The sequence below is a fragment of the Esox lucius genome, chromosome 23, assembly GCF_011004845.1.
Source record: "Esox lucius isolate fEsoLuc1 chromosome 23, fEsoLuc1.pri, whole genome shotgun sequence".
NCBI classification, from domain to species: domain Eukaryota; kingdom Metazoa; phylum Chordata; class Actinopteri; order Esociformes; family Esocidae; genus Esox; species Esox lucius.
Window position 1 is genome coordinate 14,615,311 of NC_047591.1, and position 72,089 is coordinate 14,687,399.

General features: G+C 41.1%; 2 protein-coding genes and 2 long non-coding RNA genes across 9 annotated transcripts in view; 1 reads left to right on the forward strand and 3 right to left on the reverse strand.

Moving 5' to 3' along the window:
• Window positions 1–4,499: 4,499 nt before the first annotated feature.
• Window positions 4,500–44,617, reverse strand: LOC105023445 (anoctamin-4). 5 transcript variants are annotated; one of them, XM_020043019.3, is made up of 30 exons: window positions 44,133–44,617; window positions 42,640–42,756; window positions 36,894–37,130; window positions 31,310–31,378; window positions 24,747–24,947; window positions 22,468–22,619; window positions 21,365–21,517; window positions 20,643–20,743; window positions 20,277–20,321; window positions 20,031–20,162; window positions 19,312–19,418; window positions 19,101–19,156; window positions 18,862–18,983; window positions 18,467–18,601; window positions 17,340–17,436; window positions 16,872–16,932; window positions 12,876–12,958; window positions 12,234–12,374; window positions 11,838–12,002; window positions 11,010–11,046; window positions 9,059–9,170; window positions 8,621–8,678; window positions 8,120–8,217; window positions 7,758–7,900; window positions 7,371–7,523; window positions 7,140–7,287; window positions 6,890–7,009; window positions 6,169–6,277; window positions 5,830–6,033; window positions 4,500–5,615 (listed from the first exon to the last, which is right to left on the reverse strand). In XM_020043019.3, the coding sequence occupies exons 1-29, from the start codon at window positions 44,368–44,370 to the stop codon at window positions 5,842–5,844; spliced, it is 3,582 nt and encodes a 1,193-aa protein (XP_019898578.2). In that variant the 5' UTR covers window positions 44,371–44,617; the 3' UTR covers window positions 4,500–5,615; window positions 5,830–5,841. The 5 variants fall into 5 exon arrangements, with proteins under 5 accessions (XP_019898578.2, XP_019898577.2, XP_019898576.2 ...); XM_020043018.3 differs by having other exon boundaries at window positions 18,862–19,156; window positions 42,640–42,720; XM_020043017.3 differs by having other exon boundaries at window positions 18,862–19,156.
• On the forward strand, window positions 13,551–16,671 carry LOC105023444. 2 transcript variants are annotated; one of them, XR_828979.5, is made up of 5 exons: window positions 13,551–13,638; window positions 14,065–14,206; window positions 14,455–14,556; window positions 15,988–16,137; window positions 16,586–16,671. It is a non-coding gene; the product is annotated as an uncharacterized LOC105023444 (long non-coding RNA). The 2 variants fall into 2 exon arrangements; XR_828978.5 differs by lacking the exon at window positions 14,065–14,206 and having other exon boundaries at window positions 13,552–13,638.
• Window positions 44,618–53,810: 9,193 nt separating the features above from the next.
• c23h15orf48 (chromosome 23 C15orf48 homolog) lies at window positions 53,811–57,773 on the reverse strand. The gene is made up of 5 exons (XM_010892648.3): window positions 57,674–57,773; window positions 57,486–57,553; window positions 57,142–57,230; window positions 56,740–56,800; window positions 53,811–56,042 (listed from the first exon to the last, which is right to left on the reverse strand). The coding sequence occupies exons 2-5, from the start codon at window positions 57,525–57,527 to the stop codon at window positions 55,974–55,976; spliced, it is 261 nt and encodes an 86-aa protein (XP_010890950.1). The 5' UTR covers window positions 57,528–57,553; window positions 57,674–57,773; the 3' UTR covers window positions 53,811–55,973.
• A 12,885-nt stretch (window positions 57,774–70,658) lies between these two features.
• Window positions 70,659–72,089, reverse strand: part of LOC114830128 — a 3,188-nt gene continuing 1,757 nt past the window's right edge. The window contains exon 2 of the long non-coding RNA XR_003777844.2: window positions 70,659–72,089. This exon is cut by the window's right edge and continues 480 nt beyond it. This is a non-coding gene — a long non-coding RNA (uncharacterized LOC114830128).

Sequence of the window (72,089 nt, forward strand, 5' to 3'; positions counted from 1 at the left end):
AACGCAAAATGTTTGCTGGCTTGCTAGCAACATTTATCTGGCAGTAACGTTCAGCTGTGCTGGTAGAACAGCAATTATTTCCAAATGAGACAATTGTGCATTTGCATTAAAGCAGCATTTTGTAGCATTTTTGTATTATGAAATCAGAAAATGTCAATAACATATCTGCAGTAGTAGTGGAATCATGGTGTTTCACAACACTTATCAGAAATGATTTGGGTGCATACAAAAGCGCATCCTAAAATGCAGAATTCCTATTGGTCAAATGGGAAAGCTGGCCTCTCCATCTCCTCCATCATATGTCACCAAGACATGCAATCATCTCTCCTCAAATAAACAATAGCAGACATTGGCAAGAAAAATCCCATTGTCATTTCCTGGTTATGGACAAAATGTTTCTTTTCAAGCAAGAAAACAAGCACTGAATAGCACTATAGGAAATCCTTGTGCTTTTTCATATTTTTAAAGATCTAAAAATATGTATTTTTCTAAACTTTTGTAAGTTTACCAAAAGTTAAAGTGTATATATGGTTTGAAAGTGAACTTGTGTTTCAGCTAATTCAGTTAACTTCCTCAAGGTAGACGCAAATTAGGGATATTTCCTTCAAATTTGCATTGTGAGTGAGGTTGTTATAATGTATATAGGGCCATATAAATAATTAAAATATATAGCTGCTGTGTGAGCAACCAGTTTTCTACGGCCACACATGGTGGACCCACACATAAAATGTCAATTCAATTGGCCTTACGGTTTATGAGGAGTTTATTTTTAAATGTGCACTACACAACCACGAGGTAAATAAGTATAAATAATAGCATGGAAAAGTTCTGGAAATTCTGACTGATTAGAGCTCTTCTCAGGCCGACATTTCTGAATTATACATTTTTTATTCTAATATTTTGAGATACTGGATTTTTTTATTCCATGAGCTGTAAGCCATACTCATCAAGATTGAAACAAAAAAGGCTTGAAATGTTTCATTTTATATGTAATGAATCTAGAATACACTCACCTAAAGGATTATTAGGAACACCATACTAATTGTGTTTGACCCCCTTTTGCCTTCAGAACTGCCTTTGGTGAGCTTGTGCAAATTGTAGCCTCTTTTTCCCATTTGTAGTGGAGATGAGTGGTACCCGGTGGGGTCTTCTGCTCGGTTGTAACGAGTGGTTATTTCAGTCAAAGTTGCTCTTCTATCAGCTTGAATCAGTCGGCCCATTCTCCTCTGACCTCTAGCATCAACAAGGCATTTATTTGCCCACAGGACTGCCGGATACTGGATGTTTTCCCCTTTCCACACCATTCTTTGTAAACCCTAGAAATGGTTGTGCGTGAAAATCCTGAGCAGATTGTGAAATATTCAGACCGGCCCGTCTGGCACCAACAACCATGCCACGCTCAAAATTGCTTAAATCACCTTTCTTTCCCATTCTGACATTCAGTTTGGAGTTCAGGAGATTGTCTTGACCAGGACCACACCCCTAAATGCATTGAAGCAACTGCCATGTGATTGGTTGATTAGATAATTGCATTAATGAGAAATTAAACAGGTGTTCCTAATAATCCTTTAGGTGAGTGTATATGAAGGTATCACTTCATTTGAATTTCAAAACAAAATGAACTTTTCCACGATATTCAAATTTTTGGAGATGCACCTGTATAGCCTGCATCTGCAAAACCCACGACGAGACAAAGAAACCCTGTCCGGATGTCGTCCACAGAACATCTGGGCACTGTCAGTATGCCACAACCAAGATTGGGATTCCTGGCCAAAGTTTTGCAGCTGTACCTTAAGGTAGTGACTAGACCACTGCATCACTCAGAATGACACTTACGTTTTTTTATTCTTTATTTGGAAGAAATGCAAAACTTGCATTTTACAAGAGCTTTATTTTTATTGCTGTCCTGAGTTACCTGAGGTGGCAGAGAGCCATATAGTCTTTTAATATTGCACTTTCTCAGCCTCCATTCTGGACTTACTTTTTTCTGATTCTTTTTAATAAAAATGTCTGGAAACCCTTCAAAGTATACGACTGTCTTGGAGGTGGTGTCTAATGTGGAGACTCAAAGACCAAAACATGAAACGTTCTGTAATTCTTCAACTGTGACCTTTGGATACTTTGCTTTCTGAATGATCTTTCTTCTTTTTTATTCTGTGAGTTCTTTACATTTCAGAACTTTAAGAAATGTTGTAAAACAGATTAAATTAGCAGTACATTGAATGTACTCTTCATGTATTCTTCACCAGACATTCAAACCAGCTTTCCCTAATCCACTGCTCCCAACCCGTTTTGGTGTTTTATTTTCGCTTATGATTGAGCAGCTTAAAAAAAGCAATACAAATGTTGTTGTTCATATTTTAAAGGTATTACGTAGCAATTTAGATTACACAATGATCCCCAAAACTATTCACTGCTTCCTTATACATATATACTTATCCCATTCTTTGTTGTTCATTGATGTGCTTTAGGAGGAGGGTCAGATCACTTATTGATCCATTTTAGTTTGTGCTTTTGTATGCACCCAAAATAATATTTGGTCAAATATATATTGTGAAACACTACGAATCCACTATTACTGGGGATATAATCTGGACACTTCCTGATAATAGACTGCAAAAAATGCTAAACTTTAATTAAAAGGCTAGCAAGAAACAGACAGGTCAAGGAACAGTTGTCAACGGATGTAATTAAATGGATGAAAACTCAGTGAAGCTTTGATTCAATCATACGGTAGCCCTGTCATATAAGTAGCATCTGTCATATATCTGTCAAGTAGAATATTCTTTTTTTATTTCAATAAGGTCAGGTCCCTTACTACTTCCCATCGAACACAGCTGCCAAAATAGAGGATATGAGGAAATGGCTGATATGATCCCAGGATAGCCTTATGCAACTCAAAGCTGGTGTCAGGAATAATCCTCTTACAGCAGAAAAGTTGCCTTAATAGGAAACAAACGCAACATGTGTCCCCTCTGCAGCCTTTAATAATCAAAATGGAGCGTTTATGTGTGGATGGGCACCCTGAGCCTGTTCCTTCACCACACCACAGTAATCCATGCGGAAGGACATGGCACTGGATGAAATAGGACTTGAAGCCGCCTATTTTTGTGTTCTACATCATGTACAAGCGAAAGTGAAGCCTCCATGGAGATTACAAGTATTTTAGAGGGGCCAGAATTTTGCATTTAGAACATAGAATAGGTTATGAAACCCAAAACATTATTGACAACCTTATGGATACAGTGGTTTCCAGAGGACTACTGCATCCACGTGTTATTATGCTAACGACACTAATGCTGCTCAGATTTAGTTCATAAGAATTCCAACTCATTAGTTGAGATATATTCACAGGGTCTATTCACATCAGCACGTTCAGGACGCCATTTCAGTTTAAATAACATGAAATCCCCTTTTCTGTTCACCTCTGTGACAGGAACGTATTGTGTGGACTGCCCTCTTGCTTGATATGATTAATGTCATACTATTTTACATATAGCTAAGGTGTTTTGACCACCAGTGGGCAGTATTTCTATGGTTTGACAGTCACAAAAAATCTTAAACTCATAATGTGAATAGGACCTAAGAAGCAATACTACGCAACTTCAGAATGGTCTTAATAATTAATACAGAATATTATCATACATAGAACATACTGTTAAAGCATATTCCCAGAAGAATTACAAAGCCATTTGCTCAGGCACCCTCAGTCAAGACAATTGCAAGATGGTTGTGTTTCTGTTGTCAAGACAACAACCACTTAACAACCAAAATGCTGGGTCTTTCAATTAGATGCAACCAAGACATTTTCCCTACAATCAATTGTGTATTTTGTGATGAAACAAGAACTTTCTGCTTCAATTGATAAACATAGTTGCTGATGAAAAATTCCTTTCACAATGCTCTGTATGCCCACAACCTTGACAGGCTTATTCAGCAATCTTCTTCACAATACTGGCATCTTAAGATTAGAAACTTGGATCTCAATCATTAATGGAAACTATAACCATTTAAAAAAAAACTGTTTATCCTAAAATATAACTGTTACCTGTGAAAACTGATAACAAGTACTTTTTAAAATCTGTAAAATGTAAAAAGTGTTTGATTGAACCTTATATTAAAAGTTGTACTTTTAATTGTTTCCCTGTGTATAAATCTAATATTTTAACGATTCATTGACACTGGTGTACGAGAGAAATAGTAACTTACAGTAGAAAATTTCAATATTCAAATAAATATTCAGTTATTTAAGAATTTTTTACTGTAAACCAGCATGAAAGGGCACAAAAATGCACTACTGCTCAAAAGTCTGGGGTCACTTAGAAATGTCCTTGTTTTCCATTAAAACATATATGAAATTAATTTGAATAGGAATGAATAGGAAATAATTGTAATTGAAAAGGTTAGAAATAATTGTTTTTAATTGAAATAATTGTGTCCTTCAAACTTTAATTTTGTAAAAGATTTGCAGCACACGTTATTTTAATGGACAAAAATTTGCTTTTCTTTCAAAAACAAGGACATTTCAAAGTGACCCCAACCTTTTGAACGGTAGTGTATTTACAGAGCAATGTCAACAATCGTCAGCGTTGATCATTGCATTTCCCTTAAAATAAACATGAACTTGCATTACATTACTGCATCTTTGGATAGCTGACTGGATAACTTTGAGAACACTCACAGGAGGCGAAATGTACATACCTCTGTATCAGAAGATAAGTGTATTAGCGCCCCTTGGTGGCACAGCAGAGAACTGCAGAGGCTCAGAAATGACCAGAATAGGTACTAGAGGCAGCCTAGCTGCAGTGACAGATACTGATAGTGGGGTGTCCTGTCAGACGGAAATACGTCGAAACAGTTATGAATTGACATGGTAGTGCAAATAGGTCACTTGTGAAACCAAATTTGTAATAAATACTCATCTTTATTACTATAGTTATTAGAATCCATTCTAATGGAAGGCATCTGACGTTTGAGCAATCGGCGTCCACCACCACAGACGTGATGGAACATCATTTCAAAATAACAACTTATTGCACCACACAATGTAAGCAGAGAACATGGCCTAGGGTTCACAACCTCGTGGAAACTTGACATTCACTTAAATATCTCTCCTTTTACAACGAAGAAATTCATGATCATGATTTTTCACAAGTTTTATAATCAAAATTAAAAGGCTTGTAAACAGGGTTTGTCATTCAACCCCCACGTAAGAGAGAATCTTTTCAAGTTGTGACAATGCAACTGTACACGTTTGCCTACTTTGTTTCCATTTTTCTCTGAAATCTACATTCAGGTTTTGAAGAAATGTACAGTTGTGAGTCAGAAGTGGAAGGAGCAATCTGCTAAAGAGTTGCAAACCTATTGTCAAATGTTCCCGACGTATGTCTTTCCCCCCCAACTGACTGGACCTCAGCATCAGAACGATGTGCAGTATGTGTGAACACAACGGCGAGGAGCATGCTGAATGCAGTTTGCTGGACGGTCCTCTTGGGGGCGCTCACACGGTTCAGCAGGAGACGGACAGGCAGGGCGGTCCCTGGCATGCATGCAGCCAGCTCACCGTCATCCCCCCCTACACAAAACTACTGAGCAAAAAATGTCACAAAAATGACCTGTGGAGACAGAGACAGGAGGTCAATAGTTGATCACAAAAGCAGTGCGAACTACTACAACAGGAAGTTCGCTCCTCGCTGAAAATATTCAACTTCCTTGCGCAATCTGGTCCCCCATCATCCCTTATTTCACATACGGCAAACCTCAATTTGATTACTGATTTGTGTCAAGCATATCGAAACCTGTGTTTTGCGCACCGCTGTCACCCTTCACCTGTTTGTCCCTTCAAGGCCACTCTTTGTGATACGCCCTGTTCTTCTTCTTCTTCTCGTTCTTCTCTTTCTGCAGTCGGTCTAACTCGGCCTCGTACATCATCTCCTGGATCAGGTACTTCTCCCGTCGCATGCGGTCCCGCAGGTCTTTGGGGAGGTCTGGGATCAGGTAAGCAATCAGGTTCTTGATGGTGAAAACCATGTGCTACAAATGCCGGGAAACACATGGTACAGTAAGAAGAGGCTTTACAATAAACATGTCAAACACATCTGCCAACTACCGCGCTGTGGTGCAAAATTCAAGCCCTCAAGTAGAATCAAATATATTGTACAGACTAACTTCAAAGACAATGATGAAGGCCAGCCGTGCAGCCAAGACATGCCAGAACTGGAGCGTGTACGAGTACGGTTGGTTGGGCGAGTCTGGGGGCTCTCTATAGTCTCGATACCTGGGGATCAACACAGATTAAAACTGGAAATGCATTTTTCTATCTGAAAAGTTGGTAACATTTTAGAATAAGGTACCATCTGTAAAGGTTTTATAAAGCCTTTATAATGAAACTACATCAAAGTAGTGTGACAGCTAGTCAGATCGTTCCAAACAGTGAGCTAATATCTACTGTATGTCCAGTTATTAAGGGTTTATAAAGTATTTACAACTGCTTCTATGATGAACCCTTACACACCTTATTTAACCCTTACTTTGAATGGTTATAGTTGGACAAAACAGTTCGTTGCAGTTCTTTTCCCACTTTTGGTTAGGACGTGTTGTTGCCGTCCCATGAGCAGTGGTTGTTTTTTTTCGACCAATGGTTCGGATGTGCCATTGTCCAAATTTACAACAGGCATAATGTCATTATTATGCTACTGCATCATTTTAAAGGCTTTATAAACCAATTACAGCTGGTCCCTAATTCTAAGTGCTACTGCAAAGTCAGTGGTAGAAGAAAATAAGTATAATAATAACTAAACTGTCAACCTTCTGAGGCTAAACGACAGTACCGATGAGAGTGATGAAACACACCTCTTCTGCATCTGGTGCTGTTAGTCGCCAAACCTACCTGCAGTATTTCACAGCCTCTCCAAACATTTCAGATCCGTCTGTCCTGGGCTCTGACTTGTTCTCAAAGTCAGACACTCTAAATATGGATAGACTGGCATTCACATATCCCATCATGCACCTGGACAGGAAACAGCAGTGCTTCGACGTCAGGACAGTTTGAGCAGTGTAACATGTCTGCCATTTCATCACCAGCCGTGTCATAAGGCAGACGCTTTGTCTTTGTGGTCACCACTGTCATACTAGCTCACCTCTCCCCGGCTCGTCCTTGCCCTGCACAGGGCCCGTACTTGTATGCGTAGACAAGGCGTGGGATGAAGTCTGAGGTGACGGCAATGACGAAGGCGTTGGTGATGACGGACAGGATCCCAATGCCCTCCAGAATGCCGTACCAGATCCCTGCGAAGAAAAGGGTTGGGACATTTTCAGAGAATAGTCTTCTTTAGGTTGCAAACAGGCCCCCCCCCGAAAATGAGCCTCACCGATGTCTTTGGCTTGAGAGGGCAGGGGTCGCCTCCACTGGGTGACAAACTTGTAGGCGTCCAGGCGGATCTCAATTATGTTGTTGAGGAGGGCCAGGAGAGGGGCCAGGGGAAAAGCGGCCACAAATATGGTGGTGAAGCCAAACTGTAAAACTGAAACAGACAGAAATATGGCGGTGAAGCCAAACTGTAAAACTGAAACAGACAGAAATATGGCAGTGAAGCCAAACTGGACGCAGAGCGTCGTGTGCTAACACACACAGGTTTACATGGCTCTAGCCAAAAATCTGACTTCCACTGACTGATCAAATTGGTTGATGAAACTGAGGTAGAAACGCTATGTGTTCCAAACGCGGGGTTGGGGGGGGGGGGTCAAAGTGCACATACTCATCTCCAGGTATTCATCAAACAGTCCGTAGGCGTTCATGGGCTGCAGGTTGTAGTCCCTCTCCCACTGGGGGAAGCTGGCCTTGGCGTTGGGACCGTGCTCCTGCCTCAGCCTCCGCCGCGTCCACCAGTTCTGGATCAGCCTGGCAAACAAAAAATCATAGTCACCGGAGCCTGACAAAAAACCAATCATTGTCAAGGGAACCTGACAAACAACCAATAATAGTCACGGGAGCCTGACAGACAACCAATCATAGTCATGGGAGCCTGACAAACAACAAATCATAGTCACAGGAGCCTGACAAACCACCAATCATGGTCACGGGGGTGACTGAATCGGATCAGATCCTGGCCATACATACGGGTAGCCCAGCTCCATGAAGTTGTTCCAGGTCTGCTTGAGCACCATGATGATTCCCATCTGCATGCAGAGGTCTATCAGACAACCGCTGGGATGGCACTACATGGAGAGGGGAAACAGTGACCACACTTACAGATGTACTTGTGATGGTTCATAGCTTTTCATAGAGTATTTCAAGGCACTTCACATTTAAACTCTGACATCCAGAATAAAAATATTGGGTAATGGCAGTTCTGCAGGAAGATGTTTTAGAAAACTAGCAAAGTCTCACCCCTTAAAACAGAAAACTCTCACACAGTTTTGAACTGTGTGGACAAATGTCCCTTTCCCTTGCAACATTTGAAAGATGCTTAATTTTACCAAATAATCAGTGACAAAAAATGTCCATACCAGGAGAAAAATTCTCCTTGGTCTTTATATATCCATTAGAGAATACACCAGACACATTCCAGGTGGGATATACTTCAGAAGTGTTATGAACTGCATACTGTAGAAGACTTACCTCCTCAAGCTTCCAGCGGTTAATGAGGCGGATATAGGCTCCTGGCCGACCAGTGAACCTGACAAAGACGCTCACAGGATTTCACTAACTCATTACTATACAATGTAGTGTGAAATATAATGTGCTATTAGTAAAAATGCAAGTAAATAACCTAGTTTCCTTGTTCTAACCACTGAACACAATCAGCTCTTATTAGAGTTCCATTTGAGCCAGGTATCCATTTTCTTTTGCGCAATAACGTTTTAAAAAGACTGCCATGCAGTTAACCATGACCAATATGGGCATTATAATAACAGATCTGTCCCAGATTAGACTAGCAAAGACTACAAGCACCCCTGGTTTAAATCACGAACGGTAGTAAATTAAAAGCTGTGTGTTCTTTTGGACCTTTTACTGTATTTTCCAGTTGAGGAAAATATTGATGAACTGCTGCCTCACCTGCCAAGGAAAAAAGCAATGTAGAAAGTGGAGCTGTTCAGATTGACAAACTGAAAGAGGAACATCTTAAGGGTGAAGCTGTTCTCCCACTCTGACTCCGTTCTTGGTTGCTCTGTGGATCCAGAGCCAGACAGGAAAAGAGAGAAAACATTTAGAATAAGATTAAAATGGAGGAAACGAGAGAATATGGAGGTTCAGAGAAAGAGAGGGAAGGTGTATATCATACAGTACAGTGCACTAACGCCAGGAAATATTTGGATATTGACACAATTTTCATCATTTTGTCTCTGTACGCCACCACAATGGATTTGAAATGAAACAACGCAGATGCAGTTGAAGTGCTGACTTTCAAAAAATATTTTATGGAACGTTTAGGAATTGCAACCATTTGCATACACAGTCACCTTATTTCATTGGCTCAAATGTAATTGGACAAATTAAAACAATTACACATAAAATGTTCATTTTTAATACTTTGTTGAGAATTCTTTGCATGCAATAACTGCTTGAAGTCTGGGAGGCATGGACATCACCAAACACTGGGTTTCCTCCTTTTTGATGCTTTGCCAGGCCTCTCCTGAAGCGCTCTTCAGTTGTTGTTTGTTTGTTTGTGGGTCTTTCTGCATTTATTTCGTATTCAGCAAGTGAAATGCATGCTCAATCAGGGTTGAGATCAGGTTATTGACTCGGCCATTGCAGAATATTCCACCTCTTTGCCTTAAAAAACTCCTGGGTTGCTATGTTTTGAGTAATTGTGCATCTGTAAAGTGAAGCGCCGTTCAATCAACAGTGCTGAATTTGGCTGAATCTGAGCAGACAATATATCCCTATATACTTCAGAATTCATCCGGATGCTTCTGTCTTCTGTCACATCATCAATAAACACTAGTGACCCAGTGCCATTGGAAGCCATGCATGCCCATGCCATCACACTGCCTCCACCATGTTTTACAGTGATGTGGTATGCTTGGGATCATTTGCCATTCTAAGCCCTTTCCATATTTTTTTCTTCCCATCATTCTGGTACAGGTTGATCTTAGTTTCATCTGTCCAAAGAATGCTGTTCCAGAACTGGGCTAGCTTTTTAGATGTTTTTTGTCTAATCTGTCCTTTCTATTCTTGAGGCTAATGAATGGTTTGCAACTTGTGGTGAACCCTCTGTATTTGCTCTCGTGATGTCTTCTATTTATGGTAGACTTGGATAATGAAATGCCTACCTCCTGGAGAGTGTTCTTCACTTGGCTGGATATTGTGAAGGGGTTTTTCTTTACCATGGAAAGATCCTATGATCATCCACCACTGTTGTCTTCCGTGGATGTTCAGGCTTTTTTGTGTTACAGAGCTCACCAGTGTGTTATTTTTTTCTCAGAATGTACCAAACTGTTGACTTGGCCACTCCTAATGTTCCTGCTATCTCTCTAATGGATTCTTTTTTATTTTGCAGCCAAAGGAGAGCTTCTTTGACCACATGTTGTGGGTTCACAGCAACAGCTTCCAAACGCGAATGCCACACCAGGAACCAACTCCAGACATATTACCTGCTTAACTGATGAAATAATGAAGGACTAGCCCACACCTGTCCATGAAACAGCTTTTGTGTCAATTGTCCAATTACTGTTGGTCTCTTGAAAAAGAGGGTGGTACATATTAAAGAGCTGTAATTCCAAAACCCTTCCTCCAATTTGGATGTGCATACCCTCAAGGCTGAGAGGCTGCACTTTAAGCCCATATTCATTATTTTACTGTAACGTGAATATATTTTGGTAATCGGCCAAAACAACAAAACTTTTGTCAGTGTCCAATTATTTCCAGACCTAACTGTATGTGTATCAGTGTTGCACTTTAAAATGGTCGCAGATATTACCTTCTTTCCATCACTATGAAATTACCTTCATGAATGAGAATGTAATGTTAAAGGATAATGAAAGGAGGAGAGACAGTTGTAGCTTACCTAAATTGGTGAGCAGTAGGGCAACTTTTTCATATAACTGAAAATAGCAATACAAGATTACCAGTTAATTCATTCTCATGCTGGTTCAGTTATACTGCCATAAAGTCAGGACACTATTATTATTATAATTTGCCAAACATACCATTGGTAGATTATAAACCGCATTACGAAAGCATACTGACTGTGAATAATATTGCCGCTATATATCCCCTCAGTTACACAAAATGCCACCACATCTATAGATGATCAAAAAACTATCAGGAGATTGCCAATATGTATTATTGTTTAGCGTAGTTGACAGTCTGCAATCTATCTATTTAACTTCACATTCTGTAAAATAATATATATTTTTGATCAACACCCTTTAAATATGAAGAAAACGCTTGGCTGTATATAATAAACAACATAGGCAATGAGTTATATTGTAATTGTCCAACATGTGTAATATATTGTGCTTCATTACTGATTGATAGATATATTACCAGTGAACAGTTAGGACACTCCTAGTCATTCAAGAGTATTTCTTTAGTTTTACTGTTTTCCACATTGTAGAATAATAGTGAAGATAAAAAATTATAAAATAACACATATGGAATCATGTAGCAACCAAAAAATATCAAAATATATTTCATAATATATTATATTTATATTTTCTAAATATAATACAATTTCATATGGTAGATTCTTCAAAGTAGACACCCTTTGCCTTGATGACAGCTATGCAATCTCTTAACCAGCTTCATGAGGTAGTTTGATTGCTACTGTATTGCATATACAGTATATAGTTTTTCTAATAATCCTGAATACATTTATGAACAAGCCACTCACTACATTGAGGAGCATGATGATGCAGAAGTTGATGCACACAGCAGTTCCAGTGGTGGCCACCTGGGAGTTGTTCCTGATTAGAGCCCAGCCGAAGGCAGCAAAAGTGCTGACTGTGATCACACGGTAGATCACGATCCCAAAGACAGCAGCTATCACCACCAGGATCTAGTAAGACATTCAGTAAGACATTCTGAATGATGGCTCGGTCGTTTGGTCAGTTTGGCAGAAATCCATAGTTTTTGATTTCTCTTTGATGCATTGGACACATATGGAATATCTGAATACATTTAAATACAAAGTGGGAAACTGGTTTAACAAGACACCACTTGCAAACCATTTATGCATCTGTCTCTACTTAAAGTATTATATTTTAAAATATTCACTATTCCTACTCACCATAAAGAAGATTCCAGAGGCTGAGACGACGAGTCGGCTGTACTTGTCTGTAAAGGCCTGGTACGGCTCAGGCTTTCCAGAGATGGGGTTCATCCTCTCCTTCTTTGAGTATTTGGCCTCAAACTGAGGACGGATTTCCTCCTGTAACACACATAAAGCTGGCTTAGCCATCACCTCTTTCAGAAGGTTCTGAATATTGAGAAAAATGTCTTAGAAGCATGATGGTGACATCTGACATCTCCTTGGCTTTATTGAAACAGCTTTTGATTTACAACATGTAAGTCTGGGTGTTTTAAGTCCTAAGCGGATTCACAGTGGAATCAAGTGGGTATTCTCAAAACAATGTTCCCGGTTAATATTTTACATATTTCAGCAGAACGTCCTCAGAACCTTAACATGATGAATCATAATTGCGCAATTCTTAAAATAAATACATAATCTCTAAAGATATTCTTGCAAGGAAATCAGCAGACAGTACCTTAGATCCCCAGTAATCCTTTGAACTGGAGTGCAGTTCTGACACCAGTACCTTGTTCTGGTTATTTCAGACACACTTCACACGCACATTCACACAGAGGATAAGACCTTGTGATTCATTCCAAGCTGATGATGCAGATCATAATTCAAGCACTGTATATTTACCTCCTCTTCTTCCCAATCAATAAGGTCCCAGTCATACGCGAGTACCGCCCGCCGCCTCTTCCAGAACTCAAGAAAAACGGTTGCTAAAATACACAAATAGGTACATGTTTGAGGGTTGTTAGTGCTAGAGAAGGTGAGTATAAATTTTGTCATGTCACAATTTTTCGGATAATATTTGGCCTCTATGGCACCCCCCCACCCCCAACGAATAATTTTTATTTAACCATGTCTCACATTGCTGAGAGAAGATTTTGCATTTCGCGTAACTCAAAATCATCCAAATAGCACTTAAATCACACAACAAGGGACTATGTGCTCTGTATTCAGATGACATTGTCAACAGTTTTTGGGTACCAAGATTTTATACTGTCACAATGCTTCAGGCTATAAAAGAGATCAGGCTGAGGTTCCCCTGAACAAAGTCCTTGTGACAGGTTACCCATTGCCAATCTGTTTAACAGCATGTCACTCCACAATCAGAGCAAACTTTGTGCAGAGGCTGGAATGAAATCAGTTGAACTAGTTGTTCTAAAAGGAAAGGAACATGTTTTTGTAGTTCCAGACAGCTGTTGAAAGCCAGGCGCTGGCTATCTTTTTGGTGGCACATGTTTTACCAAGCCAGCAGCAGGGGAACACACTTCTGAGGAATGTTAATGAAGCTACTGCAATGGGTATTTTACTGTAGGTGAATGCCAAGAAATAGTTATAGTTGGACAAAAGCAAGGGCCTGCAGCAAGATCTACTGCTTTCCAGACAAACCCAGGTACTGTAAAATAGTTTTCAGACCAAGATTGGACTATATTGATTGTACGAGGACCTATTTAGGCCTATGATACCACATTTGTTTGAATACATCTTACTTAAATGTCAAATTTCATAATCGGCGGTTCTGCTTCAATGCCCTGAAATGAATGTGTCTTTGCACAACAGCAAACTGTTGCGGTCCTGCAGAGTTGTGAATTCAGTTAGGTTGTTAATTAGTAGTGGATTTTAATGTCATCATAACTTGCTCTGGCAAAACAAGGCTAGGAATTACAATAAGTGCTATTAGTATGAGTACCTAGATTTTCTAGGTTAGTTCATTCCATTTTGCTACATTTTAATTAAACTAATCTCCTTCATTATATGGAGTGGAGAAGCACAGTTTACTCAATATATTAGACCTTTTGTTGTATCTTTGTACCAACAGGATAACAATGCCCCTTTGTAACTTACTAAAGGAGGAGTTACATTTGTGGCACTCAAGACAATGATAAATGGTGGAGGTCTACTGAAATACTGGCTTGCCCTTGACCTCATTAACCCAGCCATTCATCCCATTAACACCTAGGGTAATATTCAACACAAGTACTTTAAATATCACTAACAACAATCATTAATCAACCAGTGTAGGTTGATCAAATCAGTGTAAACAAATGACTATCACGAATCAGGAAAATGTTATCTAATCATAGCAACTATACATACACTGCAGAAACCTGCCAACCCCGTCACAAAAGTAGAAAATAAAAGTTCAATATATTATCCAAAGCAATAGTGGTTAATACTGCATGCTAATTTCTGTCTTCTCTATATCTAGGTTGCCTGTGTAAGGGAGGTGATTGATGGGCAATCCGCAATTCTCTCTAAGTCTTTCCCAGCCAGGCATCTGGGACTGAGCCAAAACCTACCAAAATGTCTGGTGAGTGAAACAAAGACCCTGTGGAACTCATATACAGAGAACTCCAAAAACATTTGAACAGAGACACATTTTTTCTTTGTCCATATAATCCAGTACTTTGCAATTTAAATAAAAAAATATTGTTATGGGGTTAAGTGCAGATTGCCAGCTTCATTTTGAGGGTATTTCCATCCATAACTCCCTCCCCTGTTTTTTGGGGCATGATTTGGACAGATTAACATTATGTATAATATCATAGTCATTTGCAGTACTTGGTTGTATCTCCTTTGCATGCAGTCTGCCTGAAGTCTGTAATGATGTTTTCTTAAGCCTATAATATGTACCAGACTTTGACAGCTCTCCTGTGCATGTATTTACGATGCAAATACACCTCCTTAATAGGAAACAGCCGTGATGCCAATTCATCCCTAAAATGTACAAAATTGGCAGATTCTTCTAAGTACTGTGTACAGTTTGGAGGAAAATACCCTCCAAATATAGCTGATAGGCTGCACATTAAACCCACAGTCAGGATCATTTCAAATCCAAAGTGCTAGAATAAATCAAAAAATAAAATAATCCCTCACTGTCCAAACACTTACGGAGTTGACTATAAATAAAGTGCTATATTCTATGCGAAAAAGGCACAGAGTGCACCTTAAAGTGTTGCTCCATTGTGCGTTAATTATTTGCAGATGAAATTAGCAAAGCCAGGTCAGAAGTGAAAGCCATGTGCCTCTGACTCAGCTGATTCATCAGCTAAGATAGAACCAATTATGCCAGTATTCCACGCCGACCTTAACATCAGGCAGTGAGCTGCTGTACCCTGAGGCCAAGTCTATTACCAAGACCTGCATTGTGGATTTCCAATTTAACAGTTATATGCTAACAAGCATCTTCTTTCTGAACTGTACTCAGTGACTGGTTTATTAGGTCTAGTGAGATTTGAACAAGGCGGTGTGCCTAATATACAGGCCTTTGAATGTATGTACCAAAGTAAGATACCTCATCCTGTACTGAAGTAAAAAAATATCTCATTTATAAAATGCTTTTGCAAGAAGCTGGCTGCTGTACCAGAAGACTTCCAGCAATTACTCAAAAAAGACTCAATGACTTTGTCTGACTCTAAGTAGTTAAGAAAAAATAAAAGGATATGTATATATATATATATATATATATATATATATATATATATATATATATTCAAAGTCTTAGTTCTTTGCCTAATGTGCAAGTGTGTAAGCACCTGGGAAAGGTTTAAATAGTGTAAACAGTCTACAATGTATTTGTGGGCACTTTGCTATGTAAGGCAAAGGGCTGGCTTATGAGGTCTATTTCCCTGAGGATATTTTGGATTAACTGTATATCTGATCATACCTTCTGTATTTGCTTATTTCCTTCATCTCAATTTACTCTCTTTCCCCCCATCCCCCCTGTCTTCTCCCACAAAAGAATATGTCTTCATTTGGCTGGTGCTTCTGTTGAACTTTGGCCTGCAATTCTACCTAGTGCTTTTCTGCCTACTGAAGAGCTGGAGTTATGATAGGAGGCTTAAGCAGACACTTAAAATCCCACCCTCTACAGAGAAGCTCCCAGCAACAGGTAGGTCTATTCCAGTGATGTGGCTTTGGTACAGTATACAGCAAGATAAAGTGCATATACAGTCCACTAAAAATGCTCTGTCACTACCTTGTGAAACAGTTAAAGATGCAGTCCGCACTTTTTGTCCAGTGTTTGTAAAAATGGCACAGTCAAGTCAAATGTTCCCTGAAAAGAGTGTCCGGTACCATGCCATGTATTTGCTGATTTGTAACCCATCAAAACCACTAGCTTTAAAATGTGAAATTGAAATGCTAACTGATGTATGGCAGAGATTCAACACAGGCCCTCTTAAAGAATAGCCCCCCCGGTGGAAAACTACTGTTCCATAGCCTGCAGCTCAAAATGGGAGGTTGTAAAAATATTTTGGTACTTGCAAAAAAAAAGCCCCAGGGAGCATCTTTAAGCAGATCGACAGAATACTAAAATGGAGGTTTTTCAACTGTTGCAGTCGCCTGTTCCATCACTCAACCTCCGGAGGACTTAAAGAATGCAAAACCCCCGACATACAGTCGTTACGACATGGGAGTGGCCCAAACCGACGTGCTGTTACCAGATGACGCCTGGCCCTGCCCTGACCCTCCATATACACCTTTTGCCTGGGACCTTGTGCAACGCTGAGGCCCCAGTAATGACTCACTGTACGTGTGTAACATTATATTGTGTATGGACCGCTAAACCATTTAAATGTTGAGTTACTTATTTGTATTCCTTATAGGTGAACAAAACAAACTCACCCCACACAGCCATGAATACAGCAAAGAAAACTGTTGCTCCATTGTCAAAAAGATGGGTGACCTACAGCAAAGAAATAGACAAGTCGCAATCGTTTAGACTATTTATGGGAACATGAATTCAGTTGAAACAAGTGGTTACATCTGTACATAAAGAATGCAAATGTGTGTTTTTGTCATTTTCCACAGCAAGCTGACAGTAAAAAGTTAACCTTGCAATGAATAATGTGTTACTTTAGCACCGCTCTTGGAAAAAATGTTGTCAAATAATTGTACTTATTTTTTGGTCTAAAAAGTGACAATGTTGTTCCTTGAAAGCTGCAGTTCATGCAGGTTTTTGTTTAAGCGGTATCCCCGTAAAGCCATCCCTAGTTAATTATATAAATTGCACAATGTGCCCAGTCCAAAGTGCTGATGTTTGTGAGCAGTGTGAAGTTGACATGACAAAACTTCAGCGTGATACATAGTTACCTTTGCATAGATGCAGCTGTCTGAGAGACTCAGGTAGGGGCAGTACTCATCACAAATAGGGCACATGATGATGTCATTGGCCTGGCAGATTTCTTTACTGGAGAATCACAGACAACCTTTAGACTGGGTCAGTGCACTCATTCATTCTTAGAGCTGCAATACAGCTCACACACTAAAAGCGTTGGCCTAATTATACCAGCATTGACTTATTTAGACTTTAAAACCGAACAAGGCCACATTGACACCAGTGTAAAGCATATATCGTTTTTGGTATGCAAGACTTTCCATGAAGCCCATACACATAATGCATTATACATGCACTCATAATGTACTACGGTAGAGTAATAATGCTGTATAGCAATAGTTAGATGTGTAAATACTCAGTAATATGTATATCCATTCTCCTAATGCATGGAGGCATTATCATAATCACAACAGACAGCCAACAATGTACTTAATAACTGCTGATCACTTTTTCCTCAGCTTTATAATGACTCTCAGTCTGACATTCTTATCAACGGCCGGCACATACTTATTGCACCATAACCCCTGTTATAATGTGTTTTTACGCAACTATGTAAATGTAGGTAAGGCAATGAAATGCCAGCAAGGAAATTCAACCAAAATCGGTTTATAGACAAGGTGTCTGATTTCAGCTGTAAAGTTAATCTCTAAGAATAACAACGCAAAGCATTTATCCTCATTATTTGTCTCCTAATTGCCTCCAAATAGTTCTAGTACAAAGAACAGTGAGCTCTTACATTTTAAAAATAATCCCATTTAGCCCTGCTAGAGTAACAGCCCCATGCTGTGGCGCAAAACATCATGTGGAACGCACCAACATCAGTCCCCTACAAAGCTTCACTACCACATTGAACTACTCTAAGGTGTTTTCACTACTCTAAGGTGTGGTGTGATGACCTCAATGGCGGTCTACTGGTTATTATAAAGTTGTATGATGCTTGTTAGAAAAGTGACACATTTTGGCAATTCCAAAGTACCACACTGCTGTACATCATAATTGATTAGGAGTATTGGTAAATGCAATGTTTTTTTCTCCATTCATAGCACATTATGAGTACAAGTCAAAAACAAGACAAAACAAGTATCAGGCCGTCTCACATTACCTGACCTGGCAGTGGTCCAGTGTGAACCACCCGTAAAGGAAGACCATGAGCCCAACCAGCGCAGCAGGAAACAGCATCCCAGTGTACCAGCCCAGCCAGGCAAAATACAGACCAATTTTCTCCCCAAAATACCGCCTAACACAGGACCGATGCAAGACAAACAACACCAACGCACATGTCAGAATGTAACCTCTGAAATTGCATTGTGGCTTCAGACGTTTTCCTTAACATCTAGTAAATTAATTCCATCGGCTCGCTGATGTACTCGCGTGCTTTCGGGGTTATTGTCGTGGGTGGAGCATGAGAACTTCAACAAAATCTAGGGACAACCAGTGAGGTGCACAAAATACACTGGAATACACCAACGAGCTCCTAATGAAGGTGTGTGAATGTACCTGATCAGGTCCAGAGGCTGATACTTGTACCACACCCCCCACCAGGCCCAGCATTCATACAACAAGTGCCTGTGGTTGTCTGCACCATGTGTCCGAATGGAGTTCTTACTCCTGTAGCTCCCCTGTAAACACACACACACACGCACAAGCTGTATTCCCTCCAAACTATGCAGAGGGGTTCGGCAAACCGGATGTGAAATTTCTCTCTTAAACCACCATGTGAAGTGCCAATGTATTACCTCATGAAGGGGGAAAGCTGCCTCATAGGAACTATTGCTCAAAAGTCGATTCATCCCTGGGGCACAAACCAAAACACAAGGTCACGGTCGATAACCCCACGCTGGAGAAATGTTATACCTCGCACATAGAATAGCTCTAGTGGAGGAGTTCTATGTTACTCCATGTCCAGGGCTCATTTCAACTTGGGTTGTTTGGTGATGATAGTCTTACCCATTTTGTCCTTGCCCTCCTCATATTTTACCCTTTGCAGGATGTGATGGACTATGCGACTCCGGGTGGCGTTGTTGAAGAACGTGTCTTTGTTGTGAATGATGAAACTGTATCGGGGAAAAAAAAAACGAACACAGATAATGATCCGGTGTCATATGACTGAGCTTTTGAAAAGCACACCATGTTGGCTTGAGGTAGTCTCAGTGCATTCTACATACAGTCATTTGGCCTCTAGGGGGACTTGTGAGCATCCAAAAGGCCACTGTTAGATCAGCCCCCACAAAGAAATGTAGGCCATTTGTATATATTGCAGAAGTGTGGTCCCCTAAAACTAATAAACAGTAAATTAGCTATTACAATTAGATTAACTTTTGTGTACAAGTAAGGGCAAAAGGTCCGCCCAACCCCAAACAGACTGAAATTCCAGGCACTTTCTGGAATGTGCATGTATCTTTGTATTCTCATGTACAGATTATTTAGATTTCCTTGATCATTAAAGGAGTTCGTCCTAGATATCTATTGTTTTGATGTTGTATATTGCTGATGTCTTTATAATCATCTACAATAATTGTTGGCTTATTTCTTAATTCTGAATCGAACACAAGCCCGGTCCAAAGACATTTACTGTATTAATCTGCACCTTTAAGTTAGTAAGCAAAACCCATATACAGTACCAGACTGATGGTGGGATGCTTCCCCACCCAGGGATGGAGACTCACTGATGCATTCTGGAGCGACTGAAGGGTGCAGTAAAGCTCTCGTTCTCCTCCAGGTCAGGTAAGGTGTCGTTGTCAAACTTCATGGGTTTGCGAGGCAGCCATCCCCGAAATCTGTTTATTCGCTTTTCCATCCTGGGCGGTGAAAGCAAGCCCAGAATTACATCAGACATCACACACAGCCAGAGAAAACAAACATTAAAGTTGCACCCCAAAAATCAATCAATAAATCAATCAATTACCACTCACCTACTCATGAACTTGTATCGTCGATGCTTGTAATAGATTTTCCTCCTCAAAAAACAATAACATCACACAGTTTTATAACTCAGTCTCAGAGAGCCTTAATGGATTGCAGTGGCCTGGGGGGGTCTAAAGTAATGGCGTAGGATGCAAATATCTCTGGAACACATACCAGCACTTCTATGTGTTGAAATCTGACGCCTCAATCACACTTTTAAAGCTTTCTGGTCAGTCTCAAACTATTCTAAGTAACTAACAGAAAGGCAGAATAATAATGAGACCCAGAGACAGAAAAAGAGAGAGATAGAATGATGGCGAAAGATAAAGGGAGATTGAAAGAGTGTATTATTGTGGGTGTGTTCGTCTTGCTACCTGAACGGCATCCGGATGTTCATAAGCTCTGCGTAGCGACAGAGTACTTCCCATGGAGCGTGCAGCTTCAGGAAGATCACATCACTGTTGCACACAGACGACTGTTTGAGGCAAAACATACAGTATTCAACACAATATCCCCGAACAGCTCCCAAGCGCAATTGGACATGTAAATGTCTTCCTTTTCTCATCACGTTGCCACAAATGTATAACACATGACTGGATATAGGGAGGAACGGCACAGTTATTTGCCATGATATTCACTAGTGATCACTAAGAACACGAAACCGCAACAATTCGGTGTCATCGCTGTACGATTGTGGTTTTTCTAGGCTCCTTAACAGATACAAAAAATGAGTGACTGCATGCAGCCCGGTTTTACTGTGGGTAATGCATTACCTGATCACTTCAATTTCTACAGGACAGAAGCCAACTGTGCCATTAAAGGATGAAGGAAGTAAAGAGTGTCTCTGAACGCTTCAGATGTGACCTTGAAGCTACAGTGTCAGCACACTGCTAACGGCAGACACAAACATGCAAGCGTGAGCACAGATCGACGCGCACACGCACGTGTGCAGAAGCATAGGCGCCCACACACCCGCAAAGGCAGGTTTGATGGTGAATCTTCCCATCAGCACACTTGCATTGTTTTCTGAGAGACACGCAGAGCCTCCGTTATACTATAGTACTGATACTGTAATACTGAAACACTCAGTACTTGCCTCTTTCTCCATCTGCAAGCCTTCAGCACGGATGTTACGCTCAAATATCTCCCTCTTCCCTGACTGTGGACTGGACTTCCGGTAAACCAGGACATAGTCGATGTGGCACTTGCCGTCGCTGAAGCACAGGCCACTAGACCTACTTCTCCCAACCTGGAGGGGGGAGGAGGGAGAGAAGCAGTAAGCACCATGTTGTTTTATAATTAGTGTATTTATAAAAGTTATCTCATTTTTCTGTAATTGTTCCTTTCCACAAATTAGTGCTGTCAATTTCGCAATGGCTTTATTCCAGGAAACTCCCAACCAGAAAGTATTTGCTGGGACCTGAAGCCTTGAGAACACAACCACCAACCACCACAAAGGAGTTTACAGGCGCCCTACCTCGACGCTAGAATGCGGCACAGTAAGTCCACCCTGTTCATCACCCCACCCACCAATCTGGACAGTACAGATTAACACCAAACTCTGCAGGACCCACTGGCACTGTGTCAACTGGGTCAAGGATTAGAACCCTGATCGGGATGACGCAGTTCAACTGTGTGGCAGAAACTTTACCATCCGGGGGAGCCCAGCTAGCCAGGGAGCCCAGCTAGCCAGGGAGCCCAGCTAGCCAGGGAGCCCAGCTAGCCTGGGAGCCCAGCCAGGGAGCCCAGCTAGCCAGGGAGCCCAGCTAGACAGGGAGCCCAGCTAGCCAGGGAGCCCAGCTAGCCAGGGAGCCCAGCTAGCCAGGGAGCCCAGCTAGCCAGGGAGCCCAGCTAGACAGGGAGCCCAGCTAGACAGGGAGCCCAGCTAGACAGGGAGCCCAGCTAGGGAGCCCAGCTAGGGAGCCCAGCTAGGGAGCCCGGACAGTTGTGTTGACCAACATATTCTCCATTTCCATTAACACTCCTAAACCGTTACAGAGGCCGTCTATTTTTGTTCAACCCAAAGAGTAGAAAAATGCCCTTTCAAGGGTTAGGAATCATTCTTGTATTAAGAAAACAACATGTTCACTTTAGTAAAGTAAAACGTTTTTTACAGATCCCCCAAGGAAGATTACAATACCATTAACTGCAGGGCAATCATCTTCACCCACACTCACCATATGTACTTCACAAACACACCTGTAATTGACCTCCCACCTCCAGTGTCAAATCACTCCTGGTGTTGTCCAGCATGCTATTGGTCCCGGGGTTTAGCAGGGTGGAGTCATCGTCTTTGGACGGGGTGCTCACCGCTTCTGAACTCTCCATCAACAGCTTCACATCCTTTAAAACTGGACAGGAAAGAAGCAGATGTTTTGGATTCAGCGGGCTAGATTACTTCCTGAAAAGGTAAGTAAATGATGCCGATCCAATATTTTCTGGATCTTTAGTCTGCCGGATGAAATAATTTGGGGAATTATCAGAAAACAAACGGGATGCGGAAAAGGGCATTTAAACTTTTTACGGCCTAAAATACAAACATTTTATTAACAGATTTTTTAAAATTACAGCCATAAAAGTCACCATTTGATCAATACATTTTATGTACACATTTCTACACAGTAGGCCAGAGCTGTTTTATAGCCTTAAACTGTAGCATAGCCTTTGGGTGAATGACTCAGCGGCCATGTTAACGACACATTACTGCCTTGGGGTTCTACTAAGAACACTCAATATCCATTCCAGGGACGACTCAATCAGCATGGTGCTTCCAATTTGATGTCAACTTATGAACGGCATGTTTTGCTTTAATACAGATGATTGCTCATCCTTGACAGATCCACTGGAAACATGCAGAAGACTCGCTGTCATTTCTTCCCATGTTAAAGCTTGACTAGGCAGTATAATGCCTAAGGATGATGTGTCATTTAAATAAGACTACAGAGGAAGAAGACCCAGACGGGTGACAAATGAAAGGAAAAAGGAACCTGAAGAAATGGGTGGATGAACATAAATGAAGATTCTTGCATACAGGTGTACTGCATGATACAATTCTAACAATGAACATCCTACAGTATCATGCTCTGTGACGTGTGTAAAAAGGCTGAGCAGGCCCAGACGACCTCAATAAGGGATCCAGATGGAAAGAGGAAAGGATCTCAGAGACTTTAAATGAGGGTTCCATGTTGGGTCTCCGGGATGACAACGCCCCCCATCCCCAGGGCCAGAGGGGTCACTAAATGGTTTCTATGAAATATTTAAATAACGTGAATCATATGCAAAGGCCTTCGCAGTCCCCAGATCTCAACCCAACATCAACGGGGGATTTTGGACCAATACATTAGACCGGCCTCTCCACCACCATCATCAAAATGCCAAATTGATGAATATCATTAGGAAGACGGGTGTTCCATCCGTCCAGTAGAGTTCCATAGAATCTATGCCAAGGCGCATTGAAGCTGTATAGGCTGTTCGTGGTTGCCCAACACATTACTACAGTTTACAGTATAAGAACATGAACACTGTTCTTTCTGCCTGCCCCCGCCCCCCCCCCCGTTCTCTCTCTTTTTCGCAAAATCATATTCTTTGTTAACGATGCAAGTGAGTGTTTGGTCCGTTGCATATAGAATATCTTAGTCCATTCAGAAAGGACCAGATTCACTGAATGTGCAAGACTAGTCTAGCAACTGCTCAATACAGTATCCCATTGTTATACCAAAAGACAGTTCTAGTGAACAGTTCTTGCTGCCTGCTGGCGAGAAAAGTGAGAGAAAAGTGGTGTGGTGTAGGTTGTATAACAGTGGTCAATAAACAATTTCATTATACATAAGATAGGTTAGTCTGTGGTCAACAAAGGGCTACAGGTAGTTTTGGGGTAGTTCAGTTTGTTATAGAAGAAAGAAAGTGGCTTAGTGGCTAGGGAGTCAAGCTTGTAAATGGAAGGTTCCCGGGTCGAATCCTGACCAGGCCAATTGTTATTGTGTCCCTGGGCAAGGCACTTTACTCTGTTGCTTCTGGGAAAAATGTCCCTGTACTTTCTGTCACTTTGGATTAGTGTCTGCTAAATGACTAAAAGTGTACAGATGTAATCTGTCAACTGCAGTTAATGTTTGGTGAAACCAAGGATTTCAATGAAGATTTGGGTGTTTGTATTTACTGTTGTTTCCTCCACTGTGAGGAGTAGGGATAAACAATAAAATAAAATATGAAAGAAGAAACAGAAGAAATGGGGGAAAAAAGCGGTGTGGGGTTAGGCAATTATACAAGCAAAGTAAACATAAAGCCTAAATAAAAAGGATCCCCTAAACAAACAGTTGCTCATGAAAGTTGAAAATCTTAATAACAAATACTTTTTTACACCTTACACCTCCCATCTTGGGCTGGATGTGTAATATGTATGTTTATATATGCATAATCGGTAATAGAATCAAGTATACTTCAGTGAGCTGTGAAACTCATCTGCTTTACTCAAGGCATACCGCGGGGAGGTGCGCCATCCTGCGTGCTCGGGGAATCCGGAGCCCCAGCTGAGGACTCCTCCATGCTGACTGGCGACCTGGGGGGGGAGAAGGAGAAGGCTGTGTCCTCCGCCTGGCACCCAGGGGCCAGGGGCCGCGGCACTCTGCTTCTGTCGGGGCTCTGCCACTGGTGCTCAGCCCCATGTAGAGGGAGACTCACACCTGGAGCAGAAACAGTGAGAGTGTTTGTGTGAGTGTGTGTGTGAGTGTGTGTGTGAGAGAGAGGGAGAAAAGGTAGGAAGAAAATGCATCAATAGCAATCATTAAAAAATGTGGCCTTCTAATTTTAGGCTAACAGCATTCTAGTTCATTTTTTAGGGAAGCGTTATTAACACAGTGCAAAATAGTGCAATATGCGATTTGTCCATTCCTGCACTTATTTTATCCCAAGTCAAGCGCACAGTAAATTAGACTGTATACTACAAGTATAACAAAAAATATATTGGTGAACTACAGCTGGCCGTGGTATATTAGCCATAAACCACACCTCCTCGTGCCTTATTGCTTAAGCAAATCTTTACAGTGGCCCCAAAGGGACTTAAAGATATATTTGTATCTCTTTATACCATATGGATCTGTGGGTGATTTTTTTCAGTTTCACCACACAGTATGCCACAGTGTGTAGACTAAGAGAAGGCATTATCTGACAAGGTCTATGAAGAGGCTGACAGCAGCCCCTCGTAAGAGGTCTGTGACCAACTAGCATCTCCCAGGCTCTAGGGAAGGTCATTGCTGGTCTAAATACTGAATTTCCCTTTGTGACAGCTCCTGCGACTCAGCATTAGTTTTTTTCTCCACAGCCCTAGTCCTAGACATAAAGAGAAGGAAATGGAGGGAGAACAATAAATGAGTGTGCCCTTACACACTGATAGGTAATGATCTAGCCGCAGCTGATAAAACCACCATGAACTTGATCTTCCTAGGCAAAATCAATGGCTCGGTTCCCCAGGTTTTAATGAAAGTCTCACTCAACTGTCAGCTGCTATGTCTTTTACAGCTTGAGAAATGGCAGCTGCACCAAAAGTGAGTGATAAAAGCTAGGACACTTTTTATTTCTATAGAAATAGAATAAATTCTTACAAAACAAAGGTAAAGGTCTACTGTACATCTAACGCATTAGGCATTAGTTATTTTTTGGTGATATTTGGGGCCGGTTTGTGGTAGTTTAGTTCAATACCACTGTTAAATACCTCCAAATACCAAAAACGGTTTGGTGTAAACCCTGCTGCCCTATGCCAAAAAGCTGATGTAAAGAAGAATTTCAACTACCAAAACAACTGAGATCCGAAGCAAACAGCCAAATCAACCAAGGAACGACTTGCTATCCTAATAATCTTATAATTTTCCTTTTTTTAAATACAAATTTTTTTATCTTCATGACAAGACGGTATAAGGTACAGATTAGGGAGACAGGTATGTAGAGGAGAACAGAGATAAAGGGCATGGGGTCACGTTGCATTAGCTTAGACCACTACACCACAGTTTGGCATGCAGAACTGCATTTGTAAAATACTATTGGCGAGTTCACCTTAGCAAAGGAAAAGAGAGACTAATCTGCATATTTTTTTGGATGTTCGCCCACTCTTGAACATTGCTTTGGGCAGGTTTCTAACTCTGGCAATGGAAACTGTGCCACACAATAGAAAGCTAACCACCTATACAACATACTCACAAGAGAATTAAAAACAAACTAGAATTTTTGAACAGACGTTATAAAATGTTCCATGATTGCCAGTCAGCAACAATGATTACCTCAAACTAGGTTACATGAGAATATTTAATCAGAAGGGTTTCAAATAAATAATCCACGGTAAAAGCCCCATATGTTACGTTGGCTTTCAAATAACTAGTTGGCGAACCACTCAATTTCATCAAGGAAACAAGCACAGGGACTTAATCTCACCCCGATGCAACATTGGTGAATTATATTTCATTTCACCCTTGGGTAAATCCTCGATTACTGATAAGGCTTGATTAAAATCTCTTATATACCATTACTTACATACTCATATACCATTAATTTATTAGTCCAAAAGTGGATGTTGGAACTAAAGATTCTAGATAAGGATAGCAAACGCTTGCTGACTTACGTAAACTCTGTGCTCTAGTGAAATGCTATGCCATGACAACTGTTACTTCTTCGCAAAGAGTAGGTCAGAGTAACTCCTGGATGATTTCTAGATTGATTTCTAGGTGTAGATGTTCTAACTGGTCCCAGGATGATGGGTTGGGCTACCCCCGGAAGACACATGGTTAAAGCTGTGTTTTGGAAATTCATTAAGGTCTGATTGGGTAGAGAGGATCCAATCCCTGATTAACATTTTTCGTGCAACACCCCTCATTTTGACGTCACTATGAGAGACTTCAACAATATAAGTATGTACTCAACATAGAGCAGCGGGAGATTTCAGCAAAGCTAATGCCTCGTCATCTTATATGACATTACCTAGCCTTAGCGTGACAGCTTCCAGTAGGCTAGCTGGTTGTGTAATTTATCAGGACGAGGGAGTGTTGCCATGGGGAACAGGTATCAGTGGAACACAGCAGGGTTCTGGACCATTACACCAGCACAGTCGGGGGACAACAGACCTCTAGGGCCCTGTCAGTGCATGTAGTGTCTAGGGGAAACACAATGGCTACAACACGTCTGTCAGAAGGGCAACAGAGCCCGGACAAACGGGCCACAGCGCGTCCTTTCAACAATGACCCACTTCTCCTTCTCTGAACCATGCATAATAGAGGAGAGATACACTTAGGACACACAGCTCATTTACAGCCACTGGACTAAAACCATTTGGGGAGGAGAGGGAGATGTTACGAGAAGAGGTCAGCGAAAGAGGGAGAATGTGTGCGTGTGCACATTCATGTGTGAAGGTCAAATGTCTGTATGATCCATGAACACTGTGAAAAATAAGCGAGATGATAGAAAAAGAGGAGTACAGTGCATGTGGGCAGGTGACAGCAGAGAAACAGACAGAGGGTGGGAAAGAGAGAGAGGGGACTGCAGCAAAACCACTAAAGAGAAAAAAACAGTCTGCTGCCGTAGGGCTAAAACAAGTTGCCTGCAGCACTCACCATGCGAGGTGGAGAGAGAGAGCTTCAACCCCTCAGAGGGCAGCAGGAGGAGAGAGGTAGGACGACAAAAGTGCTACAGTAACTACGATAACTAGTAAAACGTGTCTCGTGTATGAACGACGCCGCAGCCGGAAAAGAAAAACGACCTCCTGCAGAGGTGACCAGCTGCATACCCCGTGTTTACCTCCACTCCTAGCACCGCAGTGCTCTGCTCCAGCTCCTGAGCTCCCACACACACACACTCGCACTCACAGTAATACACAAACTCTGCTCATCCCCAAAACATCCCTCGGATTATATAAACCTCTGTCCGGCCAGCATAAGGCAAAAAAACTAAAAAAACTGGTGCTGGAGACCAGCTTAGATCCTCTCCCAGGGTAAAATAAAAACAGAGTGTTAATGCAGACAGAGAGAGACAGAGAGAAAGAGAGTGCGAGCAGGAGAGCTAGAGAGCTGCAAGACAATCAGTATTCCTAATCGTTCATCCCCTTCAGCCAATCCGTGTGAGAGGAGCTTTGACAGTAGCCAATCGCACAAGTACTGGCTATATCAGTGTAGCTGTTCCCGAAAAGAATGACAGTTGCTGTTCCCATGTGTGTTAATGTGTTTTTTAAAGCTGGTACCTCTCTCACAAACACACACACAAATACAAAACTGCATCATTATACAGTGTTTATCTTTTTATGGAAGTTTTAGAAAATCAACATTTAGTCACTATAATTCCCTGCAACAATCACACAAGCTACTGCTAATTAAACAAAACCTGCTGAATAAAGTCTGACAGAAATGTTTGGGGATAAGGTAAATTAATGTAAAAATGTTAAAAGCTAAGTGAAACTATGTCCTAATAATGTATATAAAAATGTAAACTAGCAGCAATTTTATAAAAATAGGATGGGGAATATGAACAATACGGGTAGAAGTATTAAATATTATAGATACAATATGAGTGTAATATGCCTATGAATGGTACATACCAAGGAATATTCAAAGTGAATTGAATGTACATGGAAAGACGACAGAGCATTTGGATTATTCATGTGTGATCAGTATGATCATAGATCAGTGTTGCTGGTTGAGGAGCCTTATGGCCTGAGGGAAGAAACTGTGAGTCTGGACGTGCGTGCCCCGATGCTCCGGTAACGTCTACCAGACGGCATCAGTGTGAACAGGCCATAGCCTGGGTGGCTGTAGTCTTTGATGATGTTTCTGTGCTTTCCTAAGGCATTGTGTTTGATAGATGCCTTGCATGGTGGGGAGATGGCAGCCGATGACGCGCTCCGCAGACTTCACCACCCTCTGGAGGGACTTGTGGTCCGCAGTGTAGCAGCTGCTGTACCAGGCAGTAATGCAGCCTGAGAGGTTGCTTTCAATGGTGCACCTGTAGAAGTTGGTGAGAGTTTTTACAAACATGCCAAACGTCTTGAGTCTCCTCAGGAAGTATAGTAGTTTTTGGGCAGGTTTCACTGCCAAGTTCGGTTGCCTGGACCAAGTGAGGTAATCTTTTATGAATACACAGAGAAACTTGAAGTTGGAGACTCACTCTTCTTCAGCTACATTGATGTGCATGGACTTCAGGAAGCGCCCCCAGCCGCTTCCTGAAGTCCATGATCATCTCCTTAGTCTTGTAGAAGTTGAAAGGGAGGTTGCTGTCCGGGCACTATGTATCCAGTTTCTTTACCTCCTCTGTAAGCGGTCTTGTCGTTGTTGGAGATGAGACCCAGGATGGTTGTGTCATCCGCAAATTTAAGGATGGTGTTGGAGCTGTGTGTGGCCACGCAGTCATGCGTGAACAGGGAGTACAGGAGGGGACTGAGTACACAGCCCTGGGGGGCTCCGGTGCTCAGGGTCAGTGCAGAGGAGGTGAGGTTGCCCATTATCACCACATGGCGTCTGCCCATAAGGAAGTTCAGGATCCAATTGCAAAGGGAGATGTTAAGTCCCAGGGTCCTGAACATAGGAACAAGCTTAGCAGGCACAATAGTGTTGAATGTTGAAGCTGTAGTCCACAATCAGCATCCTCACGTATATGTTACCTTTTTCCAGGTTGGAGAGGGCGGTGTGTCCAGTCAGGGTGATGGCATCGACCATAGATCTATTGGGGCAGTATGCAAATTGAAGGGGGTCCGAGGGGTCAGGAAGGGTAGAGCAGATGTGAGTTCTGACCAGCCGCTCGAAGCACATCAGTGCTACAGGGCGGTAGTCATCCAGGCAGGTGATGGAAGGTTTGTTCGGTACAGGGATGATGGAGGTCTGTTTGAAGCAGGAGGAGACTACAGACAGAAACAGGGAGAGGTTGAACATGGAGGTGAAAACATCCGCTAGCTGGTCGACGCACCATCTGAAGACACATCCTGGAATGCCATCTGGCTCTGGTGACTTCCGAGGGTTGACTTTTTAAAAAACTCTCCTCACGTCAGACGTGGTTAGGGACAAAGTACAGTCATCCTGGTCCTCAGTAGGCCTTTCAGAAGGAATGGAGTTGGTTGCCACAAACTAAGGTATAGTGCACTGGTTTTTAAACCTCTCCTCAGGAAACCCCAGGTATTTGAAAAACTCCTGAGCTAGCACACCTGATTCATTTCGTCTACAAATCCTCAAGCCTTTGATTATAGTGAATTTGCAGTGCCAGTTCAGGGCTAAAGCTAAGATGTGGAATGTCTGGGGTTCCCTGAGGAGAGAATTGAAAATAGTGTCACATGCCACATTTTGCAAAACAATTCAGAAAGATCTCAAGTTTCTGAAAATATTTCCTATGGTCCCTAGGATCCATTCCCCACTTCAGTGGATTAGATATGAGTTGGACTTCATGTAAATTCTTAGAAAAGACAAACCCACTTTTAAATTCCAAAATATTCCTTTCATACAGATTACATTCTTGCACTTTATGCATCCTGCAGGATATCCTAACGGAAATATTCCCATTCTTTAAAGAGTCAACAAAAGCTTGGCTTTTAAAGTCTCTTGAAGAAAGTAACAAAACTTCAGAGACAAATCATATTGTCTAATTCAAATATAATGATAATTGAGAAATCTATTATTTGGGAGAGGTTATTTATTATATAATAATAAAAATTATATATTTGGGAAGAATGTGTATTTTATTTGAGGGCAGTCTTTACAGTGTATTGCAATATATGCACAAATATGAATTGCTTTCAGCTGCTACCTGCAATTCTGAAAAAAGTGGAAGAGAAAGCAAACGGAAATAAAAGAAAAATGAAGATGAACTGCATCATTTAAGTCACAAGTGTGTCAGGGGGTTGTTGGGTTTATTGATCTCCTCGCCCCTCTCTGGAAGTCAATCTTGTTGTTTCGTCAGTGACGTGATAACGGAGGGCCCTCTGGGCAGGTTTGTAGGGGTGAGGGACAGGTTTGACATACACTGTGTCACTCAGTGTTGCATGATACCACTAGAAAACCATGTGTTCATCAGGGGACCATCTCACCTTCTATTACCAAAGAACGAAGTTGCTCCATGCTTCCGAAAGACAGGTTTTCATTTTGATCCCTGACCCCTACAAAAAGATAATACTGTTGTTAGAAGGCAGGCTCTGGTAAAATTAGCCAACAGATTGTCATACTCATTCAGAATATACAATATTTCTAATTGGTACCAATATTAAAGATACTGAAGTACATTTTGATTACTGTACCATTAGATCTTGAATAAGCAAATGTTATGTAAAGGTTTAATCTAGTACAATTTTGTGTTCTGCCTCCTTTGATTTCTGTTCCTTATGATGTAGTTTTAACACTTTATTTAGACTACTTAATGTTATAGCCCTTAAATGAAAACCTTTTATGCTAACGAACACTTACTCAGACATCCCGTTTGTACAAAAAACAACTGGACGCCCAATAATCTCCCCCTCTGATTACAAGACAGACTGATTTGCTTCCCTGTAGAAGAAACACTTCACCCCTTTGTTGTGAAAAACTACAATCTCTTTTGTTTTTCCTTTCCAAAACACTTGAGCATGCTGTCTTTGACCAACTCCGAACAATCTCAGAACTATGTCCTTGATTCTAACCAGTTGGGCTTTGAAATGGGTCAATCCACCAAGACAACTCTCTTCAATGTCACAGAGGATCCAAACCCAATTTGACTCCTCTCTTCTCATCCTTCTAGATCTTTCTGCTGCCTAGACACTGTAAACCATCACACCTCTCCACCCTCTCAAGGTTGGGCATCTCAACACAGCACACTGTTGGACTGGATCCTACCTAACAGGCTGCTGCTACTAGGTGATGAGGACTAGATGTCTGCTCCTACCAGGTGATGAGGACTAGATGTCTGCTCCTACCAGGTGATGAGGACTAGATGTCTGCTCCTACCAGGTGATGAGGACTAGATGTCTGCTCCTACCAGGTGATGTGAGGACTAGATGTGTCTGTTCCATAGGATCTCACAAGCTCTCACTACTTTTGTTGCTCAGGGCTTAGTTCCAGGCTTTATACTATTTTCTGTATAAACCAAGTCAGTTGGTTCCATCATTTCAAGGTTTCTCCATTGCTTCCTCCTTTCTGACACTTTCTGGCAACACGTAGGCCTGGATCTCTTCTTCAATTTCGTCCTGACAACTTGAGAAGACACTCCGACTGTTCCTCCGGGGAAAGCCCTATCCACTCCAAGAGTCACGATTGACAGTAATGCAGGGTCCCCCTCCTGGTGTAAAGAACATTGGCGTGACCCTGAACACGACCCAGGAGACCCTAAACCTAACCCATTTTGCAGGGCTTGGTGTAGGTATGTAGCCTATTCAATTATGCTCTGATGAACAATACTTCCTTCAATAGTAGCTATGTTGATAAAAAATTATAAACATAGTTTACATATTTTGACAAAATTAGATTGTCCCTGTCAGACAACTGCTTTGCTCAATCCACGATCTATGATTCACCCTGCGACAGTAACCAGCTGTCTCCTACTGTATAAGTTGGGGTAAAATTAGATAGAGTTGCTATTGCACTTGAGAAGGGCTCATGGTCAGGTCCCACAACACTATTATTATTTTATGGCATCTCCAGTAATAAAGGTTAACGGCCCCTGGCCAAGGGTAAAGAATGTTGCACGCTGCTGCAATTGTAGACCTTGCAATAACTTTCAGGTTTACATGTTAATTCATTTTGACTACTTCACTTTTACTTATTTAACTTGCTAATATTAGCAAGGGACTTTGTCATATGCATGTCTGTCCATAGTTAACAGCTTCTAGAACTACCCAGTCCCCAGCACCAACCAGTAGAGCCTGCATAGGACATCCTCATCCAAAGAGGGCTTGCACCAGCTTCCAGAACTACAGAGTCGCAGCCAGTGAGCAGAGCCTGTGTCTGATCTACTTGTCCACGCATGAGGCTAGGCACCAGCTACAAAAACCATCAGTCCCTGCATCGGCCTGCGTTGTCACCACTCACCCAAGAATGAGGCGATGCTAAGCACCATTTGGCACAACAGCAAGAGAAGGGGCAGGCACAACGCCGATGAATGTGAGGAAGAAAAAAAGGTTGGCGAAGGGAACGCAAGCGCCCTCAATTCCGGCAAACTGAAAGTGCTCGTTCCCTGTGGATGAAGTCTTTGATCTCTGTTTTCAAAACCAGAGGTGAAAAATGCATGGCCAGTTTCCGACAGCAGATCGAAGAGATTATGGCACACAACCAGAGGATAAACCTGGAGGGCTTGTAACAGCGGCTGCTCTGATCTCTATGCAATGAGATCAAAACATTTTCATAGACAATTTCCATCTCAACGCATTTTGTTCTGATATCTGAACATAATTTGCCTTAATGTATTGAGGCAAATTACGTACAGATACCAGAACTAAATGTAGTGAATATTATTTAATTAAACCCTTTTATGTTGTCAGTTTGCTCAGTTCTACCTGAAACAGATTTAACAAGGTTCTGGAAACAGACTAAACCTCTTAACCATGTTTATGTACCAAGTAATACATAATGTTCTGTGTTGCCTAACAAGTGGACCTAATTACAGTACAACCCTGTTTCCAAAAACGTTGGGACGCTGCGTAAAATGCTAATAAAAACCGAATGCAAGGATGTGAAAATAATTTCTTTATATTTAATTGAAAATAGTATAAAGATAACATATCAAATGGTGAAACTGAGAAATGTTATTGTTTTTGGAAAAATGTATCTCCCAATTTTGAATTTGATGCCAGCAACACATTTAAAAAAAGGGACAGGGGCATGTTTACCACTGTGTTGCATCACCTCTTGTTTTAACAAATCTCTGTAAATATTTTGGAACTGAGGAGACCAATTGCTGTAATTTTCCCATTCTTGCTTGATACAGGATTTCAGCTGCTCAAGAGTTTGGGGTCTCCTTTGTCATATTTTTTGTTTCATAATACACCAAATGTTTTCAGTTTGTGGTGGGTCTGGAGTGCAGGCAGGCCAGTTTGGCACCCGGACTCTTTTGCTATGGAGCTATGCTGTTGTAGTACATGCAGAATGTGGTTTGGCATCGTCTTGCTGAAATAAGCATGGCCTTCCCTGAAAAAGACGTTGTCTGGATGGCAGCATATGTTGCTCCAAAACCTGTACATATTGTTCAGCATTAATGGTGCCTTCACAGATGTGCAAGTCACCCATGCAATGTGCACTAATGCACCCCCATACCATCACGGACGCTGGCTTTTGAACTGTACTCTGATAACAAGCCGGATGGTCCCTCTCCTCTTTAGTCTGGAGGACTATATATATGGTTTCTTCTTTGCATGGTAGAGTTTTAACTTGCATTTGTGGATGCAGCAATGTATTTCCTCTACAGAAGTCACTGCATGTCTGTTTTTAATGCAGTGCTGCCGGAGACATCCATTATTGGTTTTCAGCCTTGTCCTTTGCATACAGATATTTCTCCGGAATGTCTAAATCTTTTAATAAAATGATGTACCATTGATGATGAGAACCCCAAAACCCTTTCCAATTTTAAGTTGAGAAACATTATTCTTAAATTGTTATACTATTTGCCCACGCAGTCTTACACAGAGTGGTGAACCCCTCCCCATCCTCAATTCTGACAGACCCATCCTCTCTGGAATGATCTTTCAATTCCCAATCATGTTACTGACCTGTTACGAATTGACCTAATTAGTTGTGTAATATTCAACCAAGTTTAGTTTCAAAATGTTATACTTTGTCTTTGTACAATTTTCTATTTAATACAGGGTTTAAATGATTTGTGTAACGTCTGAAGGAGGTAGGCAGACACAAACGCAGGAATAACTGAGGAGTTTTAATATAACAAAACTGAGCACCATGCGCTGGTAATACACAGAACTTAAATACTGAACCAAAATATCCAAACACCAGACAGACAGGAACATCACACATAACAATGACCCACCAAGACTGGGGGAAAAGGACTAAACTAAACACACAGACTAACAAGGGAACAGGACACACGTGAGTGGGAACACAGGCGAGTATGATGACACTGATTGACAGAGGGAAGACAGGAAGGAAAGACCAAATAAGGACATGTGAAGCAACTAAGGACCAGGAGAGGGCAAGACAGAACAAGACGAACAGAACTGCTAATGGTCCTGTTCGGCTGGGACTGTTAGAATTTGCACATCATTGCATTTGCTTTTCATTTACATTTCACGCAGCGTCCCTACTTTTTGGAAACAAGGTTGTAAGTGGCCAGTGAGTGTGTTTACTTTTGTCTTTACATTTTTATTACAGGTGTGTGGATTTGTTTTTTTCATTCTTACAACATAAATGTAGTTAAGTAACTATGAGAGGTAATTATTTAAGATAACTGTTCTTAAAAATCTTAATTTGATGCTGTTGGTGGACCGTTTGTGCAGTGATTGGACACGCCCCCTCATTTCAAAAAAATTACCCCCCAGTCATCTCATCCTGGCGCCGGCCTGCTACTTCCTGCCACTCTTCTATGGTGTCTGGCCACAAAAAAAGAAATCACATCAAATAACAGACAATAGACCACATATCAATTAATATGATGCTCTGCATATGTCCAGATTAACATCCACACATGGAAATGCAGATATCACCTTAAAGGATAATACAATGAGGTTTTAACATATATGCCTATTATAACCATCTGACATAAACGGGTTAGATCACTAGCAACTATTGTTATACCTGATGAAAACACGTTTGTGTTGTCGTTTTAAAATGTTTGCCATTAGCTTACCCCTGGCCTAGAAGCACAGGGTTATCATGAGCCGTTCGGACGTTTTCTTCCTTTGGATGAGTGGAGTAACTCTTTCAACATGTGCAACTGCTCAGGTAAGAGTCAGACAAAGTTTTTGAAACGGCATACCTTATCGGTATGTTACTGCAGTATCCGCACGTTTTCATATTCTGATCTTTAAATCAATGTTTTGTAATTTCAGCGCGCCTTGTGAGTTTGTTTTTACAACAAGTCCTACATGTTCAGGAGCAACATCTCCCACCTGCTGGTGCGCACCCCGCAACATGTAAATGAGTTTGCTGCCGAGCGCTTCACTTCGTGATCACCACGCACGCTAATCAGGACTCAGCTAATTGCTCTCAGTATCTAAGCACCGCCCTAGCACGTGACGGAGATTTAACTACGGTTAGCCTATGTTTTTATAAATAAACTACCTTCGACTGACAGTCATAACTAGTTCATTGTTTGCATACATAGAGAGGCATAAGCAGGGCGGCGCCAATGGGATTGCTTAACAAAACCATGCAGGTGCTAATAATCTTTCGTCCCGGGCAACCGCAAACCACCCCCTAGCGCTGCCCCTGGGCATATGTAACAGCAGGTGTAGCAAAATGCTTGTGTTTATAGTTCCTAATTCCAATACAGCAGTAATGATAAAAAAAAGTAACAAACTATGCACAAACTGTTTGGAGCAGGAAACAACAAACAACACAATTGGTACTAAGGAATATGATTTGATTGGGTGAACATCCATGCCCTGCGGAATTGGGGCTGATAACAATATAAACAACTAAACATCTACACCTTCACTGTTGTAACTTGTTGTAACTTGCTGTAACCAGGAGCCTTACTTGTGCTGCTGTCACTCAGGGTCTCCTGACTGGCACTGCAGTGGGATGATAGAGGGTTGATTGACAACGAGGCAGGACAGGACACTGGCTCTTGGTACTCCGGGAGGTGCGGGACAGCGGGGGTGGAGGCCTCGGAGTGAACCCCATCTGGACTGTCACACAGGGGGTTCCCGCTGGAAGGAAATGGACTCTTCCAATGGGAGATGCCAATGGCAACTTGGCCGCCAACATCAAAACCTGCAAAGAAACAGAATATTAGATAATAACGCAACACAAAAAGTGCCTCACATAAACCTGGAATGTGATCCTGAACACTTGTCCTTGCAACATGAATCCTTTGATATTTATTAACAATCTTTGATATTCCCTGAAAGGCAGAAGCAAAATATATTTTAGTCTAAAAATTATTTCATTTGTTCTTTTCTGGAGTTTCTACTTTAACAATTTCATTTCCCTTATCTCCAAAATTCAGGGTCCCACATCCCAAGTTTAACCAATTTAGCAAAATGTTGATCCATTTCTCTTTCCCTATTTAAAGGAAATAGAGTAAATTGTAGGCATGAATCTGACATTTTTGCCAAGGGTCTCTAGCCTTTTTGGGCATGAGAGCTGCTTTAAACTACCTACATGTTGTTGGCTTGCAAATGGGCAGATTCTTCTCCTCTCCTCTGCAACAAAAATATGAGAAAAAAAAGTACCCCACTACATTTGTCAACACACTTGTCAAATCAGGATTACTAGACTTTTACTAGGGGCCTTTTTTGATAATTCTCAGATATACATTCTTGCAGTGAAAATGTTCCTTCAGAATATTTCTCAGATCTACAGGTAGCTTGAATGGGACCTGTTGGAGGTCACTACCTTTACCACGGTGGCTACACTTTTTGAGCATGACAAGATGAGGAAATGTTGCTTCTGTTCTTTCCAAGTACTTCAGTTCGATCAAGAGTTCACTTGATTTACATATAATGTTAGTCCCATCCAGGTCTATAACTCCACTGAGCAAGTGAAGGGGACTTGTATTCATTCTAATGGGTTTTCAACCAGTGACTAAAGTTTATTTTAATTAGGGACTCTTTTAGCACCAAGGAATAACGTTACTGCCTACGTTGGGAAGGGGCAAATCATTTTATGGGGCGAGTCTTTTTTTAGACCATGCCGCACTCTCGTGGTTGATGTGGTCAACTTCATGACAGTCCTTTTTTGTGTGATGATTCAATCTCTGTTCATTATTAGTGGTGTATTTTACAATAGTATTGTAGTAATGGTCAACTGTTTCTTCGACCAATCAATTTGTGGACATTTTAAAACATGGTCTGGATAGTGTTCCAAAGTCAGCTTTTTCAGAACTCTGAACCTAAAAACATACTTTTCTTTACTGAAAAACCAAAATGAATTGTATAAATACTCTCTCTCTCTGTTTCACTGTCCTTACAAATCCTCCACAGGCACAAACCAAACAACAAAGACAGTAGGGAAGCCATTTTTGGATAAACATTATGTCAGCACATTTATGAAACACATCAGCAGTAAATCATCAGGTGAGAAACAAACACAGTACACTTAATGAGAGCATGAGTCTGGCAGCCAGGCGCATCTTCTCTGGTTTACACAACACATCTCAACATCTACATTTGGAATTGGAGATCGGCAACAAGGGGCACCTTGTACTTCGTGTTGCATCCTAGTATTAAAGCATCTCTGCAGACGAGGGCTGGGTGACATGGCCAAAACCTCCTAGGACAATGTGTTTCTCAATGGTAATAAAAAAAATATTTTATGGGTAGTGCATGACTACAAAAATTGTGCCTTTTGTAAGATTTTGTAAGATTTCCAACATGGAGAAGCATAAACACTGATTAGATCAGAAGCAAAGAGTCAAGCCCCACAACAGCACCTCTGTAGAAAAAAAATAGCAGTTACCAGTTTCAAAGAAATTGGGATAAAGCTCTGGAGAAAACAGCAAAGGAGGAACCCACAGGCTGATATGGACAAAAACACCAACACTGACTAGGCCATATTTCTCCAACAGGTAAGCTATACAATACATTCATTTACGAAGTAGCAAGGTAGCTACCTATCGATCTCCGTCAGGCACGACTAGTCTAGGACAAAAAAAATGGTATACCACTGGTAGCAAAGGTGTAACAATGGGAATGCCAAACCACAAATTATACAAAGTCAGATGGTTGCTGTTGTCTAGGTAACTGCACAGGCTATTCCCAGTTAGCTTCCTAAAGTTTCTATCTCTCCAGAGCTAATACACCAGCCTAGGACAAATACATCTCCGGAAAAAATTAAGAGACCACCTTTTTCTTACCTTTCCAAAAAAGTTGAAAAGGAAGGTTTTGAGTGAGGAACAGAAGGGTTAGAATTAAGAGACCACTGTATATTGAACACTTCTGTTCCTCACTCAAAACCATCCTTTTCAACTTTATTAGAAAGGAACTAAAAGGTGCTGTGGTCTTTACATTTTTTCCAGAGCTGTATACAACCAGTCAAGTCATACATGGTACTGTAGAAATCCATTCCATTATGTTAATCCAATGCACTAATATAAATAGCATTTTCGTCTATATGGTATTTTTGCCTGAAGCAAGTGCTAAAATGAAATAAGGAATGCAGAAGGAAAAAAGTGTAATTGCCTATTCAGGGTACAACTTTATTACTATTACTTGTAATCAACATATATATGTATTCCTATCATTGCAAATGCATTATTTCCCCGGGAAATTGCAACGTCCATAGGTATCTCCACTGCATGCCAGTTTAAATCTTATATCATACAAGGTAACACAATTGTCCATGCTTCAGGGTGCCCTCTAAAGCCACCCATGCAAAGAGTGCTTTGAATGATACACTGTGGTTTGTCGCAGTCATCACAAAAAAATGCCCTCCTTAGCTCTCTGAGGAACGTGAGGCCCAGATCCCTACCACCAGCATTTCCTGCCTCTTAGAGGGACCAAAGTACATTTCAATGCAGGTGCCTAGATTTATGCTGGATCTGATTGCTTGGTCAATAAATTAAGTCAAACAATGGTGAGTGCCGTAGTCAATCTATTCTGCATTAATTCAATAAATCAGTTCAATACATTTGATTTAGTCTCAACTCATCAATACAGAACAATACCTGCTTATCACACAACAACTGTTCATGGTTATAAGCTTTTTCTGTTTAAATTATTCAACAGTACTTACAGTAAACACTTAACATGATTGAAACTGGGGAGACGGTTGTCCATTACCACTGCTATATAATGCTGTGTTTCATATTTTCAGCAAACATTGAGAACAGCTTTTAAATAACGTTATTCAGACGGTATATTGAATCCGCTGAAGACAACATATCGATTTTTCCCCTTTATGAAAACTAGGGTTGGCTCAAGTTAAAGCAGTTGGGCTACAGCACATTCAGAGTGATTATTCTGTTCAATGACTTCAAAAACAAAGACAAATCTGTGCAGCCACTAACATTCACTTTTTACTTACATGTTCATATGGCTTTGTCTAGGCTACTCTTTATTTAAATGACAAGAACTCCCTGAATGGTGCAGTAGAAAACTCCCAGCCTTGAAGTACAGCTGTCCATTGCGACCAGGGTTCTAATCCCGGTCATGGAACTCCGAGGTCCATGGGTTGGTGGTTGAAATTGGCACCATGCGGGGCTGACAGGGCTCCCTTGTGCTCGTGTGACTCCTTGTGGCTGGTCAGGGCAATAACAAAAGCAATACAGACCCGGTTTTGTTTTGATTTTTAACACTAGAAAGGCCAAGGGAGTCATTTAGACCTAAACTTAAAATCAAATTGAGACATTGCTGCCAATTTTTCCGTCCTTGATTTTCCTAAACAAGCTGATTTGACACATGTACACTCACCTAAAGGATTATTAGGAACACCATACTAATACTGTGTTTGACCCCCTTTCGCCTTCAGAACCGCCTTAATTCTACGTGGCATTGATTCAACAAGGTGCTGAAAGCATTCTTTAGAAATGTTGGCCCATATTGATAGGATAGCATCTTGCAGTTGATGGAGATTTGTGGGATGCACATCCAGGGCACGAAGCTCCCGTTCCACCACATCCCAAAGATGCTCTATTGGGTTGAGATCTGGTGACTGTGGGGGCCATTTCAGTACAGTGAACTCATTGTCATGTTCAAGAAACCAATTTGAAAAAATTCGAACTTTGTGACATGGTGCATTATCCTGCTGGAAGTAGCCATCAGAGAATGGGTACATGGTGGTCATAAAGGGATGGACATGGTCAGAAACAATGCTCAGGTAGGCCGTGGCATTTAAACGATGCCCAATTGGCACTAAGGGGCCTAAAGTGTGCCAAAAACATCCCCCACACCATTACACCACCACCAGCCTGCACAGTGGTAACAAGGCATGATGGATCCATGTTCTCATTCTGTTTACGCCAAATTCTGACTCTACCATCTGAATGTCTCAATAGAAATCGAGACTCATCAGACCAGGCAACATTCTTCCAGTCTTCAACTGTCCAATTTTGCTGAGCTCGTGCAAATTGTAGCCTCTTTTCCTATTTGTAGTGGAGATGAGTGGTACGCGGTGGGGTCTTCTGCTGTTGTAGCCCATCCGCCTCAAGGTTGTGCGTGTTGTGGCTTCACAAATGCTTTGCTGCATACCTCGGTTGCAACGAGTGGTTATTTCAGTCAAAGTTGCTCTTCTATCAGCTTGAATCAGTCGGCCCATTCTCTGACCTCTAGCATCAACAAGGCATTTTCGCCCACAGGACTGCCGCATACTGGATGTTTTTCCCTTTTCACACCATTCTTTGTAAACCCTAGAAATGGTTGTGCGTGAAAATCCCAGTAACTGAGCAGATTGTGAAATACTCAGACCGGCCCATCTGGCACCAACAACCATGCCACGCTCAATATTGCTTAAATCACCTTTCTTTCCCATTCTGACATTCAGTTTGGAGTTCAGGAGATTGTCTTGACCAGGACCACAACCCTAAATGCATTGAAGCAACTGCCATGTGATTGGTTGATTAGATAATTGCATTAATGAGAAATTGAACAGGTGAGTGTTGTTAAGCCATGTGTTAAGCCATTTTATTCACAATGGGACATTTTATTCACAGAGACAGTAGAGGACTACTACAACGCAGTTTGTACCACCTTCTTCACTGTGCGCGGCTGCAAATAACCTGTGTACATTTCCAGAGGTTCACAACAGCTTCAGACTACGAATCTGCTACCATGATTTCAATATCTGTCACCATGGCATAGCTAATAGGGATTTAATAAAAGTATATAGGCTTTCTGTTGACCTTCCACATTAAAACACAACTGTTACAGTGGTTATATTTTGATGTATTTCAGCATCGGTAATGGAAGGTGTAACAACAAATACATTTAGCATTTTTTTTTAAATGAATTTTTTTATGTTCCGCCAGGGCTTTTCCTTAAAATGGCAATTCATGTTTTGAATTTGACCTTAGACAAACTCAGGCTCCCCAAAAATCCATAACGCTTCTAACTAACATTTATTTCACCAGCATGCCAATATTCACGTACACATTTTTGTATGCACTCCACCCATGGGAAACTACAGACACACAAACTAAAAGTGGAATTTATCGTTTGTCTGTCCATTCTCTAAGACATCGAAGTTGGGATTTTGCATGCAATGACCACAATCCTTGAACTGCACCATTAGACAGTTTTTTTACACAGGGTTTAGAATTAAGTTTTCCCTACAAAGCACAGCTTACCGATGGTGATTTGACTGACGCAGCTGTAAAAGGTTCCAGTTCCCGTGGAGACGTTGTAACTACCACTGCTTGGCTCACGATCTGGAAAGAGAGGTATATCGCTCTTCATTGGCGCCCCTTGAAAAGAGCAACGCTCACTAACACATCAAACACAAACTTCAAGGACATCTTCATTCACCCCACATAACCTGGATTTATTCCAGACCGTCATGCCAGTTAACACAGCAGTCGACTTAACCACTTTAGTTGGTTCTTGCAGGACATTTGTGTTTTATACCAGAAGACAAAAGGCTCCCAGCGTTTAATGAGCTTTTATGGAGAAGCTACATCTATCCAGTCGCTGCTAAAATGTACTAAATAAATAATGACTGTTTTAGGTGAACTTCTGTGTCTAAGATGGTGCAAGAATAACAATATAATCACTACTGTCACCGGAGACATTTCATTCTCTGGGAAGTTTCCAATCAGGAAACGGAGTTACAAGTTACAGTATGTAACAGTTACAAGTACGTACAGTTACATGCAGAAGAGCGTCACAGACAACTTGAAGATGTGATGCCAACACTTGGATGACTTTGGGGTACAAAAAGTCACTTTGCATATCAGGGCATTACATAGTAGAAGTGTAAGAGGTTACTATTCTGCCTTGACTGTAATTGTTTCAGCAGCAAGTGTGCCGTGTTCAGTAAAGACATTTCTGTCAGAAATGTGGACATTTGTATTGCTGAGAAGCATCCCCAAAAATTATGACATCCAGTGATTTGATGCTATTTCACCACTCCTCAGAAGCAAAAGGGGATGTCAAATGTGTTGGCAAAAATGTATTTAGGCTAACACAAACTGGTGTGCACAACAAGCTGGACAACATTAATTCCATTTTTGGTTTTGATTTGGAGGGGTGTGGTAGGATCGAACTACTGGATTCAATATGATATTGTGCACCAATCATCGATGCCTTCAGCCAGATTCCCATCAGAAACAATGTCCAATTATGAAGGTGACTTAATGTTATACAGCTGGAGGACTGTTCTAAGAAGTAGACTATGGCTCAGATTATGGAAGTCATCAGCTCTAATGAAAAATGAACCCAGAACCCTATGGCTGAGAAATAACCAATTAACTCCAGGTCATCAAGGGAAATTAACAAATGTTCATGTTTAACCTCAGGGTCGAGCCTACAGAAAACAATTACAAGGATAAGGCTTATCTTAGAAATCGTATATGTATGTATGCTTGCTTATGTATGTATACTTGCTTATTAATAACAGTCTTATTATATTATTATGCGGAGATTCATATCGGATAGGTTAGGGTTAATGTCGATAGTATGCACACTTCAAACTTAGGAACATTGCATCACCCTTACTATCTCCCGAAATATATATAAGCGCTCCTGGGAGATAGTGCTATCCGTTCTTCTTAAAACTCTTTAAAGTTATTTTGACGATTCTGCAGAAAATAAAGAGAAATATAAATGGCTTTTCGGTAAGTACCTGCTGTGGAACAAGAAGACAGTCGCGTGTCTGTCGCCAGTGCTGGGCTGCCAGGACACACCCGTCCCGTTTCATCCTGAGATTGCAGACAAACAATATTCTCATTTACGTCTCCAGTTTTACATCCTCGTTGCTCGGGCCCTCCGCTACATATCCCGGGTTGTATCCTCATACCCATGTTGAGTTGACGAACCAACCGAACATCAGTCCCAGAACAGTCATGCCCCACGAGCATCATCACCAAGACAAAGTTGCATATATGTTTTTCAGCCTACATGTCTCGAGCGCAGGTGTAGTAAATACTTTAATTATCATAAATACAGAACACGATAAGCCTAGTCGGGAGGTAAAACGGATTTCCATGCATAATATCGCTTGCCATTGTTCTATCGTTCACCTTAACTCCGTCCTTTCAGAAAGCTTTTCGGAGACTGTGATAGGACAGGTCGATGGACTTTGCATCTCTGGTAGTTTTGGACGGGCGTGGTTTTCATGCACGTGGTCCAGATGGCACCCAGCCGCGCTCCTGCGGAGGCTCGTGGAATGTACCACTTTCTTTACTGCGTTTTATTCGACATTTCATTTAGATGAAGACTATCTTACAATAATAGGTTTTATGTGCCAAATTGGAAAATGTACTATATATTTAATTTAAAAGTAGCCTACATTTGAATTTGAATGACATTTACTTGTTAAGCTTAAAACTGTGTGAAAACACTGTATAGCCTACATTGTTATGCCAACGTTCTGTTTGGACTATATTTTACTAGCAGGACTGGAGGTTTTTGATAAGATTAGGAATGGATGAGGATGAGGTTAAAATTGGGACACGCTAATCCAAATGTGTAATTTGGAACCTTTGGACCCAGGGCATATTGGACCCTTTGAGATATTTATATAATTTATTTAGAACATTCCAAAATGCAACAAAGTTGTTAATGATATTTTCCCACCTGTAAAAAGGAGGGATGAGTGTTTTCTTAGTCACACTTCCTGGGGGGAAAATATTTTCAATAACTTTGTTCGATAGTGTAGTGGAGTGCTGCACTCTAGTTGTCTCTATGCTTTTGGGTGATTGACTTATGGTCTTCACCTGGGACTAAACAAGAAGCTGTATTTAGGACTCTGAAAGTACAGCTGTGAAACATGTGAAAGATGAGATGGAGGGGTCGTCTCCAGCCTTTGGGGGCTGCTGTATGTGATACATGCCCTTATGCATTTGTATCAGTTAAGATTTGCTTTGTATACAGCGTGTGCAGTTTGGTGTGTCCAAGCCAAGGGTTACAGCCGGGAGACACATTACAGGTGCTGGTCATAAAATTAGAATATCATCAAAAAGTTGATTTATTTCAGTAATTCCATTCAAAAATTGAAACTTGTATAATGTATACATTCTTGACACACAGACTGATATATTTCAAGTGTTTATTTCTTTTAATTGTGATGATTATAACTAATGAAAACCCCAAATTCAGTATCTCAGAAAATTTGAATATTGTGAAAATGTTCAATATTGAAGACACCTGGTGCCACACTCTAATCAGCTAATTAACCCAAAACACCTGCAAAGGCCTTTAAATGGTCTCTCAGTCTAGTTCTGTAGGCAACACAATCATGGGGAAGACTGCTGACTTGACAGCTATCCATAGGACGACCATTGACACCGAGCACAAGGAGGGCAAGACACAAAAGGTCATAGCTTTGGGGTGCCATGTTTGGGGTGCCATGTCATCTGCTGGTGTTGGTCCAGTGTGTTTTCTGAGGTCCAAGGTCAACGCAGTCGTCTACCAGGAAGTTTTAGAGCACTTCATGCTTCCTGCTGCTGACCAACTTTATGGAGATGCATATTTCATTTTCCAACAGGACTTGGCACCTGCACACAGTGCCAAAGCTTCCAGTACCTGGTTTAAGGACCATGGTATCCCTGTTCTTAATTGGCCAGCAAACTCGCCTGACCTTAACCCTATAGAAAATCTATGGGGTATTGTGAAGACGAAGATGCGATACACCAGACCCAACAATGCAGAAGAGCTGAAGGCCACTATCAGAGCAACCTGGGCTCTCATAACACCTGAGCATTGCCACAGACTGATCGACTCCATGCCACGCCGCATTGCTGCAGTAATTCAGGCAAAAGGAGCCCCAACTAAGTATTGAGTGCTGTACATGCTCATACTTTTCCTGTTCATACTTTTCAGTTGGCCAACATTTCTAAAAATATTTTTTTTGTATTGGTCTTAAGTAATATTCTAATTTTCTGAGATACTGAATTTGGGATTTTCATTAGTTGTCAGTTATAATCATCACAATTAAAAGAAATAAACATTTGAAATATATCAGTCTGTGTGTAATGAATGAATGTAATATACAAGTTTCACTTTTTTGAATGGAATTACTGAAATAAATCAACTTTTTGATGATATTCTAATTTTATGACCAGCACCTGTATATTAATGGGCTCGATGGTCGAAATGGGTACCGCAACCAATGGCTTATCGAGCCCAATATGACAGTTCCAATGCAAACACCCGTAGAGAAGTCATTTTTGGAAATTCCCACAACGTCACGTTTTGGTATTTATTTTGTGAAATTTTTTTAAATGTTTTCATGAATTCTCCTTGGAGACTATTTTTTCCATCACTCACAGACGAACGTTTTAGGTATATTCTGTAACATGAAATAGTTTCAGTCACATGCACACGCAAAAGGAAAAACTGAAAATCACTCATGCGCTCTGGTTGTAGATTGTAATTGTAATCTCGTGATGGTAAATTCGGTAGATTGCGTTTTTGTCGGTTAAAGTCGGTTTTCGCACCTGTTACCATTGGACTCAGGAAAAAGTAAGCATATTTTAGCAGAGTGGCAGCTAAAATTGTAAGGTATCATCTTGATCATAGACATAATAAAGAGTAGACGCCGCATTGAAATGCGCGAGAAATACGGCCGCCATCTTGGACCGGTCATACACTCCTAGTTGGGTAGCAGAAGCAACGATGCCAGAGCACTGATTCCTGCTCAAATCGGCCGACCATCGAAAGCAGGGCTCTGGGGATTACTTTTCACAAGTAAGATTTAACATTACCGTACTATTGGTTGTATTTTGTGACTAGAATATTACCAGAGAGTTGAGAAGGAGCAAGGATCTTTGATATTACTGTACTGAAATTGTAGCCAGCTAGATAGGCTATGTTTACTGCACCAGCAGGTGTTCACCCAGCTATGAACTGAGACTTGATATTCCATAACCCTGACTTAGATTACAACTGACACAAGAATGCAATTGTAGAAATAAAACAGATATTACTGGTATAACATTGGCCAGCTAATTTTACACAAGTGGCACAGACTGTATCATATATATAGATATAAAAATAATATATCTGACTTTACTGCCACTATTTACACATTGTTTCAATCAGAATGATAGTCAAACTGGAAATGTCCCTATTTTTCTCCCTTTTTGGGGATTATGTTCCCAGAAAATGTGTTGAAATGGAAGATTATGTGCACAATTGTAGCCTAATAACATCAGCTAGCTTGAACGTCTAAAGACCTGCTGCTTTACTATGCTTATTTACTGTAGCTATAAACACATTTCTAAAATGGTAATTTAGAGGTTATTTGTAGCTTTTTATTGCTTTGTATTATTAAAAAAATAATTATGATCCTGACAATTAGCTTTTTGACTTGTGATTAACGTTGTTAGCCCATATTAATGTCAGTTATGATATGTAATTGACAATGGCTAGTTAAGAAATATTAACTAGTAAAGAAATGTATAGGCCACTTGACTTGGCTCATGCAGGTTCTTGTCAGTCCACTGGATTCGGCTTGACTCTAGCGCTAGTGCACATGTAAAAATCTTCGGCGGAACTGGGCTTGTGAAACTGTAACTACTTAATATCGATGAATGCCGATGAATCTGCGTATGCGACAGTGAGCAGATTTAATTGAAAATGAATTGGAGCCATCTTGGACCATGCCCCCTTGGTCCAAGCCCTGATGACTGGACCATCCGGGTAACCAAAGGTGGTGGCAGCCTGTCCACTACCTTGGTTTGGTCAGTCCTGTAACTGCTCCCGTCTGTGGGTTCGTGTAGGTTAGGTTAGTAGAATCCATAGAGATTATACACTTGCCTTTGTTGATGAGAAAGGTGTTTTTGTTCTCACAAATTTCAATTTAATTAACTCATCTGTAAACTAAGATTTAGCTATTAGTTGCAGTTGAAGCTGGAGACAACATTTTAAAAATCTGATTTAACCGGGTCATTCAAATAATTTATACTAACAATTATGACTGTACTTCATTTTTAATGTACAGTACTAATTGATTTGATTTTACCTTTTTGGTTTTATGATAGCAATTAAGCTTCTCTGGGATTTGTGGTATATTGCCAATGTGTGGTATGTAAGCATGCCACAATGCGCCATTCCACAAAGCTTTTAGCTTTGGTATATTGGCCACATAACACACCATGTGTGCCTTTAAACACAAAAATAATGCTGGTGGGTGGTTATATTCTTTCTTTTTAAAGATTATTTTGGCTAGGCTACTTTGAAATAAGTTAGATACAACCTGGCCCTCAATGCAATGAAAACCAAGGAGCTCATTGTGGATCACGGAAAGTCTAATGGCTGCAGCCATGCCCCAGTTCTCATTGATGGCAGCTTCAAATTCCTGGGTGTCCACATCTACAAGGACTTCTCCTGGACCCTCAACACATGCGCCTGTACTTTTTAAGGAGGCTGAAGAAGGCCAACCTGTCTTCCAAGATCCTTCTGAACTTTTACCTCTGCATAATCAAGAGTATTCTAATTGTGCCACAGTGGGGTTTGGAAGGCCCTGCAACAGATGGTGAAAACCTCCCAGCACATCATCGGTTCTCAGCTCCCAACTATCGTAGACCTCCAGCCCAAGAAGTGTCTGTTTTGGGCTCACGGCATCATCAGGGACCATTTCACATCCATGCCACAAACTTTGACCTTCTACCTTCAGGCAGGCGGTATAGGTCACTTTGTTCCTGCACCAACAGTCTCAGGAACAGTTTCTTCCCTATTACTGTAACCCTGCTGAACTCTGGACGCAACACTAACCATGCCCACCGCTTAGTACTGCCTCTCAGGGTCTTTGTTGCACTACTCTCTTTTTACTACTGGACTCTGACACTGCTTTATAAAGTCTGATAAGGACATTTTTCAGTTGCTACATGTACATGTCTATCTCGGGAACCTCACTGCTGCTATCCCCTGCATTTCTGTTGCACATGCTACCTTCAATTTGCCTTCTTTGCTAATTTAGAATTGCCATTTGTACTTGCATTGACCTTAATTGAACATCTATACGTCCCACTTGTAACATACATTATACTGAATACATTTCTGCCCTCTTCTATTTGCCCTTCTGGTTAACTGCATTTCGTTGTACTGTACTGTACAATGACAAAGTTGAATCTAATCTAATAATATTTTCTATTTATTTAAATGCGAAATGGTACAGTATTTCAAAAGACAGAAAATTATTGTACTTCTTAAAACTATATATTTCATGAATGTGAGCAAGTTTATTTCAAAAAGGGTCAGTTGCACGAGTCCTTAACCTACAATAAATCCTGAAAAATGTGGCGCATGTTTAAGTTTTTTGTTTGTGTGTTTATCAACTTCAGATGGAAAAGCACAACGCACAGCACTGTGGAAGGCCTTCTGGCCCAAGGGAAATAGCCCAGATCTGTCAGTTCATTACTCAAAAGCAGAGATCCTCAATGCTGTGTTCTACATTCATGTGCATTATGTGAAGGATCTGGTGGCTTTAAATTAGGTTTTGCTATGCAGGGACCTTCTGCAGGTATCCCTTTACATCTTACATTGACATTTTAGTCATTTAGCTGACTTACAGTAAGCACAGGGACATTTTCCCAGGAGCAACGTAGGTTGAAGTGCCTTGCCCAGGGACACGACGACAATTGGCCCAGTCGGGATTCGAACCTTCCATTTGCAAGTCTGACTCCCAAGCCACTGACGCCCCAACTTCATCTTTCAACATGAAAGTGATGAAACATGAAAGGCAACATTAGTTTCTTGTGTTATTCACAATATTTTCTCAGTCTGTTTTGAGGATGTTTTCTGTGTCACTAGCAGCTGACCTGTAAAACAATTAAACCTATAAACACGGGGATGAGTTGACCGTACTTGGGCTCTATTGCTTAAACACCTAATTTGCACGTAAATCACAGAATCCATGTAAAGCATCTCCAATTAAGGCCCCAAGGGTAATGATTGCTTATAGCTTCTCATGGAAGCTGGATATCAATTGGGACTATTGGTTAATCATGTCCAATAAGGACATTAGTCACAGTCACGTTTTTTCTGGCGACCTGCCAGTTCACAGGTTTCAGTTTCAGTAGTAGGCAGCCTAACACCAAATGGGCGCCTTATGTGTCAATGTGAGAAACAATTACAATTGCCTCACACCAAGCAGCTTGCGTAGTGTGAACCTAGACAAGAAACTTGGAAGTAACTCAGTGTTGGATATTTTTTTTATGCCAGGTCAACATATAACTTATGAAAGACATTTATTAGTACGGAAAAGCCTACACAGATAAAGGAGGACCTGTGTGTTCCCTAAGGAGCAACACAGGACTGGCCTCCTCTGTGCCCTTGTGTTTAGGTTGCTGTGTCTGCAGTCTGTGAGGGCCAATTCCACTAGGCTGTGCTGACACAGACACTCCCTCCCTGATCCTCTATCTGGCTGCATCCCAGTAGTTTGAATGAGATTCTTTTGTGTTAAATGTAGGCCTTCAAGACAAAACCCTATACAAAACACTACCAGTTCCTTGACTGGATAGTTGCACCACAAAGCAAGCAACATTGCAGATTATCAACAGGTTGATTGCAGCAAAACAGAATACAAAATACATTAAAAATGAGAAGTAACAGAAGAGGGATGGATGGGTTTCTGAAAGCTTTGGAGCTGAGGGAGTGAGTTGAAACCACCCCAGCCAATTATTTACAATTGCAAGTTTGGAATGCGGACAAATTGAATTGGCAATGTTTGACTGAATAGAAATATATGCCACTGCAATGCCATCTAGGTTCAATAAATCCATTTACCAACCATTTTAGTAATTAAATCCCCGTAATTGAATGGGCCCAGTCCTTCCTCAAACCAAGTTGTTTGGAATAAATGTGTACCCCTATATTTGCAATCCATTGGAGGACAATGTAGAACAAGGTGTTGTCCTACCTACCTCGCAAGAATCATCATAGGACCTGAAACACTGATGAGCCAAAACATAACCACTCACAGGTGATGCGAATAACTTTGATCATCTCCTAACAAGGGCACATGTCAAGGTCTGGGTAGATTAGTGAACAGTCAGTACTCGTAGTCAACGTGTTGGTAGATGCTGGACAAATAGTCCTGAGCGTAAAATCCTGAGCGACACTGACTAGGGCCAAACTGTTATGGCCAGACAACTGGGTCAGAGCATCTCTGAAACAAGGCTCGTGGGGTGCTCCCGGTCAGCAGCGGCGAGTATCTACCAACAGTGGTCCGGGGAGGGAGCAACCACAATCTGGCGACAGGGTGTTGGGCACCCAAGGCTCATCGATGCGCTGAGGAACTATGGTGGAACGAGTCACAGGCAGTTTTAATGAGGAGTGAGTGTGTCACAACACAGTGCATAGCAGCCTGCTGCACATGTGGTCAGAACTGGACCTCGGTGCAGTGGAAGAAGGTGCCGGGTCCGATGAGTCCCATTTTCCTTAACATTACGTTGACGGCTGTGTACATTTGCGCTGTTTACTTGGGGATGTGATGGCACCAGGATCCACTGTAGGAAAATGACATGCTGGTGGAGGGAGTGTGACGTCAATTTGACACGTCATGTGGATGTCAATTTGACACGTGCCACCTACCTAAACATCGTTGCAGACCAGGTACACCCCTTCATGGCAATGGCATTCCCTGATGGAAGTGGCCTCTTTCAGTTCCCCAGATCTCAATCCGATTGAGCATCTGTGGGATGTCCAGAACCTAATATTCGGATCCACAGCGGCTCCACCTTGCGACGCACAGGACTTGAAGGATCTGTTGCGAATCTCTTTGTTCCAGATACCACAGGACACCTTCAGGGGTCTTGTAGAGTCCATGCCTCGGGGGTCGGCTCTATTTTGGCGGCACATGGATGACGGACAGCATTTTAGGCAGGTGGTCATAACGTTTTAGCTCGTCAGTATAGTTCACTATAAAACTCAGCAAAGCTGTTGAGTTCAAACCATGCATCAGTCCAACACTGCAAGCTTAATCAGCGTACTCAGAGAAGATAACTGCTGCTAAAATCACAAGGCAAAGTAGATGCATATACATCAGATGGCACTGACCTAAATAAGGCTGTATGAGATGTATTCTGCTCCTACAGGAATTAGCAGGATGGTGAGTTCCCGTCTCGTTGATGTATTACACCTAGGCCACTAGGTGGCGTAGTTGTCTGTAGTATTGTGTACCTTCCAGTGTTAGAGAAGTATAAGGGGTAACACTTTATTTGAAGGGGTGTGCATAAGAGTGACATGACATTGTTATGATACTGTCATAGCCATGACATGACACATGTAAGAATCATTATGAACGTTTATGATTGTTGTCATTAGGTGTCATTCGGTTGATTATGTCATTTTTTATGCAAGGTTGACATTGTTTGGGATGTCTTTGTTATGACAACTTGACATTAACTGAGTCAACACAACCTGTCAATGTCTTTGTTATGACAACTTGACATTAACCACGACAACATTAGATTAGATTCAACTTTATTGTAATTAAACAAGTACAGTACAATGAAATTGAAGGAGTAGGGTAGCATGTGCAACTGAAATGCAGGGATAGCAGCAATGAGGTTCCCGAGGTAGACACGTACCTGTAACAACTGAAAACCTCAGACTTGGCAAGGCAGTGTCCAGTAGTACAAAGGGTGGATATGGTTAGTGATGGGTCACCTAGTTCAGCAGGGTTACAGCAGATGGAAAGAAAGTGTTCTTGAGCCTGCTGGTGCAGGAATGAAGAGACCTGTACCACCTGCCTGATGGGAGGAGGGTAGTTTGTGGCTTGGATGGGACGGGTCCCTGATGATGCCACACACCCTGTGCAGACACAGCTTGTGCTGGAGGTCTATGATGGCCAGGAGCTGGGTACCAGTGATGTGCTGGGCGGTTTCCACCACCCGTTGCAGGGCCTTCCAGTCGGCTACAGAGCAAACACCAATCCATGCTGTGGCGCAGTTAGTCAGAAACATTACCTGTCATAAACATGTCATAGCAAGCCTGATTATCAAACTTGAAGAAACTATTTAGCTTTATGTGTTAGCATTAAATACAACTGTCATATGTGATTGGTTTTGACATTGGATGTCATGAGAATATTTTTCTTGACTTCAAGTAAACTGGTACAATTTGGACTTAAAATAAAGATGTCATTAAGTTTGTCAAATGCTTTTAAGTACCTTAACAAAAGCAATACATTTCCTTTATTGTTTTTGCATAACAAATGTTTCCTAAAAAAAAAACTACTTTTGACAATCCTACTTTGGTAACACTTTCCGATAAAGGTAAATGAACAACCATTAACAAATGCAGTAGTTACCTTGAACGGACATTGATGAACAATGATGAAGACATGAACAAACGGTTAACAGTGATAACCCTTACTTTATTAATGGTTTACAAATGAATTAACAAACAGAGTATAGTGTAATTTGTTCATGTTGACACAGGACATAAACTCATGTAGTTTTTTGCAAGAACACAGTACTGTAATTTGTTACGGTTGATACAGGATATCCATCCACCCGTCTGCCCAAGACACCATTATAATGGCATATGGCTAACCAGTGGTGCCACTATCATTTTGAGGTGAATCTTCAGTGACTCAGGAGTGCGATTACCTTTATGACTCCATATTTCCAATTTGTATTTCTGCCATGCATGCTCAATATGCTGAGTATGAGCACTAGTCTCAGGAAAGTTCCTTTTATGGCAGACAGAATACTGGCTAAATAGTTTTTTCAACTTTGATAATTAGGTCCATGTTAATGACAGGTTATGTTGTCTCAGTTAATGTCAAGTTGTCATAACAAAGACATCCCAAACAATGTCAACCTTGCATAAAAAATGACATAATCAACCGAATGACACCTAATGACAACATTCATAAACATTCATAATGATTCTCACATGTGTCATGTCATGGCTATGACAGAATCATGACAATGTAATCTCACTCTTATGCACACCCCTTCAAATAAAGTTTTGCTGTTTAATGTCTTCCGAAACTTTTACCCAAATGAGGTCTGGGCAGACATTATGACATCAATGGATAGATTAAGTTTATGTTGCCATGTCCTCAACTTTCACTCCGTGGCTGCAAGTCCACATGTACTATTGACAAAGGGAAATCATCAGGATCACTGTAGTTGACATGGCATTAATCCACTAAGGCAAGCTGATGGAATACGGGCAAGTGAATTCCATTTTTTGGAAAATAATGTTGTGTTTGAGAAGATCAAAACGACTGTTGACTGACACACATCACCAAGCAACATAAATAACTATTAAGCTATATTGAAACACTTGAAGTTTTATAATAAAGTTACACCCTTTTTGCACACTTGGGATTGTCACATTGCAATAACTTCTGGCTGGCTCGGAAGAGCGCCAAGTTATTTTCTTATCACACTGCTCAAGCAGAAAGCACTGGCTAGCACCTAAGTGTTTGGAGCGGAACGCATTCAACGGACAAAAATGTTGATTGAGCTTCCAGGAGCCAGATCTAACAAAAGAAGTTGCTCAAGTGTTACTAGGTCAGGCTGAAACCAACTCCAGGAGACTTTGACAGTGTTGAGAAAATGTGCACCATCATATGTGAGACCCTCAGGCATTGGTAAATGTACCACTGTGGTACTGAACCACCACATCTGGTTCCCCGGCAACACAACAAAGCAGTTTGTTAGATGGATGGGCCTTTTGGTTTACATTACCTTCAGACCAGGGATGTTTTATACCCACTGCCTGATTGTAGCTTTAATCATTAAACTTTACTACTGTGCTCAGCTCCTGGCCTGATGGGGTGTGACGATTTTGAAACTGACACGAATAACAATGGTGAAAGGGGAAACGGCCGTGCTCTGTGGGTTCGCCCTGAACGTCAAGGTCACAGTGAGACAGACTTCCTGGTCATGTGACATGAATGGGAGCTCAGCCAATAGTTAAACAACCTATGTACATCCATGGTAATGTCAGCTACATTATAATCAGAATAGTCAGAAGCTTTACAAGGGGGAGATTTAAGGTGTCATCGTTCTCTGAGAGGAGACTTGTCAGTAAGAAGGTTAGTGAGGGTTGTCCCTTAATGTCACACAAGGAGCGCAACCCAAATGACCCCCATGTTAATGGTATATACCACACCCACGTTCAACCACGCATGTCACACTGACAAACACAACATCTCACAAACACATTTATGATGCAATTACAGTGCAACACATTGCATGAGAAGTGCATCTCTGGGACAGACAGAACGCTGATTTAAGACACAAACCAATGCTTTTACTGTTTGTTGCCTTTTCATATTGGCCACATCCAGCAGCTGTGGGTGTTTTCCACCAAGGGGAGAATACGAAACACAGGAATTCCCCAGGAGCACTTCCGCACACTGATTTTGTAAGAGTCACTTGGCAGGCTGCAGTCTGATGGGCTCTCGTTCAGGATGTCCAGTAAGTATTCAGGAAAAGGAGGGAGAGGACAGAAATGATAGAAGAGCAAGAGTGAGCAGAGATAGAGTTAAGCAAGACAATCACTTGGTCATACTCTTGACCAGCTCCAGCTCTTCAATGGGCTTCCACTGCTGGTTGATAGTAATCAGCTGAAGAATGGGAGAAACACAGTCACTCAGACAAAACATCCACAATGAAAACAGCAGCTGTTGATCGTATGATTCTATGAATACAGCCGAGTGCTGGGATGAATTCCCTTTCAATGTTGTTCTCAAATAAAGTGAAACTCCGTTCTCATGATAAGATTTTTACATTGACACGGAACTGACCCCAGCACTGCAGGCTACACGTCACATCCAAAGTCAATCAATCCCACAGTTAAGCCACGGAATCACGTGACACTACAGGCCCCTCCTCTTTTATTCATTCATGCACATAAAGAATCAACTGTGAATGCAGACGTTATGGACAGTTGACATAGTCGCCAAGCAAAGAAAACAAAGCTTCTCAAAGAAAATCCCGCCCACAACGAGTGCATTCTATTTGGCAACCCTGCTCTGTTTTTGTGACTCAGCAGAATAGAGGAGGAACCACTGCACTGCGACAAGCTACACACAGTGTATAAAGCGGTCCAAATACCCATACCCAAAGTAATACCCTAAACAACATCAGCATCCAGGGTCGTCTATTAGAAATGATGAGGAGAGTTATTATAATGTTTTCTATAGACGGCACCCAAATAAAGCCAACAACAGAGCAGTTTGCTATGGATGTGTATATTTACATCAGCATAGAAGAAAGTACCAGATTGGCATTACAAATTGTGTTGATATTGTTAACAATGACCTTCTGTGGTTTCGATGGGTCCAGCTTCTCCCAAGGTTCAGGGTTTCTGCTTTTATTTAAACTAAAAACAGTTAGAGAAATTATGATTAAAATGTTGGACAGAATATACCCGTCTTCTTCTTTTACCCAATATAAGATTAACCAAACGGTCAGGCCTGTCAGAGACTGATAAGCAAACACTCAATCATGCCAAAAATAGACTGTCAGGCGAGTTGTTCAGGTTTATTTCAAGTGAACAATAAGAAAACAAGGAAATAGACTCCAGTTTGTTAATCAAACAGTAAAAAATTGCAGTTAACCCTGTTCCAGATGAAACATTCGGCTGGACTAACAATTGTTACTAAAAGCAAGACTTATTTGGGCCAAGGAAAATACCATATTTTAAAAATCATAAAATCTCACATGACATCTGTTTTCGTGAAGAGGAAGTAGAGGGACGCAGAGGTGGCTCCTATAGCAGCAAATGCCATAAAGCCGATGAGAGGAATCAACTGGTCGAGAAAAACATGTAGGTGCCAGAATGAGGTTCTTATTCTTCTCACTCTGGATACTGAGGTTGGTTTTAACTTGGTTTGAGAATTGCGGTACAGACATTTTGATTCAATTCACAAAATAAATTCAATTCTCATTAAAAAGTAAAAAAACACTGATAGAAAATAAGTATTTATAAAATGACTTGGAAGAACCTACCTATTTGGAAACATCTAAACATCTTTCCACTCAAAAAGAAGTAGACATGAACTCACCTCTTTCTTCTTCCTCAGCATCTGAAAAAATCCAGACTTCATGTTGCTTTTGAATTACCTTCTGGTATCTAAAATAGCAAATATTTAGAAATGTTTTAAATTATTTAGTAAAATATTTTGTGTGGTACATCCTTAAACAGTGTGGGTCCATCCTATAATGCAACAGATCTAAAGATGCTGTTTCTCACCTGTTACTGTCAGAGCCAAAGATACTTGTGAGCGCAGCATCCTGATAGTATGTCTTAAGTACAAACACAGCCTAGAGGTGATACGAGTTGCAAAGCACGTAGACAGACGTCCTATCGAAATCCATCAGGTTTAAATTCAGCTGGCAGATGATCAACTTTCAGTGTGAGCCATAAAGATGAATAGAGACCTCAAATTGGACAACAACTTATTTTAGCATTGGATATCTCCATTCAGAACATTAACCATTTTTAACTGGGTCATACAACAGATTATAGTTCACTACTTCGAAAGTACTACTTCGAAAGGTGTTCTCCATGCTCCCAAAGTGGCATTGTCCATGACACCATAACAACTCACTTAAAGAGAAGTGTTGTCTATACATATCTATGGTGTGTTGCACTGCCCCCCTGTGGTTTCTAAAGTGAAAATGAAATGAAAGTGCTTTCCTGCTGCATATTTTCTTAGCATTTCTTAACCAGATACATATTTTTTTAGCCAATTTGATAGAGAATAAAATGTGAAAATTATGGAATTTAAAGAATATAAGGAATGTATGTATTTTTTATTGAAATGGTTTTCTTTGTTACACCTGGTGATTCACCTCCTTGATTATCTTCACCTGTTCAGACACTGGATCTACTGTTTCACATATCTTTCATTGAACACAAACATATCACAGCCCAGGATGTTTTAACTTTTTTTATAAAAGATAAAAGATAAAGAGATCTAGTACTTGCCCGGCCCCAGCCAAATGAAACCCCAGACATCATTTTGGGTGCATACAAAAGTGCATCCCGGCATTGAAGTGTTTCTGTTGGTCAAAGGAAAAAACTACATCCTCCCTCCATCAGTGTCAAACAAGAGATTGTCGCACCCAAGATTCAGCTCAAGGTTAGCCTGACATTCTGGCAAAAACCAAACAGTAAGGTGTTATTTCTGTGGCGTTATTGGCAGGGGACAGCACTCCACCAATGTTACCTTGATCAGTTCATTGTTTTGTACCGTTTGTACAACAATAACAGAAGAAGTTGTGTAGGTTTTGTGTGTTGGGTGAAATGCACGTTTGTCCAAGTTGTTTTGTACTTTTTGTTATCATGTTACAGTAGGCCATTTCAAATACTGTGGTTGTCGTTTAGATATACAGATATTGCTTTGACAGAGCTTGCATGTACCCTTAACTGCCACTAGGGGGAGACAAGTACCTTGGTATAGAGAGGAAGATACGGTCCGTGGCAACAGCCTTGGCGGTGTATTAGCATCTTCACTGTGAAGTCAAGAGATTGCTGAAGTATTTTAAATGGATTACAAGGATTCAAGCATTTACTTTTGTTAAAACTACAACCATTGGTGGCTCATTAATGACAGACAATGTGGCCATTGAGTCACTATGAATTTCCATGACTGGTTCATGTGTTGTGTTAGCTTGGTCTACAGCGTATTTTCTTTATAGTTTAGTATTTGAGCGGTGTTGTCGGTCTGTGGCCCTAATGACATCGAACTGTGTGTGTCTGACTCATGTTCCCATCTGATTTGATTGGAGTTGTAATTTATTGAGCGAAGAGAAAGCGATCTGTCTCAGTACTCACACAATTTAACCAGGGGTCAACCAACCAAAAGGGCAGGAAGAGCAAGAGTCGTCTTGAATGCCTCATTAAGCAAAATGCCTCAAACGGGCTCATTAAATTTATTTAAAAACCTGTTCTATTTTGTCCTCTTATTATGAAATGGTCATAGTTCTCCTTGGTTAGAAGTATGACATTCGACAGAAAAGTCCAGAAAGTTCCTTTCTTTTTTGAAGTCATGCATTCTTCAAACACTTGAGAAACAGGTGGGTGTTATTCATGTTGGGGACATTGAAAAGATGAGTGACTCACCCACCCTGTCGAAAGTCTAATCAGTAACAACGCAAAATTACACATTAGTGAAATTAAAAATTCAGACAAAACAAGGCCACTATTTCATATAAAAGAGTCTAGTTAATGATAAATACAGACAATGTGGGATTATTTCAGAATCCACGGGCATCTGCCCAACATTCTTCTCCCAGTGCCTAACACTGTTTCCTCTTTACAGACGACTTCCTCATGTTTACAGATCTGGTGTACATGCATACTCAGTATGCCTATAGAAATTTAAAAACAGTTATATCTCTGGTGAACTGAAAGCTGAACACCCCTTTAATGTATCTTATGGCTGGGGTTCAGTTACCTTTTGTTTAGGTTGTGAAATGAGCTTTTGAAATGAGCTGTTAAATCGTTGCACGGCGTTATCAATCCGCTTTTAGCTTTGTTTCTTTTTCTTCAGTATCCGTCGTTCCAGACAACAACTGTATCCTGTTCAACTGGTGGATAGGTAAGCTTTTCTTAGGCGCTGTTGCATGATAGCTAGCACTTTACAGGGTGTTTCCATCTGTGGGGTTTAAAATAAATCGGTCTGTTGTAAAAGTGTTCACGTGGTCTCTGAACACGAATGTAACAGCATGTCACACTAAAGCACCAAAGCTACAACCCTAACAGTCATATTTACAAACCCATAATCTCAGGGTTGGTTGAAAGGGACCCTGTGACTTCAAATGAGTCACTGGAGACCAAAAAAAGAGACCATTCCCTTGTTTGTTCGTAAGGCTGTTTATCAATGACAACACCGTCGAGATTAAAACCCTTTCTGTATGTCAGTGTCTGTTGGCTCTTTGCACGTGGCCTCAATCAATCTCAGGTAAAACGATAAGCTGCTGTTTATCTTGCCCAGGTCACTGGGATGAAAATAGGTCATCGATTCCCTTGTCAGCCACTATAAATTGCAAACAACTGTTCTGACCTAGTGCCCTCCAGGAGATTGAGTACATTTCAAGCAAATCAAAGGGTGAGTTACGGCTGCACGGGGGAGGTCGGTTCGGGGGGTGTGTCGGATTTAAAGGGGGAGGACGGTTCGGGGCTGTGTGTTGGGGTTAAAGGGGGAAGACGGTTGTGATGGCAATTTCTAAAATTCCAAAGTTCTATGAAAATGGTAGGTAAGACAGGAGAAATCAATTGCGCAATAAACGGTTTTAATCTTGCTTGCAAGGAGAAAGTATACAGGTTACAAAGTAACGGTGGATAGTTTCTAAATAAAAACATCATTTCGACAGTATTTATTACATAGGAAGAAGGGGTGTGGTAAGATGCTGCCATCTGTTTCATGTCAATCAAACACCTTTCCCTTTGTTCTATCACACACGTCAAATGCTATCTTCCCCCACCTTATCCTTCCTGCAATAATGTTTACCCAAAGGGGCCAACTGACCTTACTGCCCCCTTGCTGTATCTTCTCCTATCCTGTCCTAAAACCCATTGATCTGCATCTGGACAGACAATAGATGTCCCCTATGCAAATACCAGGTCCCACACATTCCTGTACCTATCTTAACAGTGGGACTCAGTCCTTTACTCAGAGAGAATACATTGTGCATAGAAATTTCCACAACACGGTTCAGGGGGGTGTCGGGGTTAAAGGGGGAGGACGGTTCAGGGGGGTGTCGGGGTTAAAGGGGGAGGATGGTTCGGGGGTGTGTGTTGGGGTTGAAGGGGGGGGACGGTTCAGGGGGGTGTGTTGGGGTTGAAGGGGGAGGACGGTTCAGGGGGGTGTCGGGGTTAAAGGGGGAGGACGGTTCAGGGGGGTGTCGGGGTTAAAGGGGGAGGACGGTTCAGGGGGGTGTCGGGGGTTAAAGGGGGAAGATGGTTCGGGGGTGTGTGTTGGGGTTGAAGGGGGGGGGACGGTTCAGGGGGGTGTGTTGGGGTTGAAGGGGGGGGACGGTTCAGGGGGGTGTGTTGGGGTTGAAGGGGGGGGACGGTTCAGGGGGGTGTGTTGGGGTTGAAGGGGGAGGACGGTTCAGGGGGGTGTGTTGGGGTTGAAGGGAGGGGACGGTTCATAACATAGGAGAGAGATAATTATACTTGTTAGTGATATCAGAGAATACAATGTTTGGTAACATTATATGTTGGCAGTATATATTTACCCTATTAGCATTGTTGCACAATATTTCTTTAATTGCACAGCATTCAATTGAGTTGAGTGTATTTGTAATCACACAAGGAATTGAATTTGGTCTTTCGGAATCAGTGAGCATTTTCTTGTTTCTGTTTGTCATAAATAATAATCGTGCATTTATTTCCATGTAACTGAATTCAAACATAAAGGAGGAGAATAGAAACATTCAGTGATTCAGTTGAATGAAAATCTTCAAATGCCCTTTTCTATGAATGCGTGAGTATACTATCTGTTAATTGACCAATGAATAGCAGCACATTCCTTGGCACCATGCCAATAAATAGAATATGAATGCAAGTCTCAAGTTCAATTCATTTTCCTGTACTGTCCTGCGTAGCCTAATGCATAATTACCTGGTGACAGAGTTAGAATTGCAATGATTAGTGTTGGTATAATTGTTTAGGTATTGTCGGCAGTGTTTCTACATGACAGCATGGTGACAGTTGTGTGAATAGAACTGAGATTTCTCTGAAAACAGGTGTCTAGTGCTTATGGGTTGAGGTCAGCAAACTGGAATTTAGCGAAATTGTTAATTGAACCAGTTTTAACATGTTAGTGATTGAGAAAGAACTGTAAATACTAACTCTATTTTGTGTGTGCATTTGTTTATACTACAATTATACTATGTCCCATAAAAGGCAAGTAAACCTCTTGCAACATGGGCCATATTTTAATCAGCTTACTTAAAACCAACTTAATCAGAATTTCACTGAAGAGCATTAATATTAACAAACAAAACGCTTTATAGTCATTTTACCTTTTTCCATTTTGTCCTTGAAAAATGCTCTATATGTGAAGAAAAGAAAGATTCATTATTAAAAAATAAAGTAAACCAAGCCAAACATCACGTATTTGCGCTCTACAGTGTTTGCTCTATGTGTGGAATGGCATTGTGCCTTAACCTGTTGTCATTCTTGAATATTGTCACTATTGATACCGCAGTTGGTTAATACTGTGGAACTGTTGCCCAGCTTCTCTGCTGGAAAGGCCATGATTGATAACATGGCCAATAATTGTGGCACAACTTTCATCTAAAACTGTAGTTCTCGGTATTCCACCATCATGCATCTGAACCCCGGTTCCCTTCCCCTTGTTTTGTCCAGCCTTGCAAATGGAAACTCACAGGTAGCCTCTTCATGTATGAATGAAGGACTGATTGCTGATTGAACAATTGTGCAGAGACAATTTCTGTACTCGCAAAAGAGTTTGGCATACAAGAGAGTATTTTTCTGTAAGCTGTGACCAAATGTTTTGTTTGACATTATTAAATGTAGTTTTTTGTAGAGTAGTATTCACTCTTTGCAAACAATGTGTGAAGCATTAACAATGTGCTTGAAAGCAATGACACATGCTTAACTGTTTTGCAAAAAGAATACTGCTGTGCTCATTGGGTTATAATGGAGATCAACTGCTACCCAGTTTCCTTTCAAGTTTCTTAACAACCAATAGAAACAGTAAAAGGGGAAACAATTTGAAAAGTGCTAATTCAATACGTTATGATGTTTCTTATACAATCGTTTCAAAGGTTTGATTTTAGTGTTGAATTTACGAATCAGAATGTTTTGTGAAGGTGTCCAGTTACCTAAAACTGCCTGATAAGCTAGGTTCAGTTGATGTGTTATAAGGACACCTGTTAAAAAAAAACAACCAAGAATGCCTTAAGTGTTGAACTGAAGATCAACCACAAACCCAAAGGTGGTAAGCAGGCTGTGTAGAAACAAGCCCAAGCCCCTCTCTCCTATGCCTGAGGTATGTTGTAAGCAATAGTTCCAAAATTCCACCAACCCTATCAGCGACTAAGGTTGACCTCTTACCATGTCACATGATCCCTCTCAGATCCCCACAAGTGTTTAGGGGATAGGAATTGTTTCTGGAAAGACTATGGTTATTATAATAGCTTGCTCCGTCTGTCAATCAATCACTCATGTGCTGTCAAAAGTCTGAAAAGCTGTCAAATGCTTGCTTCCTCTGTCCTTCCTCTGGCAGAATCTCCATTTGATTTCTTTGATTTGTTGCATCCTCTCATCTCCTTTTCAAATCCTATTGGACATCCTCCACTCCTCATCTCCCTCCTAAAACGCACTGGGAGACAGGAGTGAAGGGACCTGCCCTCTGGCTTCAGTTGTCTTTCAAAGAGAGGGAATGTATGGAGGAAACAAGAACAGCCTGAAGAGTATAATGATTATTCTATTCATAACTGATTATCATTATCGTCAATTAATTTCTTGAGAAAATCTTGTCTTTTTAATTCTTCAGGAATGTTTAGCATGGTTATAAATTACCAACAAGTTGACTAAAGCGCACACCTATGTGGCCACTAGAAACGGCAAAAAAAAAGTGACATTTTGAGTAACGTGTAGAACTGTTATTCTGTAGCTGGTGGAGTTAAGGTCTCCCCACTCCTATCCAGACCTTTATTTATGTAACTACACATGAGAAACTTCAAGTAAATCTAATTTAAATCTGTATTAAATATCATACTCAAAATGTTAACCCCCGATGTCACACTTTGGCGCCTATGTTGATAGAAAATAAAATAGAAAAAGCCAGTGACAGTGCCGCTTCCCAGCCTCGTCAGCCGGTGAATACGGAGTTGCGTGTAGCTGGAGGGGTGGCAAGTGACAAAAGGATGACTGGACGCTGCGTGTGCTCGTGTGTGAGCACAGGTCTCTTTTGGAGGCAAAGACTAGTGCTCAGCCGGCCAAAATCCTATTACATTCTCTGAGTTAGAGAGTGGTGGTGGTGGGGGGTGTGCAGTAATTACTTTGGGGGAGATGGTCGCCGGGGTGGCGTGGAGGGAGCCGGGGCACGCTTCGTAGCCGTCATCTTGCCATCTCATCTCATCACCTTCTTCTGGCAAATTCCCTCGACAGCTCTGTGAAGCCTGCGGCGTTTGGCGCTGTCAGCCGGGGGCCGTCAACGCTCCAAAAAAAATCAATGCCCGTTCTCGGCCACTTCTATATTTAACCAGGTTCACCGACCCGGGCACTGATAGGGAGCCTGCCTCCACGCCGCTCCGCTCCCTCTCTGAGGTTAGATTAGCAGCCGCTCCAGACTGATCAGGGCAGGATAACACACTCTGCAGACAGACCTGTCTGAAGCTTTCATATACCCTTCTTCCAAGTAGACCCAGAGCATACCTTCTATTAATATGCCAATAGAAATGATATTGTACAGCATGGCTACTATTCACGGTGATAATTGACCAGGCCATGCGTCGATGACTCACGGTTTTCGGGACAAACTTGAAATGTCTGCGAGGACTTTTTTTAAATGAGACCTTAAAGGTTCTACTGTACTAAACGACGTTATCATCAGTCAATGTGTGGAATCTTTTGTTGTTGTATGTAGCATATTGTTTAATTGCGCACAGTATCTACTGACATTTCCCTCATTAACGTAACCGAGTGTCCTTCGGAAGAATGACAGCATCTGAACACGGTGGATTGTATCTTCCTTTAAAGCCATCGGTAAATGGTGGTAAACATACATGAAGAAAGGGTGTCTGCTGAAGTAATGAGTGAGGAATGAAATAAAGAGGCAGTCGCAGTAGATTGTGGGAATGTGGCAGGGAACCAGGTTTGATGCAGGTGGCAGCCAGATTTATCAAGGGACGACGCTCTTTCTGGCAAAAGATGGGCGGGTAGCCTGCTCTACTAATTAATCCTTGGCATAATGGAAAAGAAACAGCGTGTTTGTATGTGTGTCTGCTTGTCTGTCTGTTTGTATGTTGTGAGTGTGGGCTAGTTGTTGTGTTGCTGGTTACCTTGAAAGACGGCTATCTGTACATCATATGGGGCGCTATTCATTATGTCTTTTGTTTGACGAGGCTCTAATTAATTTTGTTTGGCAGCTTCTAGAGAATTTGAGTGAGACAATGATTGAGGTAATGTACTTATTGATTCTCGGTGCAATTATGAGGATAACTTATTTAAAGCCAGACAAAGGAAATTAAGCTTTTCCAAAATATATCATATGGCTGTGTGTCGAAAAACATTTCAAGTAAGAAAATGCCTGATTACATAGGACAGGTTTCAGGATAAAACTTGAAAGGTAATGTACGTGTACTGAGAAAGCCCCAAATAGTCTCTGTAGATTTCTTCAACTTACTGTACATTTACCATGCAAAATAAAACATTCAACAAATACCGCTCTCTGTGTCCTTGGCTGCATACCCAGTCAGCAGGAATTCCCGTAATGATACCAATTAGTGAGACACTCCCATTTAATTAGTGCTACCCTTTATGCATGATACTTTAGAGGTTTGCCCACTACTCAATTTAAGGATTACATCAGTTTTGACTTTCAGGATCTCTTGATGTAAAATAGTAGGGGTTTTGTGTTACGCTGAATGCTTGACGGCAAATTATAGTAATTCATTTAATCATATCTGTGCAACAAGGGGATAGTGGTAAACCCCAGTTGTGAATACTGTTTATCATTGTTCTAGCTCGCTAATTCAAATGACTCCTGTAGGGAGGAACACTTGTCGAGCTTAGCGATTCCATATTCTAATTGGGAAGACTTCAGCTGGAGCACAGACATAATCAATAGCACACTGTGAGAGGAAAGTCAAAACCATTGACACAAGTGTTAGGTAAAGTTTGAGGCTTCATTTTGTATTCATTCAATTTGTTTCTCATCAATTATGCAAACCAGAGAGTATATCACACATATTACAGTTGGACAAGAATAGGCGGGTGTATGCAAAATAGCTTTGAACTGAAATGCAGTCAAACCAAATGATTTGTCATGCCTTTATTCTACATAGGTTGAGTTCACTCTGTGGTACTGCGGTATGGCTGGCACTCTTTTTGTGTGTATCGTGGACTCCGACCAGTTTGTTCTGGAGTGGCATGTAGTCTGTGGATGCTGCAGAATCAGCTAACAGCAGGGGGTGCTGTGTCTATTCTAGTCATTTTCCAGTTTTGAGTCCAGATGTGATGACTGAGGTGCTTTTCCAAGGCTCTTCGGTAACATGACTTGTCTGGGACCTATGCTGAATGACAAGAACAACAAGAACTGTCTGCAACTGGACATTAACTCAGGTTCCATTTATCTTCTAGCTACTGTTCAATTGTGAATGCAATTTCCTGGAAAATAGTTTTTAGGGGACATTGGCTTGTTTTATTCAACGTGCACCACAACAAACTGGTATGCTCTGACTGTGCTTTAGCTAACCTTGTCCCCGGTTATTTAATAACCCTGGCACAACAATCATTTGGAGTTGGCCTTACTAAGAGTGACAATAGATTTTAATGGGAGTGGACTTACTCAGTTAAGCATTTGGCATCTCAAGATTTTAGCAAACCAAGACACGGTGAGACATGACTGCAAATGGAGAAGTATTTCTTACAACTGATAATGTTAACTAACACTTGTCACATCCGTTATAGTCTGAGACAGTTACAAAGGAAATCCAAACCGGATAGGAACCTAATATATTAAATTATCTAGCTAGCTCCTGTACTAACTAACATAACGAGACAGTTTAAATGGAGCAGTAGCTGACTACTTTGTTCTGTCCTCAGTCTATCTACACTATCTCTCACAACAACGTAACAAATAGGAATTGGTGTTTGGGTGCAAGAGATGTGGGGTGATGATTGGTTGGTAAACTAAGCTGATTAAGCCAATGCCAGTGGAGTCTGGATTTTGGATAGATTTTGGATGGATTGTTTCACCAGACCCTCTGCGCATTTGGGCTAAAGTGTCTGGGAACAAGATTAGCAATGAACCGATAATTTAAAGAGAATTCAATCAAGACCTATTGTCTGGATACCCAGAGTCAGAGGTACTCCAAGCATTTCCTTGTCTTTGTTTGAAGCTTGAAAGCAGTTGCTGATAATTCAGGCGGCTACCACAGACTTCCAGTCATTGCCCTAATGCAAGTTAGCCATGAATCTGGAAACCCACTGCTGTGTGATTCAGATTCAAGTCATATTTCATCATGTATAGACATGCTCATCTGTTGGTACTGTGTAGCTCTTAAGGCATTGTGGGCTTGGAACGAAACCAATAACTTCTGTGACACTTAATAGGATAGACATGCTTTAATTCAAGGCCCTTTAATTCTAACTGGGGGTTATGTAGATAGTGAGAACGTTTGTTGTGACTAAAACCTTCTGAAATCGAGCCTTTTTGCTGTGCAATCCTGTTCCAATGGTTGTTAGAAACAGATAACAGCCCATGGCAATTATCATCCTGTGGCAGTCAATTATTATTTTCTGGCCTCCATTATCCATGTTGTTGATTGATGGTGATTGAGCAAAACTCAAACATTCACGGTAATTACAGGTTTGGTTGATACCAGACTTAGCAGCAGTAAGCATTTAATGTTGTTTGGGCAGCTGGGATGCAACACAGCAAAGACAATTAACATACCATTAAAAAGTAATAACCAGTGATGTCTGCTGACATCACACTTATGAATACCTGGCATAAGGAAGTGTTACTGTGAGTCTTGCTAAGACATATTTACCCAATAATGCTCATCAGCCAGATTTACTTCAGGTAACAGACTATTGTCTACACAACTTGTACAGTGGAAACATGTACTGTTTAAATACCCGTTCTCATATTTCAATGTAATTGGTCACTATAGATAATCATGCCAACCGTTGAAATGCTTTTTACAAATTTGGAGGAATGAAATGAACCCTTCTCTACTGTATGAAATGTTAAATATCAGACTGTTAGTTGGTAGACTTCAATGATCACATGGCGTAATCAATGTTCTAACTATGAGGTGCACTCAGTGGATTAGGAGAAATCCATTGAACTCTGGAGGACTTTCCCAGTCAGTAGCAAAGACCGGCGTTCCTGCTAGGACCGGAGCTGGTCCACAGAACCAGGTTTGAGAAAGGCTCCATTAGGCTGCCAGTGACTCATCCTGCAGTTGTTGCATTCATTTCACTCTTGATTTCAGTTGCCACGCATTTCACTCCCTCATCTGAGTAAATATTTGTCCGAAGTTCAGGTTTAATTACAAACTCCCCGAACACACTGCCAAAATGCCAGGGATTATCCTATTACCTTTTCATTTCCGTGCTAACAAACAATAGGACTACTTTGCGTTCCGCTAATTGCGGTGAGCAACGGAAGCGGCACTCAAAGGAAAAAGCTTTGAGTAGGAATTGTTGAAGAGAAAGATAAAACACATTTGTAGTGGGCTGGCGGCAGCGGTTGGATTTCCTCTGGTTTCATCATGAAACCACAAACTGGATCCCCCAGACAACGGGCTGGTGTGTGTGGGTGGGTGGGTGGGTTGCTCCCAACCAAAGTGAAGGAGAAAAGATACAAGTCTCCCCTAGCAAGCTCCCACTTAATCACTCCTTCCAGACTCCTCCACTCTGCTGTTACGGTTCACCTGTCGCTTCACTCCAACAGGCTTTCTCTGACAATCACATCTGAAATATTGTTTCCCAAGCAAGTGTAAACTTTTTTACCAGTAATTATTTTCTTGATATATTTTTTATGGCCTAACATGAAATTTACTATAATATATATAAAATACTATAATATTGTAGTAATTACAAATGCTTTCAATAATGCTTAATTTTGTAGGGTCCATATTGCAGTGTAACTACTTATGTAACAAATTCCACTGTAACAAATTCCATGAGCATTCCATTGTAATCATTCAAGCAAAAGTGTACTAAGAACATGTACAGTATCTGGTGGTAATTCCAAAGTGTAATTTGAGGTGCAACAGCTATTTGCCATGCAATTTTTAAACCCCATGATTGACAGTTCATCGCCTCCTGTTAAGTTTGGTTGAGGGGCTTGGGCAGGTATGGCTGCCACTGGACCTGGCCCACTTGCCTTCATTGTTGATGGCACACTGCCATAGCAACTGAGGTTTTCTTCAGGCCCCAAAAGAGGAATTATTTTGACTGGCTAAGTCAGTCTCCAGATAAAAGCTCTATTGATCGTGCCTTTTTTTTTCATCTAAGATGAGACATAAAGCATTAAGACCTGAAAAACAGACACGTGAAGATTGATGCAGTACAGGTATGGCAGAGAATATACCCAGCATCTGGTGGGGTCAGTGGGTAACTGGTTTGATTGGGACATATTGTTATCCCAAAATGTTTGGTGCCATAAAACAGGGTGAATTTCTAAATGGTGAGAACAATATTGTATTTACACAATTACTCCAAAGAAGATTTTAAACATACTCTCAAAGTAATGGTTTGATTTAAAATCCTAACCTTTGGAGTGTAGAGCCACATGGAGAATGATCAAGTCAATACTCCAATAATTAAAAAGGCTATTTCTTAGTTTATAGGAGGTCAAGGTTTGAGTACATACATGCTAGGGTCTAGTTAATGTGGGAAAACCTAACCCAGCTGATACCCATTTTGGAGGCAACTGCTACCAACACCATTAATCTTTTAAGATTTAAAAGATTATTCACTAAATTTTCATCATTCATTATTTAAGCTCAGTCGTTGTGTTGGACACTTCGCATACCTGCCCAATGGATTATAGCTTTGTGATATTTGTTTCTAAATTTAATTAAGATGAAACTAATGCATGCCTGCAACAATCATGATAACATAAATGTTTTGTTCAACTATGCAGTTACCACCAGATAAGTGTAACTGAGTAATTAGAATGATTTACAATAACTTAGTATATGTTAGTATAATACCACGTTATTACAGTGTATTTACATATTGCATAATTACATGTAACTACAATCTCAACACACCCTTGTAATTACCTATAATAACTAATTTGTATTACTTGTTAGCAAATTTTCTGTGAAGATATGAACAATTACAATTTTAATGTAAGGGGTCATCTACTGTATCATGTTTGGATGTATTGGTTCATTGCAAGAAATAGGTTGGAAATAGGTTGGAATTAAGACATTTTCAACCTCTGCTGCATCCCTTCCCCCAGCATTTAATTTTAGTTTATCTAGGTGTAAGAAACACAACAGCGAAGAAGTTGGTGAGAATGTATAATTTATTCAACGATCAGCACCATTGACAATATAAAGAAAACAAATGAAAGAAAGCAACAACACAAAAGAGCATTATTTATTACAGGACAGTCAAAGCCAGAAGCAGATGGAGACGGATTAAAAGACTGAGATGCATGTATGAACATACAAACACACTTCATATTCATGCGCCAATTCGACTTAGGAAAACAGAAAACCACACACACCCTGAGGCAGTGAATCCATTGGCAATAATCTATTCCAACATTCTCCCAGAAAGCACTGAGGTCTACAGAAAACACTGTCAATAATTGATGCTCCTATCATGTGTTGTGAATGATGTAGATGAATCGTGTGAACATTCTTGTACATTACTGAGGGTACTGCACTCCAGCTATGACAGCGGCTACCAATGTGTTTTATTTGTCATCATAATAAAGCACATAGAATAACATTTAACGTTTCAGATATCAGGATTTCAAATGTGCAGCGTGTTTTGGGTTGGAAATTTGGAACGCCACTTACCTCAGTATCCATGGACATAGAGAACCTATAGAGAAGTATCTTACCATCCTCTTTATGAAGATGGTTCTTTTTCTCTGGAAATGATTGCTTCCTTTGTTACTGACTGCGACATTTGACATTTGTTCCTGTTTTGGTTTGCCACTATTCTCATGTAATGGACATCGCTGTATAAATATGTGTGGAACTTGTTGAATATAATTCCACAGTAAAATAGCTACTTGCAAAGTGGATCTGAAGAGTCTATGTTGCATACGCGCATGTTGTATTTTATGGTTTCATATTGAAAAAGGGAGCCTTGGCTCAACTGGCCTGCACGTTGACCTCTCACTGTGTGTTTAGTGGCTTCTATCCCTACATGAACACATCTACCATCACGTAGGAATAAAAAGCCATAAGACACAACAGCAATCTCAAAGGAAGAGGAAAGTCCTCATCTGAAGGTGGGTGAGGAAGAAAAGGGGGTCGGGAATGTAGGGAGGAGAACTGACCAGGAACGAGTGGAGTAGGAGAAGACAGTTGGGCAGCAGGGAGAGGCAAAACAGGCAGGGCAGTGGATGCTATAGTGGATGGAAATATCCACCGTGGAAGGGACCAGTCAACATGGACAAGTGGAGTTTTGGCAGGGCTGTGTGTGCTTGGCGCGTGTAGATCATTGGTCGTAAACCTCTCAGAGCTCGGTACGCGTCGCCTTTCCTCGCGATGAACTCGTTCGAATGCTGCCTGTGCGTGAGTGTGAGAAACCGTCTAAGTCTCGGGCTGGTCGGGTGATTGATGGGTGGCTCTCGCTGACCGTCCCCGCTCAATACTGCTCACGCTCAGAACATAAGGAACGCACCCGGTTTCCACCCCTCACTTATGTACCACGGCTAAGTTATGCCGGCGCGAGTGTGTCCGTGCGTTAGTCAGGCACA

Excerpts from the sequence above, each read along its gene's own strand:
- LOC105023445 (XM_020043017.3), bottom strand. The coding sequence starts at position 44,370 with ATGATGCTCGTGGGGCATGACTGTTCTGGGACTGATGTTCGGTTGGTT. Across the intron at positions 37,131-42,639 it reads CGTCAGTCAAATCACCATCG|GTTTTGATGTTGGCGGCCAA; the intron begins GTAAGCTGTGCT and ends GTTTCTTTGCAG. Across the intron at positions 9,171-11,009 it reads CCTACTGCTCACCAATTTAG|AGCAACCAAGAACGGAGTCA; the intron begins GTAAGCTACAAC and ends CTGGATCCACAG.
- c23h15orf48 (XM_010892648.3), bottom strand. The coding sequence starts at position 57,527 with ATGAAGTCTGGATTTTTTCAGATGCTGAGGAAGAAGAAAGAG. Across the intron at positions 57,231-57,485 it reads TGCTGAGGAAGAAGAAAGAG|TTGATTCCTCTCATCGGCTT; the intron begins GTGAGTTCATGT and ends TTTCTCGACCAG. Across the intron at positions 56,043-56,739 it reads ACCCATCGAAACCACAGAAG|CTGATTACTATCAACCAGCA; the intron begins GTCATTGTTAAC and ends CCCATTCTTCAG.